Source organism: Ipomoea nil, unplaced genomic scaffold (genome assembly GCF_001879475.1).
Source record: "Ipomoea nil cultivar Tokyo-kokei standard unplaced genomic scaffold, Asagao_1.1 scaffold1421, whole genome shotgun sequence".
Classification (NCBI taxonomy): Eukaryota; Viridiplantae; Streptophyta; class Magnoliopsida; order Solanales; family Convolvulaceae; genus Ipomoea; species Ipomoea nil.
Window position 1 is genome coordinate 1,700,741 of NW_017617849.1, and position 65,373 is coordinate 1,766,113.

A 65,373-nucleotide genomic window follows, 5' to 3' on the forward strand; every position below is an offset into this window, starting at 1 on the left:
GAGTGCTTTTATCCCAGATAGATTGATAACAGATAATATTCTATTAGTTGCAGAAGTGGGGCACTTTCTGAATCGAAAACAGTGTGGATTGAGGGGCTGGGGTGCACTTAAGCTGGATATGGCTAAGGCGTATGATCGAATGGAGTGCCCTTTTCTCCGTAATATGATGATGGCATTGGGTTTCCATGATAGATGGGTTGATTTGATTATGAAATGTGTGACCACAGTCTCCTATAGTATTCTGATAAATGGCTCAAGGAGTGACCCAATAATACCCACGCGTGGTTTGAGACAGGGAGACCCGCTATCCCCATATTTGTTTATTATCTGTGCAGAGAGACTCTCGTTGTTACTACAACAGGCTAACAGAGCGGGATTAATTCATGGATGTAGGGTAGCAAGAGGTGCCCCTCAGATTTCTCATTTGTTTTTTGCGGACGATAGCCTTTTATTCTTTAAGGCTAATGTGGAAGAGGCTAATGAGATAAAGAAATGCCTGACTGTATATGAGGATCTATCGGGACAGGTGGTTAACTACCACAAGTCGAGTATTTGTTATAGCAGGAATACGAGTAATGTGGATAGGGAAAGTGTGGCCCAAGTTTTGGGGGTGGAGCAGGCACCAAACTTTGGCAAGTATTTGGGTCTACCTTCGTTTGTGGGTAGGAATAAAAAGGCAGCTTTTGCATATATTGAGGATAAAATACGCCAAAGAATTGGGTCGTGGAATAAAAGGCTATTGTCTCAGGCAGGGAAAGAAATACTGTTGAAAAGTGTGGCACAATCTATGCCTACCTTCTCAATGAGTGTTTTTTTGCTACCTATATCAGTATGCACGGCTATAGAAAGAACGATGAATAGATATTGGTGGGGTTCTGGGACGGACAACCGAGTTCACTGGAAGGCTTGGGACAAGCTATGTGTTCCTAAGAAGTATGGTGGATTGGGTTTTAAGGACCTACGTGCATTTAATCTAGCTATGTTGGGGAAACAGGCATGGCGAATGCTCACTAAGCCTGATTCCTTAGTAGCTCGTGTTTACAAAAGCCGATATTTTCCCAGGGATACTTTCTTTGATGCGCAGGTAGAAAATAATCCCAGTTTTTGTTGGCGGAGTATAATGGCATCAAAGAGCATAATTTGTAGTGGGGTCAGACGAAGAATTGGGAATGGGGAAACTACATCTATATGGACCCATCCATGGTTACTGGATGACCAGGACCCTATGATACAAACAGAGATGCCTATACAGTTACGAGAGGCCAGAGTAGTGGGGCTAATAGATCAACAAACTGGTACATGGGATAATGAAATTTTATCAGATTTATTTCAACCTACGGATGTCGAGAGAATTATGAGAGTACCTGTATCCCGGGATTATAATGATGCATGGTATTGGTACGGGGACCCGAGAGGATTATATTCTGTGAAAAGCGGGTACAGACGATTAGTTGGAGATTATGAGAATAATCAAGGCCCCTTTACTAATTGGTTAGCTTTATGGAGACTAAAAATTCCACCAAAGTGGAAAATGTTCCTCGGAGAGCTATTTGTGATATTTTGCCTACAACTACGAACTTGCTTTTAAAGAGGGTGGAGGTGAACCCATATTGTGCTATGTGTGGGATATCACATGAGAATACAATGCATGCATTAGTCTTGTGTGATTTTGCAAGAAACATTTGGGATCAATCCAACCTTACAATCCCCAATATTGTCACGGATATTTTTCATGTTTGGTTTGGGGAACTTCTAAATATTTTAGATTCTGATGGAATGTTATATGCAGCATCAATTCTATACAATATTTGGAAAGCTCGAAATGGTGCAGTTTGGGAGGCGTTTTTACCACGCCCGGGGTCCCTACTCAGAGCCGCAGCGGCAGCCAAGACCGCATGGACTCAGTCCTGCCCAGCCGTGGCTGCCACTGCCACTGCTACGCTGCCGACAGAAAACCGCCACGCTGCCCAGGCGAGTCCCACCGCCGGCCGCGGTGCTGCCGACGCCGCCGGATCCTCTGTGCCGCCAGTGAGAAGATGCAGGGTCGATGCGGGATATCTACACGAGACAGGGAATGCAACTGTAGGGGCCGTTTTATTAGATGGAGATGGAGCCTATATCTCGGCACTAACCGCGCCGCTACCGGCCTGTACGTCACCACTTATGGCTGAGGCTTTGGCGTGTAAGGAAGTTTTATCATGGCTAAAGGATCGAGGTGAACAGAATATTGAGATCTACACGGATTGTTTGACACTACAACGCTACCTTACATCATCAACCACTGCGTTTCGCTCTTACGTTGGCTATGCCATTGATAGCTGCAGGCAAATTGCCGTTTATTTTCACTCATGTTCTTTTAATTATATTTCTAGATCGGACAATTATTTAGCTCATGCTTTAGCCACTACGGCTTATCAGCAAACCTGATACTATGTACTGGGACACTCACCCACCAGACATTATTTCATCATTTTTCTAATGAAGCACCGCAGAAAATTTTCAAAAAAAAAAAAAAAAACAATTAATAGTGGTTAAATAAGTCAAAATTGATACGATGTATATGCCAATTTTTTACCAAACAGACCCAATTGTCTTTCAAAATCATAAATAAAATCAATAAGGTCAATTAAGGGTACTTTATCGTTGCAGCAGTGAAAGAAAAGTGTGCAGACTACAAAGAATGAATGGTGTTAAAGTTACAACAATCTTAGTCTTAGAGCAGATCTTGAAGAGCCTCTTCTAACAAAAACTGAGAGTGGTCCATTAACTCAGGGCTCAATCGAAACATGAGCACACAGAACTCCATCTGGTTGAGAGCCCCATCGCCGTCGAAATCCCCTTGCCGGAGCATGCTCCATAGATCGTCGTCGCTCAGATCTTGCAAGCCCAGCAGAGCAGAGTTGTTCTTCAGGCTGTCGAAAGTGATGACCCCTTTCTCCCTATCCATCAGCAGCTGAAACCCATTGCACAGCTCGCCTATCAACCCGTCCCCGCCTAGCTTTTCAGCCATGAGGGGCAAGAAATCTTGGAAATTTGACCCGGATTTAGATTCCATAATTACTGTGCAGATTGCAGAAACCAGAAAGAAGAATGAATGGTTGGTTATTGTGTTTGTGGGGAGGGGGAATTAGGGTGGGCGTGAATAAATAGGGAGAAGAGGGAATATGGGAATTTCGGAGAAGCCATGGGAATGAATCCAAAAGAGAATACAACTAAGAAACCGAAGGTTCACTTTGCTTGGCAATTGGCATAGTTGACCAAGAAATTGCCTTCCGGCTTCAACTTTCAATAGCGTTAGCCAACTGGCAACTCGCCACTTGATCGGGTCAAACAGGCTTCCCAGGGCTATATTTGTCAATTATATAGGCAAATACCACTTTTCCCAAGACTTGTGGTTTAATGACATCAAGGTTGCAATCTCATATAGGAGGGTATGAGTTCGAGCCTCAGTTAAAGCGGCATGAACTCTTTGTTACCTTCAGTAAGTTGAGAAAGTAACTTTTCTCCCCGACTAGTTATAAATATGCACATTGCGCAATTATAAAGTCTAGCTCCAATTAATAACCGGCAAATTATGCTGTGCATCCGTATGCACCCTGCATGGTGCATACGGATGCAAAAACGACGTCGTTTTGCATAAAACGTGCGCCCTACTTTTTTTTTAAAAAAAAAAATCAGTTTCGATTCCAAGCAACAACATTATGTTATTCATTTTTAATTCATTCATTTTGGATTTTTTAGTTATGAAATTCTGGACGTGTAGTTATGCAATTCTAGATGTGTAGTTATGCAATTCTGGAATTATAGTTATGCAATTTTGGAAGTGTAGTTATGCAATTCTGGAAGTATAGTTATGAAATTATTGATGTGTAGTTATGCAATTCTGATTTTATTTTTTTTAAGTTAGACGCCAAAACGACGTCGCTTTTGCATCCGTATGCACCATGCATGGTGCATACAGATGCACAACATAACGCTCCATAAAAATGAAGGTAATATATAAAATAGTTAATAGATGATGTAACTCAACATTATAGATCATGTCCAATATTGTTTATATACAATGATTATAAGTGTTTAGCCCATAGATAAAAGTTTCTTTGATATACCGATAATTTTAATTAGTTTTACAATAGCAATACGTTATAACTCAGTTAAATGATGTACATATATATTATTGTGATAATTGACAAATTAACAATAATTCAATTTCATTTTTTTTTAAATTTAATATAAACTTATGAAATTACCAAACATTTAGAGAATATAAGTAACAATTGCAATGCTCATTAACCAAAAAAAAAAAAAAAAAAAAGGAAAAAAGGTAATGGACATGCATCTAGGTGGAGAATTGAAAGACAAACAATAACTTAGGAGGGGGAATTAGGGTGTGAATAAATGAGGTGCAATCGTATCCCCGTGTGATACAATCATGTAGTAGTTGTGATGTAATTTTTCATAAGTTCGTACTTTGTGAGTTAAGGTTGATTCTTACCTGATTAGAAATTACATATATGTGTGTGCACGCGAGAGGGATTAAAATGCATATTTTCTTTGTGTTTTAAATCCAAGTCAAATGGTGTGAGATTGACCATAGCCTCTCTCATGTCAGCTCTTACGCTAACACATATAGTCATATAGTGATATAGGGGCTGCTAAAATCGTGTGGTCCATGTGCTTAGAATTATTTTGCCTATTTTCCACGACCGTGTTGATAATTTCGTCCAATATGGACAAGCGAACTTCTTTATTACACAAATTTCGTTATTTTTAATTAATTTAAGAAGTGGACAACTTTATAACGTTCAATATCAAAATAAAATATTTCATCACATGATCCCTATTGATAAGTGCTTTTATGGAATGGGTTAAATTATTCATTTTACGTATTCAATTTAATTAATGAAATTTAACTCATATTATGTAAATATTAATTTGTTTTCATAATATTTAGTTTAGTATTAGTGTATTAATGAAATTTAACTCATATTATTTAAATATTAATTTGTTTTCATAATATTTAATTTAGTATTAGTGTATAGATATAAAGCATATTGTCAAGGACCATGTAGTCTAATGACATTGATGGAGGAGCTGTCAAGCTGTGTCAAGCTGTCAAACTAGTCAATGGTGTTTTATGTCTTTTCATCTGCATTCTGTTATAATCGTTGGTTATTTTGCCAAGGTGTTCAAGTTGTAATAAGAGGAAGCTACTGCCTTCCTCCCTCTGAGACTTTTCTTCTTTTCCTTTTCAATGAAACAGTACTGCGTTCTTCCCTTTCAGCTTTCATGCCTCATCTTCATCACAAACCAGTAAGGTGTAGCTTCTGATTTTAAGATGGTATCATAGCGACACCGCACGTATGCTGCTGCAGTCACCATGAATCCTGAAGCCTCTCAAGGAAATGTCGCCGGAGATGGAACAACTCCAACTCCGGTCAGCCAGATCCATACTAATCAGAGCCCTGTTCATCGGATTGAAGAGTTTGATGACCCGATGTACCTTCATATCACGGAAAATCCGAATTTGGTATTGGTCTCACCACCGTTGTCTGAGCACAACTATGCTTCATGGAGCAGGTCCATGAAGATAGCCCTAGGAGTGAAGAACAAGTTCGGATTCGTGAATGGAGCTGTTACGAGACCTAATGCAGCAGATCCTAAGTATCCTGTTTGGAGAAGGTGTAATGACATTGTATGCTCTTGGATTCTGAAGTCCTTGAACACAACAATCGCAGAGAGTGTTTTGTATTTTGAGTTTGCAGAAGATATCTGGAATGCACTCATGAAACGATACTCTCAAGCTGATTCACACAAGATTGCAGAAATTCAGAATGAGATATTTAGAAATCTGCAAGGTAGTATGTCTATTAATGAATACTTCACTAGATCTAATGCCTTATGGGAGCAATTGAATGTTATGAGGCCCTTGCCAATATGTGAGTGTGTGCCTAGGTGTTCGTGCACTCTTATGAATAAGATCCAGAAAGAAATACAAGATGATCAGGTCATCAGATTCCTTGAAGGCCTCAATGAAGAATTTGAAACTATAAAATCTGGAGTGCTTGTGATGGATCCAGTTCCTCCTATTGAAAAGGTCCTAAATATGGCTCTAAAACTGGAAAGGAAGCTCAACAGTTCTATCAACTACAAGAACAATGAGGTTGTCCAATCCAATGCTATTCAGGGTGATCCAAATCACTATGTTGATGAACAAAGTGCTGTAGCTATGGTGACTGGAAATAACAAGAGAAGATTCAACACTAATGGAGGGAAGAGTGTGCCAAAGTGCACATAATGTGGAATGAGTGGCCATACCATAGACAAATGCTATAAGAAACATGGATATCCACCTGGTTGGATCCCTGGATATAAATCTAAGAACAAGCAGAATCAAGAGATGCAACATAACCACAATACCTCTGTAAACCAAATTGGGGATGTAGGTTTGAGTACTGAACAGTTTCAGAAGTCACTGACCTTGCTGCAGAATCAAAGTCAAGGGAATCAGGCTTCAACAAGTGCTGCAGTAACAGTGAACAAAGCTGGACTCAGGCCAGACTTTAACAATATGTCAGAAGAGCTAAAAGAAGGCAAGTCTATCTCTAATTCTTACATTAATGCCACTTTGAACTGGCCTACTATGTGGATTTTAGACTCAGGAGCAACTGACCATATCACTTGCTCCTTAGAGTATTTTAAGAACTGCATCAAGGTCCATGATATATCTGTTAAGCTGCCTAATGGGGAAGCTATACAAGTCACACACATAGGAGAAGTCAGTCTATATCCCAATTTGATGTTAAAGAATGTTTTGCATATTCCAAATTTTGCCTTCAATATTATATCTGCCAGCAAGTTGGCTAAAGAGAATGGCTGTTCACTTGTTATGAATGCTCATTTGTGTAACATTCAGGGAACCCATGGGACAATGGCTGGTTTTGCTGAGCAAAAAGGAGGGCTGTACCTGCTTAGTAATCCTCCTGCCAAAGAAAAGACAATGCATGAAGGTTTTAATAGTCAATGTAACAATCTGTCTTTACAAGTATGGCATGATAGACTGGGACATTATCCTGTAGATAAAATTCACTCCCTAAATGGAATAAAACATGTTCAGTTTCACAAGCCTTCTGATTTTGCCTGTGACATATGCCATTTTGCTAAACACAAGAGATCTACATTTCCTGTTAGGACTTCTAGGGCAGAAAAATGCTTTGATCTAATTCACATGGATGTGTGGGGTCCTTTCCCTGTTGCTTCTTTGAAAAGGGAACATTATTTTTTAACAATTGTGGATGACCATAGCAGGTTTACATGGCTTCACTTGATGAAACACAAGTCAGAGGTTAAGGGACTGTTTCAGAATTTCTATTGCTATGTTGAAACACAGTTCTCATCTAGAATCAAAGTGGTAAGGTCAGATAATGGGACTGAATTCTTTATGAGTGCCTTTTTCAATGAAAAGGGTATTGTGCATCAGAAGTCATGTGTGAATACCCCTCAGCAGAATGGGATTGCAGAAAGAAAGCATCAACACCTTCTAAATGTGGCTAGGGCCCTTAGATTTCAGTCTGAGGTACCAATAAAGTTTTGGGGGCACTGTGTGTTGTATGCCTCCTTCATTATTAATAGGCTACCAACTCCCTCAAATAATGGAAGATCTCCTTATGAAATTTTGTTTGGGAAAGAGATGAATTATGAGCAGTTCAGAACATTTGGGTGCTTATGTTTTGGTTCCACTGCCTCACAAGGAAGGAATAAGATGATGCCAAGGGCTAGAAAATGTATTTTTTTAGGATTTCCAGCATATTTTGTATGATATTGCTGATAAATCTATCTTTATTTTCAGGGATGTACAATTCTATGAATCAATCTATCCCTTCAAGAAACAGACTGGAGAAATTAGGCCTGATCCACTTGCAACTGACATGTTTAATCCTTCACTGCCACTAATCCCTGTTGATGCAGATGTTGTACCATTGAGGACCACAAGAAGGTGTGACATAGATGTTAGTCCCAGAACTACACCTCAATGTTCAAGGGATCAGCAGTTCAGTGATGGAAACAACTATGAGCCAGTCTTTGAGCAATACAATGATGGGAGTGAAAATGAGGCAGTCAGTGATCCTGGTAGTCAGGCAACTATAGAAAATAACTCATCAAGAGATCTTCTTGACAAACCACCACTTAGAAGGTCTGCAAGAGCTAAAAACTTTCCCACCAAGCTGTATGATTATTATTGTCAATCAATGGTGAGAACTTCTCCACACTCCTTAGACAAGGTTTTATCTTATGATTCCCTACCTTCCAGCTACAGGATGTGTGTTTCATCTATAACTTCCACACATGAGCCAAAGTCCTATAGTGAAGCTGTCAAATGTGAATCTTGGAGAAAGGCCATGCAGGCTGAAATTGAGGCTCTAATTGCCAATAAGACTTGGGAGATTACAGACCTGCCAACTAACAAGAATCCAATTGGCTGTAAGTGGGTGTTTAAGGTGAAACATAAGGCAGATGGGTCAATAGAAAGATACAAGGCTAGACTAGTAGCCAAGGGTTACACTCAACAGCTAGGAGTGGATTATAATGAGACTTTCTCACCTGTGGCAAGGATGACCACAATAAGGACCTTCCTAGCAGTGGCTGTGGCAAAAGGTTGGGATGTCTAACAACTTGACATTAATAATGCTTTTCTACATGGTGACTTAGAGGAGGAAGTTTACATGTCCTTGCCCCCTGGTTTCCATAGTGAAAAGCCTAATCAGGTTTGCAGATTATTAAGATCCTTATATGGGTTGAAACAGGCAAGTAGACAATGGAATGCAAAATTGACTCTAGCTCTACAGAAGCATGGATTCCAGCAGTTATCTGCAGACCCCTCACTCTTCACAAAGAGTTCAGAAAATTCATTCACTGCCCTTCTCATATATGTAGATGATATCTTGGTGGCTGGGACCAACTCACATCACATTGTGCAACTAAAGAAATATCTTGATAAAGCTTTCAGGATAAAGGACCTTGGTCCTCTGAATTACTTCCTAGGGATTGAGGCTTTCAAAACAATGGATGGCATCTATTTGTGCCAAAGGAAATACACTTTGGACATCTTGACAGAAAGTGGTTTCCTAGAATCTAAACCTGCAAGGACACCAGCAGTAACAGGACTTAAGCTCAATAATTCAGATGGGGACTTAATTGACAACCCTGAATCATATAGAAGACTAGTTGGGAAGTTGTTGTACTTGACAAACACCAAGCCTGATATTTCACATGCTGTGCAACAACTAAGTCAGTTTGTTGATAAGCCTAGAAGTACTCACCTCATTGCTGCTCATAGAGTGCTTAGATACATCAAAGGATCTCCTGGAAAAGGGCTCTTCTACAGCACAAGTTCTGAGATCAAATTACAAGGATTTTCAGATTCTGATTGGGCTAATTGTGCAGAAACTAGGAAGTCCATCACTAGTTATTGCATTTACCTTGGAGATAATTTGATCTCATGGAAGACTAAAAAGCAAGCCACTGTTTCCAGATCTTCATCTGAAGCTGAGTACAGGGCCCTAGCTTCTACTGTGTGTGAGATACAATGGCTCCACTATTTGTTGACTGATCTAAAGGTGCAACTTCCAACTCCAACTCCTTTGTTCTGTGACAATCAGTCTGCAATTGCCATTGGGGAGAACTATGTTTTCCATGAACGGACTAAGCATATAGAGATAGATTGCCATGTTGTCAAGCAAAAGGTGCATGAAGGATTGATCAAATTGATGCCTATTTCATCACAAAGACAAGTTGCATATGGTTTCACCAAATCTTTGTCCAAACCAGCCTTTGATTCATTCCATTCTAAGTTGGGCCTGCAAGATATTCATGCTCCAACTTAAGGGGGGGTGATGGAGGAGCTGTCAAGCTGTCAAACTAGTCAAGGGTGTTTTATGTCTTTTCATCTGCATTCTGTTATAACCGTTGGTTATTTTGCCAAGGTGTTCAAGTTGTAATAAGAGGAAGCTACTGCCTTCCTCCCTCTGAGACTTTTCTTCTTTTCCTTTTCAATGAAACAGTACTGCGTTCTTCCCTTTCAGCTTTCATGCCTCATCTTCATCACAAACCAGTAAGGTGTAGCTTCTGATTTTAAGAGACATCAAGTTGTTCTCCCATATGAGAGGTTGTGAGTTCGAACCTTAGTGAAAGCGATATTAACTCTTTGTACTTTAATAGGTTGCGAAAGTAGTTATGAACAGATATTGCTTCATAATAGAGTTAGTAATACTTAACAAAAAATACAAAAGGTAAGACTACCATAGTCATATATATAATTAACAAAAAATACAAAAGGTAAGACTACCATAGTCATATATATAATTTTAGGGAAGGGATCAGATGCATTTGTTGCTTTCCGTGCGGTGGATTAATGTGCGTGAGGTTTATACTTAATGTGCGTGAGATTTGTACTCAATGTGCCTGAGATTTGTATTTAATGTGCGTCATGTTAATATGCGTGAGTTTTGTACTTAATGTGCCTGAGTATTGTGTTTAATGTGCGTGAGATTTGTGCTTAATGTGCGTGAATATTTCAGAATTACGAGCTCAGAAGGAAGCAGAACAGAAACTCACGCACATTAACGCCCAAGCTTCTTGTTACTTCTTCCTTCAATTTGGCCATGGATTCTGGATTATCAGCTACCTTCAATGCAGTTGAATGTTTATATAAATGACGCACGCACAGTAAAATTTGCACAGCAGCAAAGTGTGAATTTCTGTTGTATTATTCTCATAATTCTTAACCACCATAGCTCGCCTCCGCATCATCATCATCAGGGAGGGGGCAAATGGCTACTGGGGATGGGGAAGAAGCTGACATCAATATTTTATGCATTTTACACATTCACGCACATTAAGTACAAATCTCAGGCATATTAAACACAACACTCACGCACATTGAGTACAAATCTCACGCACATTAATCCACCACACATCTGCACGAGAAGCATTCAACCGCACGGGAACCTTTCACTATAATTTTATATAACACTCATATTAATTTTTTTTTCTAAATTTTAATAAATCTATAGATACGTAAATTTATCATTTTAGGTACATAAATCACTACATTACTATTGATTTATAAAGTTGCAACTATTTACGTACATAAATTCACTAATGTAGGTACATAAATTTACTACATGGGTTCATAACTATACATTCATAAAATTATCACTATAGGCCCATAATGCCACTATTACAAAATTTATAACGTTATCATTGTAGGTTCATAAAGTTACTAATACATGTTCATTAAGTTACTAAATCATAAAGTTAGTATTACATGTTCATTAATTAACAGTTATGTGTTCATAAAATTACTACTATAAGTTCATAAAAAATTATTAGAATGATATATTAAAAATATATATGAATATCAGTGTTTTAAAAATCAGCCTAGGCGGTCGGCTAGGCGCCTAACTCGACCGAGTCGGCACTCAACTTAACCAAGTGGTTTTTTTTTTTTTTTTTCTTTTTTTGCCTACTCGGTTGTTCATCTTCTATATTCATCCAGTCATGTGCTCAACTAATAACCATATAACATATGTAGTTGACTAGTTTCAGGGATTATAACAATCTAACAACTCACAGCCTTGAGTGGGAAAAGTGAAAACGATATACTCGCATTACTTGATTGTCTAGACGGCGCCTAGGACCTAGGCCCCTGACTAGCGCCTAGCTCCTCTGCAACATTGATCAATATACGTGTTAATGTGTCATTATAATATCTCAACGAGATATTTTTAATGAGATTTTTATATATTGATCTTATTTATTCAAAAAAGATATAGAGAATAATATATTCAAGTAACAATTGATCAATTTATGTCTTTTTAATGAACTTACAATATTATATTTAGAAAAATTTACACTTTTCATCACTAAATTATAGAGTAATTGTAAGATTCGTTCCTACTTATTGGTCATGTTCACTTCTTATCACTAAGATATATAATTGATGTTACAAATTTCGTTCCTAATGTTTTTTTTTTTTTTTAAAGGAATGAAATTTGCAACTTCAATTATAGTTTAGGGATAAGAAATGGGTACGACCAACAAGTAGGATGGAATGAACCTTGCAATTACTCTATAACTTAAGAACAAAAAACGTGATTTTTTCTTATTTTTATATACCCGAATCCATATTGTAACATGGATCTTGTTCCATAATATAATTTGCCTTCAATCCTGGAATAGGAAAGCCCATAGTTACTAATTAAAATTAAAGTTTCCATCTAGTTCAATATGTTTACTTGTTTAGGGCTTATTGGATTAACATAGTATTTATAAACAAGGTTGTAGATCTGTTGGGCCTAGGCATATATGATTTGATGTCGGGTCCTTGCTAAGAAAAATCGTTATGCTATGGACCCGTGTCCAGTATACATTGTGGACACGGTAACGATGCCGTTAGTGGCACCGTTATCTTCCACCATTTTTCTTTTTAATTTCAGGCCGCTTCGTTATAGGAGCATATATTCATAATTTTATTACTATATGTTCATAATTGTAAGTTCATAATGTCAGAGCTCTGTGTTCATAATTCTATAACTTTACATTCATACTTCTATAGTTGTACATTCATAATTTCGTAACTGTACATTCATAATTCAATAACTGTAAATTCATAATTTTCGAAGCTCTATGTTCACAATTTTAGAGCTCTATGTTCATAATTTTATCACTATATGTTCATAATTGTAAGTTCATAATGTCAGAGTTATGTGTTCATAATTTCATAACTGTACATTCATAATTCCATAATTGTATATTCATAATTTTTGAAGCTCTATGTTCATAATTTTATCACTGTATGTTCATAATTGTAAGTTCATAATGTCAGAGCTCTGTGTTCATAATTCTATAACTGTACATTCACAATTCCATAAATGTACATTCATAAAACGAATAACGCCGAGACAAAATCAATTTTTTCTTTTAACTGGAATGCCGTCGTTTTTCCTCAAAACGACGTCGTTTTGGACTCGTGTCCACAATGCATTGTGAACACGAGTCCACAGCATAATTTGCCTTGCTCAGAATATACTAACATTTTTACAATTATGGATATAATTCGGATAAACGTCAAACTGCAAAGAAACAATGAATTCACGTTTGAGGCATTTTGCATTATATTGGTGTCATTGTTTATATTTTTAAAAAGAATTAGAATTTTTTTTTAGTAATATACTGATAGTACTATTTTTGTTCAACTTTTTAAAAATTAGTGTATATATTTGATTTTAATGAATTATGTTTACAAAATGCTTTTGAAATATATTTTAAAAATAAAAGTTATATTAGTATAGGTAACTTCATATGTGTATATATACTTAATATAATAATATATGTATGTTTTTGGTTTTCAAAAATATAATAATATATGTATAAAGAATAGTAATAATAAAAAAAAATTGAGCTATTGTCACTTTTGATACTTTGACTATTATTCATTTTTTATATTTAGTCGTCAACTATTAATTTTGTCATATTTTGTACACACGTATGCTTTTGTCGTCACATTTGATCCTACCAATCAAACATCTAGCAACCACTTACTATAACTATCACTTTTATATCGTTTTCAAGTTATCATATCTTGAACTCCACTTATACTATTGTTATATCGTCGCTGAATGCAGTCATTTAATCAAGAGGCTAAAGAGGACGAGAGTTATTCATATTTTTAGAGAAGGAAATTAATGTGCTGAAAAACTTTCTAATCTGGTTCAAGATGTCGCCCCAGGGTCCTTTTACTAGATGACCCTCCGGATTGCTTAGCTGGCCTTCTCCTTGCTGATGCAAGAGGGGCATGTGGGGACTAGCCCCCTCCAATGTATCGAAAATATATATAAGTACCAAAAGGTGAATTTCCCATAATGGAACCTTATGGGAGATGAATTAAAGAGTAGGTTAGTCATTTTGTTCAACATGTAAGATTTGTGTTGGACTTTTTTATGTGCAACGTGTAAAATATGTAGAACTCAAATATAATCAAATTAAATTCAAATAAATAAAGGAATAATGTTTAAATTGGCCACTGAACGTAACCTGAAAATGTAATTAGGCCACTGAACTCTCCAAACGTATGCAATTTTACCGGATAGCAGGCAGGTTACCATCAATTTTAGCAGGTTACCTGCTTACGTGGCAGCTTAGTTGGAATTTTTAATAATTTTTAAATAATTTTTAATAATTAATTTTAATAATAAATTTATAAAAAATTGGAAAAAATTAAATAAAAAATAAAATAAAGTCGTTTTTATTTTTTTAACATTTTTTAAATAAAAATTTATTATTAAAATTTATTAAAAATTTATTAAAATTTATTAAAAATGCCAACTCAGCTGCCACGTAAGCAGATAACCTGCTAAAATTGAGGGTAACCTGCTATCATGTGAAATTGCATATTTTTGGAGTGTTCAGTGGCCTAATTGCACTTTTTTCGTTGGCCTAATTGCACTTTCAGGTTACGTTCAGTGGCCAATTTGAATCTTATTCTAATAAATAAATAGAATAGAATAGTTGCTAGCCTTACAATAGGAATTAAAATTTTAATTATTATAATATTAAGGCCAATATGCCAACAAATATTAAAATTATTAATCCATATCATTTTCCCTAATTAACCAATTACACTAAAACCTCCAATTAATAACTTTCTTATAAATGTCTAGTAATAATTTATTTTCCTCGGATTATTACTGTTAAATATTTTCAAAGAATAAAAGAGTATGAAAACTCTAGCCGCCGCCGCAGCCACAGAGTCCGCCTCAATGCATCGTGGCTTCGTGTGAGGAAAGCGACTGGAAAACTTTTGTTTTCAAAGTTCATACAATATTATAATAATAATAATAATAATAATAATAATAATAATAATTGATGGAACAATATGACTCCGGCTCTACACAGGCCAATACAGCTCGCATAGAATATAGGAATAAGGTTCAAATTAGCTACTGAACGTAACTTGAAAATGCAATCAGGTCACTGAACGAAAAAAAAAATATGTAATTAAGCTACTGAACACTCCAAATGTATGCAATGAACACTCCAAATGTATGCAATTTCACCGAATAGCAGGTTATCATCAATTTTAGCAGGTTACCTACTTACGTGGCAGCTGAGTTGACATTTTTAATAATTTTTAATTTTGTAAATAATTTTAATAATAAATTTAAAAAATAAATAAAATAAAAATAAAACGACGGGGTAACCACCGACCACCCCGTCGTTTTTTTTTTTAAAAAATTATTATTAAAAATTATTTAAAATTTTATTAAAAATGCCAACTCAGCTATCACGTAAGCAGGTAACCTGCTAAAATTGATGGTAACCTGCTATCAAGTGAAATTGCAAACATTTGGAGTGTTCAGTAGCCTAATTGCACTTTTTTTTTCATTCAGTGGCCTAATTGCATTTTCATGTTACGTTCAGTGGCCAATTTGAACCTTATTCCTAAAATATAAAGAATAAAAGGTAGATAATTGTGTGGAATTGTACTAGTATTAGATGAAATAGAGCCAAAGTATTACATGAAGATTGTAAGAATAAGACATGACAGGTGATATTTTGTAAGGAAATAAGCTAAGGCATCCCCGGTAATAATTGGACAATGCCTATTTATATAAGGGAATTGTAAATTTACTAATTTTAGCTAAATACATGGTAATACTAAGTCAAGAATCAAGATCCACACTCTTAGGCTAAGAAAGTGGGCTGGATTCGGCCGTTCGGATCCCCGAGATGGGTTCCGGGGTGCCCAAACACCGCTTGGGGCCCAGCCATGGAGGTCGGGCCCTCGGTGCTCGGGTGCCGATTGTCGAGTACGCTTACTCGGGTACCCACTCTCCGTGTGGGTACAATCATTAGGGTAATGCATCCGGGTTCCTTACTTGTTTTGGGCTCGGATCCTCCATTTTGGTCCGGGTCATCTACCTTCGGTCGCCCAGGCAATTTTCATGGGCTCCTAGCTCTGGGCTTTCGAATCCCGGATCTCCATTTTTTGGCCAGTTTTAATATCTCCATCAATAATGATAATGATAATAATAATAATAATAGCCTCAAAGCTAAGTGATGAAATAATTGATATATAATTCTCGTATTTAAAGATTACAAATTTGATTTTTGGACGAGGATCTTCCTAATTAACTGAAAGAGAATACTATACGCTACAAAATTGAAGAACAAACTTGTACACGACGCAGGAAGTAATAGTCTTCTTTTTCTTTTGCATATTAAGCAAAAGTTAAAGGAGAAAGGTGGGTGGCTGCGGAAAAATAATGGCACAGAATTGAAGGTGTTGACAGACATAAGAAAGAAGCTAAGGATGAAGGAATAAAAGTCGTAAATAAACGTCTACCGTTTGGTTGGAGGCCGGGAATTAAAATTTCACTCCCATTTAATTTTGAAAACAAGTAAATGTTTTCATTTGGTTAGAAAATTGTAATATTGTGGATTGCAATTTTATTATTTTCATAAAATTAAAATTTTATGCTCTCATTGATATTTCAATTCCGCATTGGTTGAAAAGAAAAAATATAACACTGAGACAAAATTATTCTTCTCTTTCTTTTACCTATAAAAATATCATTGAGACAAAATTACTTTTTTTTTTTTTTGGATTTAAATATTTAAAAGCTTAACATTGTATTATGTTGAACTAAGTTGTATACTTTTATTTTATGATTTTTTTTTTTTTTTTTTTGGATGTGAGCTTATGAAGCTTAACGTTGCATGGTTAAGTAAATTTTGAGAGCTATTACATATGTTATAGTGATACAAGTTTATATCCAAAGTATCCAAATAACAATTGCTTTGCATTATAGTTTTGACACAAAATTTACTCGTTAAGATTAATAATAATAATAATAATAATAATAATAATAATAATAATAATAATAATAATAATAATAATAATAATAATAATAATAAGAAGAAGTATGTTCATTATATATTTTGATTTTTATACTACTTATTTTCATCCAATTTCCATAAATACCAAATATTTAAATTAAATTAAAATTCTCAATAATTTTATTCCTGCAAACCAAACACTGAAATCTAAATTCTCACTTTTTTCCACATCATTCATCTCCCATAAAATTACAATTTCCCCCCCTAATTCCCTCATTGCAACCAAACATCCCATTATCGTTATTTCCATTTCGATCACTTCCATCCTTCAAAATCCCAACCAAACATCAATAGTACTTCTAAAATTATAAAATGGTCAAATAAACTTAGCTCAACTAGTTAGTCTATTCTTACATGTATATCTTTTTGCATGTGGCGTTTTAACGGTTGGTGGACGCATTGACATTTCACTATTTTCAAATTTTAAATGATAAGGAATATCGTTATCTCGATGGACCCCGGTTTTGGTAGGGAGTAAGTAATTGCTCAATAATCCGGCTTTTATGAAAATGCATGGCTGTCCATTAGGAGGACAATAAAGTAAAGCTATAAGAAAATACTAGGCAAATTATATTATAAACCATGTTCATCTTGTATTATAAACCAAAATTTATTATTGTAATATTGTATATTAATTAAAACGTATTGATATATCATTGATAATGGTTCATGATAGTTTTACAGGACCATGTAAAAATATAAATAGGACATGTAAAAATACGGGTGTTAGACCAAAATAATATTTACAACTAGGCTAAGAAATAAATAAAAAAGCACAAATCAAAGGCTCAAGCTAGACTAGCCTTTATTGCCCACTTGACCTCCAACCCAAAGGACATGCTGCTTGTAAGGTTTGAACACATGTTGTGGTTGCGAGAGTAGAGAAGAAACGACTAGACTAATTGTCACAGTTCGTACCTAATATTAGGCCACTCAATTACGGTAGTACGCCATAAAATTAATTAATCAATTAAATGAAGAAGAAGAAGAAGACGAATGCTATAGAAGTACGTATTGAAAAGAGCTTTGAGTTGTCCAAAATTGAAGAGGCAAATTCATATTTCATATTATTTGATTTGCCCATGCCAAAATTGTGTTAATATACTTTCAAATTCTTTACAAAGACTTTTCAAGTTGTAAAGTCATCAGCATATGTGATATGGAATCATTTAAGAGTTTTTGCACTTTTGGTCCTACGACTATAATAACACTATCAGGATTAATCCATGACTTTCAAACATTACAATCTCAGTCCACGACTATTGATTGCATATTGTTACATGCACCCTGGCACATGATATAACTATTGGAATCACTCATTTCATTTGTAAAACTTTATGATATAGAATTACTTTTGGAATAATTAAGTTTTGTTGATTATGTTTTGTATTTTGTTATTTGTTTTGAAAGTATCCTATTTAACATGTCATATTTATTATTCATTTGATCAAACTAATATTTTTTAAAAAAATTTATTTTTAAATTTGATTTTTTTTTTGTATTTAATAGTACTTTTAAAGCAATTTTTAAATACATAAATTTTATATTTTTTTTTTGAAAACATATAAATTTTATATAATAATACTAAACTTACTATTATCAAAATTAAAAATAATTTTAGTTGAACCTTGTTAATTGAATCAGGCACATAAAATGAGATGAAAATAGTATTTGTCAATTTTATCTTAGTATCTAAAAACTAATAAGTATGAATGAATGTTATATCATTCGTTTATGTATATTTTTTCAATTACATATTTTTTTTAAAATATACATTATGCTATAAGAGTTATACTAGATAATATTTTGATAAAAAAATACTCATATCGTTATAACTTTTGTTATATTTTTCACTATTATTATGATGCACATGCATCTACCGTATATTGTCTTATCTTCTTCAATACTAATAATATATAGATATTATATATTAGAGTACTATATAAGTTATTTTGTAACATAAATTTATAAAAATAGTTTACATTATTATCATTATTATTATTATACAATAATATAAATATGTAAAATCTAAATAAATAAAAAATTTTAATATAAATTACAAATATTGAATATTTATTTTTGCGTTAGGTATAAAAAATACTAGTTATAAATAATAAACATGAGTAATATAATAATAATTTATAAAAGGAGCAAGTACAAAATATAGTATTACTACACGTAATTGTCTGTACTATATCCATAGTATATTTCCTTAATTAAAGTTGAATCATATATTGGATTGATTTTCTGGAAAAAGCCGGCATTGATTAACGTACCCAACCACTTGCGTGTCAGAGTCAAGGATGTTCCGTTGTACTGATGTAGAGGCTTTGTAGCCATTTCATTATCTGTTCTTTAAATAATTACATTTTTGGAAATGACTTTTGACCAATCGATTTAGCTACAGAGCAATAAATCAATAATGCACTGGAATTCTTTCTCAAAAAAAAAAAAATAATGCACTGGAATTCGCAATGAAAATTAACAAAAAATAAAGAAATCAGTGCATAAGGTGCAAAATATGAGTTCATCAAGGCACCATTGCTTTTCCCTACTCTTCTTTCTTCTCTTTCACAAGATTTCCTGCGCAACTGATACCATAACGGCAAGTTTGTCCGTGAAAGATGGTAAAGGAGAGACCGCCATTGTTTCCTCTAATGGAGCCTTCGAACTGGGTTTCTTCAGCCCAGGTAAGTCTGGGAATAACCTATATCTTGGCATATGGTACAAGAGCATATCTGTTAAAACTGTGGTGTGGGTCGCCAACCGGGAAACCCCTCTGAATACTACCTCAGGAATCCTTAAAATCATCAAACCCGGAGTTCTGGTTCTCCTCAATGAAGCTAATAGCACCATATGGTCAACAAATACCTCAAGAACAGTGCAGAATCCCATTGCGCAGCTTCTGGGTTCTGGGAATCTTGTCATTAAAGACGCAGGGGATGGCAATGAAGAGAAGGATTTTGTGTGGCAGAGTTTTGATTACCCAACTGATACATATTTGCCAGGGATGAAATTAGGTTGGAACTTTGTAACTGGGCATGAGACATACCTAACATCCTGGAAGAGCAGAGAAGACCCATCAACTGGGGATTATATGTATTACATGAATCGCAATGGTTTTCCACAGAATTTCCTGAATAAGGGCTCAGCTGTGGTGTATAGATCTGGGCCGTGGAATGGTTTCCAGTTTAGTGGGTCACCAAATTCAAGAAAGAGCCCTTTCTATGAAATTGGATTTGTTTTTAACCAAACCGGAGCATACTTCACTAACCAGCTTCTTCAACCACTTTTAACCCGGGCAACATTGAGAGGAAATGGTTTTCTGGAACGCACAACATGGATTGATCGGACTCAAAGTTGGGGCCTTTACCTCTCTATACCCACAGACACCTGTGATACTTATAAGCTGTGTGGTGCCTATGGAATATGCAACATTCAAAGCTCTCCTGTGTGTGGGTGCCTGGAAAAGTTTGAGCCAAAGAACCAAGCAGATTGGCTCCAGGCAGATTGGTCAAGTGGTTGTGTAAGGAGGACCCCTCTGAGTTGCAATGAAGGAGAGGGGTTTCTCAAGTACTCTGCTATCAAATTGCCAGACACTCAGAATGCTTGGTTCAATCAGACGATGACACTCGAAGAGTGCAAGGCGATTTGCACCAAAAATTGCTCTTGTATGGCTTACTCAAACATAGAGATTCGCAATGGAGGAACCGGGTGCTTCATGTGGTTCGATGACCTGCTCGACATTAGATTAGTACCAAAGGAAGGGCAAGATATTTATATCCGGGTGGCTGCTTCTGAGATTGGTAAGAGCTTTGATTGATATTTTGATTTACGGTTCAATTCGTGCTTTAAAATCATTAACATAGTAGATAATTTGTAGACAACCTTGGCCTAGCAAAGCATGTATATATGTGTAATGTGAACTACTATGCAAAATTTGATGTTTTTATATGCTTAGAACATAATATTCTATGGCAAATTAGACCTTTGATCTGCATATACTTGGTAGCATTATGCGAGGCCTTGATAACTCAAGGATATAGAGCCCCGCGTCACTGGAAGATTTGGTGTTGAGAGAATCAGACCCCATACTCATTCTTCTTGTATTGAATTTTGCAGTCTCCCAGGTCGGATCGAGTCGTTCAAGTGGAAAGAAACGAAAGATAATCATTATTGCTGTGTTGCCATCGGCTGGAGTGTTTATGCTAACTCTGATTCTTGTGGGCTGCTATAGAAGGAAGAAATATTCAGAGGGGAAACATAAAGGTAAGCAGAATGAGTCAATCTTTGTTCTGACTTGTGAATGCATTTTTTTTTTTTTTTAATCTCAAAACTAAAATCATTCGAATCATATTTTAGTGAGGCGAGGGCGTAACACGAGGGATTATAATGAAGAAGACAACAGTGATGAGTTTGAGCTACCTGTGTTTGACTTAACGACACTAAATAAGGCGACTGACAACTTTTTAATGGAGTACAAGCTTGGAGAGGGTGGATTCGGACCTGTTTACAAGGTAAACGTTTATACAAGAAGCAACACGTACTGATTGGTGAACTAAACAGAATGTCTTCCTTAGCTTAATTTCTTCCAAAACTAATCGACTATTTGTTGAATATATACTTGGTGTGTTTGCTACAAATTTTGACATAAACATAAATATTTTTAGGGTGTGCTAGATAATGGACAGGAAATAGCTGTGAAGCGGCTCTCGGGAACTTCTACACAAGGACAGGATGAGTTCAAGAACGAAGTACTGTGCATCGCTAAACTCCAGCATAGAAATCTAATAAGGATGTTAGGATGCTGCATTGAGGGAGAAGAAAAAACGTTGATCTATGAATTCATGCCAAATGGAAGTCTCGATGCATTTATATTTGGTGAGGCCTTTTTACTCTATAGCAAATTAGCAATTAATTTGTTATATGGAAGTAGTTTGTTGTTTTGTTGGCACGTACAAGATAACCCTATGTTACAATTGTTGCAGATGAAGCACAAAGCAGACTTCTAGATTGGCCAAAGCGCTTCCAAATTATCGACGGGATAGCTCGGGGCCTTATGTATCTTCATCAAGATTCCCGACTCAGAATCATTCATAGAGATTTAAAAGCTAGCAACATCTTACTGGATAGCAACTTGGAACCAAAGATATCCGATTTTGGGATAGCAAGATTCATGGGAGGGAATGAAATAGAAGCCAAGACACACAGAGTAGTAGGAACATAGTAAGAATCTTAAGAACATTTCGTTATACTATATATATATATTCTTCACTTGTAACATTTGGGTACACTTTTGACGCAGTGGCTATATCGCTCCAGAATACGCATCACGTGGCCTCTATTCAGTAAAGTCCGATGTATTTAGCTTCGGTGTCTTGGTATTGGAAATTATAAGTGGGAAGAGGAATACAAAATTTACTAGTCCAGATGATGACATCAACCTTCTTGGATATGTATAGCACTGTAATTTTCGATTCTTTGCAAATATTTACAGTGCACTATATATCTAACATAATTCTATTTTCTACAGGCATGGAAGCTGTATAGAGAAGGTAGATCAATGGAGTTGCTCGAGCCACATTTAAGCGACACACATTCTCTTTCGATATCCGAAGTGTCCAGGTCGATTCATGTGGCTCTATTGTGCGTGCAACAACGGCCAGAAGATAGGCCAAGCATGTCTTCCGTGATCCTAATGTTGAATAATGAAGGTGTCTTGCCCCCAGCTAAACAGCCAGGTTTTTTCACAGAAGGTGATGGTACCAACTGTTCTAGCAGAAATGACCTAAGATCAACAAACGAGATCACCATTACAAGCTTAGAACCGCGCTAGAAAGCGTCCATTGCAGATGAACACGGAAAATTTTGCCCCGTCTCAGTTTCGATTATTTACCAGGAATGAAGGTTGGGAAGAACCTGGGAAATGCAGCATCAACAAAAGTTCAAATATTGCATTGATTTTTTATTTGAGGAAGAAATATTGCATTAATTCTCATAGGAGCCGCTCGTGTGAGATTGTTTCATGTAAGAGAGGTGATAGAAATATATTATTACATTGATTGATTTAATTCTTATAGGGAAAAAGGGTTAAATAAGTATTTAAATTTTATACCAGAAGTTAAATAGACCTTTGAATTTTTAAAATTTTTAATTAAACTCATCATGGTGACAGACAATTTAAAACAACTCCATCTTGTTTTTTGTCATTTGTCATTATCTATAAATATTTTGGTTCTTGATCCCAACCAGTGTGCATTTTTGGAAGGTACCGTTGACCAAACAACGTGGTGGAGCTGGGAATAAGAGTTCTTGTTTTTTCCAATTCGATCCAGCCCATTAATATGCAGGAATAACACATAAACAATACCAAGATGGCAGGCGAAAATGATCAAAAAAGGAAACAAATAATAAACTCAGGTAGGTATTAGGTGCAAGTGTGCAAGTATGAGTTCATCAAGTCATTGCTGCTTTTCCCTATTCATCTTCTTTCTTCTCTTTCACAAGATTTCCTGCGCCGCAGTTGATACCATAACCGCAACTCTCTCTGTAAAAGACGGCAAAGGAGAGACCACCGCCATTGTTTCGTCTAATGGAACCTTCGAACTGGGATTCTTCAGCCCAGGTGAGTCTAAGAACCGATATGTTGGCATATGGTACAAGAACATATCTGTGACAACTGTGGTGTGGGTTGCCAACCGGGAAACCCCTCTAAATACAACCTCGGGGATCCTTAAAATCATCAAACCCGGAATTCTCCTTCTCCTCAATGAAGATAACACCACCATATGGTCAACTAATACCTCAAGATCAGTGCAGAATCCCATTGCACAGCTTTTGGATTCCGGAAATCTTGTCATTAGAGATGCGGGTGATCACAATGAGGAGAAGAATTTTCTCTGGCAGAGTTTTGATTACCCAACTGATACATATTTGCCAGGGATGAAAATAGGTTGGAACTTTGTAACTGGGCATGAGACATACCTGTCGTCTTGGAAGAGCAGCGAAGATCCAGCCACTGGGGATTATAAATATTCCATTAATCGCAATGGGTATCCACAGAGCTTCCTGAAAAAGGGTTCAGTTGTGCGATATAGATCTGGACCCTGGAATGGCTTCCAGTTTAGTGGCTCACTGAACTCAAGACAGAGCCCTTTCTATGAAATCGGATTTGTTTTTAACCAGAGAGAAGCATACTTCACCAATCACCTTCTTCAATCAGTTCTAACAAGGGCAACATTAAGCTGGAATGGACTTCTTGAGCGCACAACATGGGTTGATAGGACCCAGCGTTGGGTTCTTTACCTCAATGTACCCACAGACACCTGTGATATTTATAAGCTGTGTGGTGCATATGGGAAATGCAACATCCAAACCTCTCCTGTATGTGGATGTCTGGAAAAGTTTGTGCCGAAGAACGAAGCGGATTGGCTCAAGGCGGATTGGTCTAGTGGTTGTGAAAGGAGGAGGCCTCTGAGTTGCAGTGAAGGAGAAGGGTTTCTCAAGTACTCTGGTATCAAGTTGCCAGATACACAGAATGCTTGGTTTAATCAGACAATGGGACTTGAAGAGTGCATGGCACATTGCTTGAGAAACTGTTCTTGTATGGCTTACTCAAACATAGAGATACGCAATGGAGGAACTGGGTGCTTCATGTGGTTTGATGAACTGCTGGACATTAGATTAGTACCAAATGAAGGGCAAGACATTTATATCAGGGTGGCAGCTTCTGAATTAGGTAAGGGCTTTAATTTGCTCCCATCCATTTATTGATGATTAATACTTTGTGCTTTAAAACATTATGCAAGGTCATGATAACTTAGTGATAGAGCCTTCCTTACTTGGGCAACCCCTGCCAAGTTAGTCAAGAGTATTGTTGACTTGGTAATCACAAGGTTACAAGTTCAACTCGAAACGAGATTAGCCTATTGATTTTTCTTGATTTGAACTGGTTAACTATGAGCAATATAGGCTGGTTTACCTCCTTGTGATCCTTTACTGACTAGATCAGAGAAAGCGGTTGTGGATTTTTCTCGTCACCCAAATGATAGAGCCCTACTTCATTGGAAGATTTGGTGTGAGCACATAATCAGGTTGTTGACTTGGTAACCACAAGGTTACAAGTTCGACTCCCAATGGGAACATCGTATTGTCCTTTTTGGTTTGGGCTGATTAACTATGTACAACCTAGGCTGGTTTATGATTCTTTGCCCGTGGTGATGGAGTGAAGTGTTGGGAGGGAATTTGACTTGACCACTTTTGTATTGTTGCCATAGTGTTTTCTAGGAGACATTAATGTCTCAACAAGGGGACTAAAGAGATGCTACTAAATGCCAATGTCATTCTGGTGGATATTGAATTCTCAATTAGTCTTAAGCTTGTATATACCTTTAGATATTGGCACCAGATTTCTCTCGTTACCCAAATGATAGAGCCCTACTTCACTGGAAGATTTGGTATTCAGAGAACCAGAGCCCATAATCATTCTTCTTGTATTGAATTTTACAGTCTCCGATGTAAGATCAAGTGGAAAGAAACAGAAGATACTCATTGTTACTCTGTTGCCATTGGGTGGAGTACTTGTGCTAACTCTGATCCTGGTGGTGTACTATAGAAGAAAGAAGAAAAATTCAGAGCTGAAACATGAAGGTAAACACAATTAGTCATCATTGTTAATCTTTTTTCTATCTGGTTCCTTATTTGAACTAAAGCCATCAATCATATTTTAGTAAGTCGATGGCACAACAAGGGGGATCACAACAATGAAAGCAACAAGGATGAGTTTGAGCTGCCTGTATTTGACTTATCTACACTAAATAAGGCTACTGATAACTTTTTAATCGGGAACAAGCTTGGAGAGGGTGGATTCGGACCTGTTTACAAGGTAAATGAACATATATACAACTATATATCACATTTATTTTCAAGAAGCAATACTGTTTGGTGAATGAAACTGAATATTGTTTTTAGGGGGTGTTAGAAAGTGGAGAAGAAATAGCTGTGAAGCGGCTCTCGAAAACTTCTACACAAGGGCAGAATGAGTTCAAGAATGAAGCATTGTTCATTGCTAAACTCCAGCACAGAAATCTAGTAAAGATGATAGGATACTGCATTGAAGGAGAAGAAAAAATGTTGATCTATGAATTCTTGCCAAATGGAAGTCTTGACTCATTTATATTTGGTGAGGCCTTCTTACAACAATATAATAGAAATCAATCAACCAATCATCATATCATCATTAGAATTAAGAGAAAATGACCTAATTAATAAAGCCTTGAATGGTGTATAGGTTTTATACATTAGCCATTTCTTGCTAGTAACCCTATATGACAATTGTTGCAGATGAAACACAAAGCAGACTTCTAGATTGGCCAAAGTGCTTCCATATTATCAATGGGATAGCTCGGGGACTTATGTATCTTCATCAAGATTCTCGACTTAGAATTGTTCATAGAGATTTGAAAGCTAGCAATATCTTACTAGATATTAACATGGAATCAAAGATATCAGATTTTGGAATAGCAAGATCTTTTGGAGGGAACGAGATCGAAGCCAATACAAATAGAGTAGTTGGAACATAGTAAGAATAATATAATGTTAAGACCATTTCATTTTACTGTATCTTTATTATCTTCGTTCTTTGCTTGTAAAATGTGTTCTTTCTTCAATGCAGCGGCTACATCGCACCAGAATACGCAGTACGTGGGCTCTACTCAGTAAAGTCCGATGTATTTAGTTTTGGTGTACTGGTATTGGAAATTATAAGTGGGAAGAAGAATACAAAGTTTTTTGATCCAGATAATGACATCAACCTTCTTGGACATGTAAGCATTATATTATAATTTTCCTTACTTGCAAATATATTTGCCAGTGCACTAGCTAATTAACATTAGTCTATTTTCTACAGGCATGGAAGCTGCATAAAGAAGGAAGATCAATGGAATTAGTTGAACCACATTTAAGTGACACAACTTCTCTTTCAACAAGCGAGGTGGTTAGGTCGATTCATGTGGCTCTATTATGTGTGCAACAACGTCCAGAAGATAGGCCAAGCATGTCTTCTGTGATCGTAATGTTGAATAATGAAGGTGTTTTGCCGCAAGCAAGGCAGCCGGGTTTTTTCACAGATGATGGTGATTCTTATTCTTATAACATAAATGGATTTGGATCAACAAATGAGATATCCACTGCAAGTTTATCAACAGGTGAAATGACCATTACAAGAGTAGACCCATGCTAGAAAGCATGCATGTATTTTTCTTTCATTCTTTTTGTTCTCACGCTTGCATACTGTACTTTGATCCTTTGATTTTAGAAATGTAAATATATCTCATTGGAATTGCAAAAGTGGTTTTTATCAAAACAATGGCATGCTCACAGATGGTTTATTTTATATAACTATAAACTTTTTAGTTGAAATATTTGGAAATTTTAGTGTTGTGCTAATATAGTAATATGTTAACAAAGTGTAAATGCAAAAGCATTCTTGCTATTGTCCATAATCTGGCACCTAGAAATCAACTCGGGAAAAACAAAATATTTGGAAAATGTTGTGTGAGATAGATGGAGGTGCAGCGTGGTTTTGCATTGTGTATATGATGATTTGGTAAGTGAAACATGAGCCACTCCCCTCCACGTGAATGGGTGCCTTGTAGGTTTCAATTTCTAGGCAAAACACCCATCCACGTACGCCTGCAGGCCATTTCAAGTTCATGCATCTCATTGGTCTAATGGATTTCATTGGAGTGTGGAGACTGGAGATATATATAATTATATATATACATAAAGACAGATTGAGTTGTGGAGCCGAGGAACACAAGGCTACTGCTTACGTCAAATTTCATGCCTGTAAACACTGTTTAATTATGAGGGTTTTTTTTTTTTTTTTTTTTTTTTTGTAAATCTTCTTTTTATAACAAATCAAAACTTTAAAACGACTCAAAAGGCAGTAAACACGGTTCAAAACAATATTTTAAAATAATTACTCACAAATCAACTCTTAACACATGCTATTTATTCGTTGTTAGCTCCCTGGCAAATTTTTTTTTTTAATGGTTTCTAACTTACTCCACTGGTTTTCACACAACAATAATGGATGACTTCCATGAACCAACCCAACCAGGATGCATGCTTTTCAGTTGACTTTGGCCAGAGCCCAGAAGTAGTCTTCACCAGGTGAGTACTTGAACTATAATTTTAAATTAAAGTTTTGTTTAATTAATTACATACCATCCAAAATATCAGATCATTTATATATGCCTGAAACTTTGAGCATGCATCTAATTATTATAATATAAATTCCCGACAAATTAAACATCACCAACTCCCCTCCATGTGATTGTCTTAAAGCTAAGCTAGGTTTCTAGCTAGCCAAAATTAAACTTAAGGCGTGTGGAGATCGGTAAAGACAGGCTCGGCTCCAAATTACTTGAGCTTAGCTTTAATTAATATATAATTTCTTCTCCCAATTAATATATAACTTGCCAGGCCATCAAGACGCTTAATCGTTATATCGTCCATCAAGCCCACAATACATTGTGCACTCTGCTAAAAACGACGTCGTTTTTATAAATTGTGTGAGGAGTTGATGCGACGGACACTTTTTTTTAACACTTTGTTTACGTGTATTATGTTAAGACTTTATGTGTATTATGTTAAGATTTCTATGTATTATATGTTAAGAGTTTCTGTGTATTATGTTAAGAATTTATGTGTATTATGTTAGATTATTTGTATTATGTTAATAGTTTATGTGTATTCTATTATACAATTTTGTAAATTCGAAACATAGATCTTTTTTTTTAATATATATATATATATATATATATATATATATATATATATATATATATATATAAGTTAACAGCAGAAACGAGAAACAGAATTTAAAAAAAAAAAAAAAAAAAAAAACAGATACAAACCGACATCGTTTTGGGCTAGGGCGCACAATAATTTGTCCCAGAGAATCGTTATGCTGTGCAACCGTGTGCACCATGCAAGGTGCACACGAAATTGGAACACGGAGATTATGAAGAACTGGAGATGTGCGAAGATGTTTCTCGATTATGAAGAACTGAAGAACGAAAATTATTTTGCTCGTTGGACTAGGGTTCTCGCTGGAGATTAGGAAGGAAATTCCACATCATCACCATTTTTATTTAAATAAAATTACATGTAAGCAGTGTGGAGTGGCAACCCGGAGGTAACTTGCAAAAATGCTAATCGATAAATTTTTAGAGATAAGTGTGTCCAATTACATTATGTTTTAGTTGATGGGGGGAATTGAGCACTTCGAAGTAGTAGATGTGCCTATTTGACACTTATGCCTTTTAATTATTAAAAGAGTTAATTCTAGCGGAGATCCATTGTCTTTGGTGGTAATTCCAAATGTAGTCTCAAACTATCGTTTTTGTCATTTAACACCCCAGAGTATCATATTTAGGACACTTTTGGTCCTTCCGATGATTTTTTTAGGTGAAACCCTATTTCATGACAATGCATTTTCATTTCTCCATTTTTTTTTTGGTTTTTTAAGCCTTTTTTTTTTTTTCCGATTTTTGTCTCTGCAGTCGTGGATTGCACCATGTTCTTCACCCAGCTCTTGTATTCATCTCCTTCAACTCGGCCAAAAATTATCATTCGTCAATGACGCTACTGAGTACGTGAGGACCTTCGGGTGCAGGGGAATCATTTTGCAATGCAGTTGAAAAGCTTAGGATGTCACCACTCGATCGGCTTCAATCTGACTGCTATTGTTTTAATACATGATTCTATTAATCATATACTATAAATGTAGAGCAAAAAAAAAAAGGACAAAAAAAAAAAAAAGAGAAAGAAGTCTCTTCTTTGTCATTGGAAAATCTCATTTCCTAAAATAGGATTTCACCTGAAGAAAAAAGTCATCAGATGGACCAAAAGTGTCCAAAATATAAGTCTAGGGTGCTAAATGGTAAAAAAGATTATCGGGGACTAAATTTAAAATGCCACCAAACCTCTGTTGAAATTAATTCATTGAAAAAAAAAATTGAAGAGACGAAAATATCATTACCTAAAATAGATTTTCACAAGAAAAGTCATTGGAAGGACTAAAAGTGTCCAAAATATAATAATGACAAAAATAATAATCTAAAACTAGATTTGAAATTGCCACAAAAAACAATAGACCTCCGTTCGAATTAAATTATTTAACACAATAAAAAGTAGTAGGTACCTTCAATGATGAAATGGGTTGAGAAAATATAGAGATACGCCTAAGTGATGGTTGTAATCACCATTGAGGCATTGACCTAAGTGTCATTCTTAGCTTGTCTCTGTGTGTTTTAAGCAATATGTGCATTTTGAATTAAGATGTTGTTTGTTACTTTCTCACTAATTAAATTGTTGAAAAATTAATTGCATAGAATATATTTGTTGGTAATACTTTGGTTGAAAAATTAATTAACATATTTGATATTATCTACTAATCATAATAATTAAATTATCCACATCAAATATACGAAAGTATCAATTTTCCAATTTCTCAAGTTCGCTTATCATATATATTTTGGGCAAAATGAATTCGTCGTGCTACAATATATGTGGGATTGTGGGCATGGGCATAGTGTATACAAGGCCGGGGAATGTGTTTAAAATTAAAAGTACAAACTAACGGTGACCAAAAAATTCTAAAATTTCAAATTTAAACTTGGCGTATAGTGGCAACAATTATTAGGAAGTAGCTAAGTGGGTAACGTAGTATTGTTGGTTTCCTGCGATGAAGGTCCACAAGCACAAGCAGGACGATGAAGGCCTGTCCAGACAAGAAATAATATTGTATTCCATTTATTATAAATATTTATATATAATTCCAAACAATTCAAGTTGACTGCAATGTAATGTAAGCCTCGCAAAAAGTGTGCTTCAGAAATTGCCACTTTTCTTTTGCTTCCCTTTCGTACGTATTATTCAGTGTTCACCATGTATCCAGACTTCTGTGGACCCCTCTCCCCTCCAATTATTGTGTTTATCTTCTTACACTTTGCGTCCCCATCCTCCACTCCTTGAGTCTTGATACAAAGTTCCTCTTAATTGTTATATATTTATATGTATGGTATATCCTCTCTCGTCTCCATCCAATAAAAACAAAATAGCTAGAGATCAGACCAAAAGGAAAAGGAAAAGACACAACTACTGAATGTGAGGACATTTTTTATATATCTCATCTTTAATTTATTATTAACTATATATACCTTACTCAATAGACAATTTAATTTGCTTAATGCTCTTAACATCATTATTTAACTAATTTAACAATTCTCAATAAACTTTGAATTTTCAATTTTAGTTCATTTTTTAATTACAAGTGTAACTCCAATGGTGTTTTTTTTTTTTAAGTTTTTCTTTTGGGTGCCAAATAGGATTTAAAACAAAAGAACAATTGAAAAATAAAAATAGGAAGTGGTTGTCAAATATAGTGACCACTAAAATGCCAAATAGGATTTCTACGTATTCTTTTGAGTTTAACATCCCAATTAATAATATTACTATTTTACTATCCTGTTCTATACTTCTACATCCAGTTTATAGTGGATCTGGCCCCAACAAAACCATCATGCGTATATTTGGTTAGTAGGCTTATAGTCTATATATATATATATATATATATATATATATATATATATATATATAGTTGAACGAATTGAATATATATAGTAAATTTTGAGAAAATATATCCACATTTTGTCCACTAGTGACGAACTTTCATTTAATGAATCTGCATCAATTCACTTTAAGTGAATGTCAATAGGATATGAGTGAATTTGACGAATATTTGCTCACCCATAGCATGCACTACACGATTCTTTTGGGTAGTGTTGATGTGAATCCTATACTCTTTTAAAAACAAATTCTAATGTATGAAAAAATTCAAAAATAAATAAAAATAAATATAGTTGCTTGCATTAGAACCCTTACACTCTCTGTCTTATATTTTCTCCTCTCCACACATTATAAAAACTCTGTCAAAAAACCTATTGTTTAGAGCCAATGGGAATCATGGGATGCTCTGATGTACCAAACATAGCCAAATTTTGCTATCAAAATAAGCTAAGATATGATTCATCTAAAATAAAACTTACCTTCTTGTGTATGCTTTTTTTTTTTTTTTTTTAATACTATTGACTATGTTACATGTAGGATCTCTTCATATATACTTTCTCAACATACTGAAACCCAACGAGTCAATATAGCCTCCACTTGTGTAATATAGTAATTCTATTGTAAATTAATAAGAATTTAACATGATAATTAGAAATAAAAGTTTATGATTATAGCATAAAAAAACACACATGTTAATTTTAAAAAATATTTTTGAAAATTAAAAATTAAAAGCGTAATTTTTTATATTATTGAAAGTTACACATTTGCCATTTATGGTAAGAGATTTTTGGCAAATTGGTGTAGAGTATGGTAGTGTGGGCAGAATATAAACAGGAAAGGAGTGGGAAGCAGTGAAGCCACGTCAGATTAGATTGAGTGTGGTGATATTCGTCCACGTAAGAACATTTAGATTCTAAAGCAGCTGGATAATCCACTGGACCACTACCCAAATCAGATATGATCACATGGACGTGCCACGTAATCCGGATAAATAACGATGGAATAAACAAGCAATATATTTATTTATTTATTATTATTTTTTTTGAATGCTACTAGCTCTATTACATTGTAGTATCTGTTCATATACTTTCTCAACCTACTGAAACACAAAGAGCTAATAACGCCTCCACTGAGGCTCGAACTTACAACCTTCCAAATGGAAGTCCAACCCGTATTTATTTATTTTTCCATAATTTTGGTTTTAGCATGTACCATGACGCCATAAATCACTGCCACCTTCCAGCTTGACAAACACCCAAAAAAAGAATAAATAAATAAATAAATATACAACTATACAAGTATGTGGTCCGAGTGATTCGAAGTACAGCTTAAATAAATAGAAAATGATATATGAATTTTGAGGGGAAATTTTTTAGTATGGGTTGTGATTTTACTGATAAGAAGAAAAACAATAATAATAATATGATGTATTTATTTTTAGATAAATAAAAACATTTGAACATGACGTGTAAGTATGAAATAAAAATGGAGAGTACTTGTATTATTATCCTAAATAAATTGTGAGTGAACAAATTATAACTATCAATTATATTTATATTTCATCACTAAAGATTTATGCATCTTTGTAATATTCTATTGCATTTTTTTTTTCTAAATGTTTATTGACATATCATTACATTTACAATTTACTAGTTTTTTTTTTTTTTTTTTTTTTACATTCATGCAATTCCAAAATGAATATAATAATTGGTAAATATGTTTTTTAATGGAAGGTTGTTTAATTGTTTATTTATAATTCTTAAATAGTTTTTTTTTTTAAAGATGTTAACTGCCACGTCAACACAATACCCGAAATACCGATTACTTTTAGTCTAATTGAATGAATTTAACTTGTGTTTAGAGTGTCAATTGCATTTGATGATCCAATTATATTTTTGTGTATAATTTAATAACTAATTTTATCCTTATTATATCTAATAAATTTTAACTAAAAAAAAAATAAAGATTTGATATGAACAATACTATTTAAATAATTTAATTGTTCTAATTTTATTGTGATCCCTTTAACCACCTCAAGTGTTGAGATTATATTTCAATTCTCTTTCTTTTTTCAACAATGAATTTTACTATTATATCATCATATTTATAATTAATTATTATTTTCTCTAAATTCTTATAATTTCAATTCACTCTTAACAATATAATAATAATAATAATAATAATAATAATAATAATAATAATAATAATAATAATAATTAAATTATTATTAAATAAAAAGGACAAATTGTAAGAAAAAGTACAAAAAAAGGACCAAGAAAATCAATTTGGAGTAGAACTTGTAAGAAAAAGATACCCAAAAAGGAGGGAAAAAATGACCAACAAAGTCTAATTGGGAGTCGTCTAACATAGATTTGCAAAACTTGTAATTCAAATGGTAATTTGGCGAGTTAATACCATCTGAGGTCCTCCGAGTATTGTGGTTTTGCCACGTTTAGTCCTAAACTTTCAAATTAACCATTTGTGGTCCTTCGACTTTCAAATTTAACCATTCATAGTCCAAGTGAACCACCCATGGTCCTTCAAGTTTCGAAATTTAACCAGTCGTGGTCCTCTTAAAAGGACCATGGTTGGTTAAAATTTAATAGTTGAAGGACCATGGGTGGTTAACTTGGACCACGGATGGTTAAATTTGAAAGTCGAAGGACCACAGATGGTCAATTTAAAAGTTTAGGACTAAACGTGGCAAAATCACTATACTCGGAGGACCTCAGATGATATTAACTCGTAATTTGGCTATTAAAAATTATTCTCAAATTTATCACCTAAGCTTGCAATGGCTATACTTGCACGGATGTTTATAGCCTAATATCATAAATGAGCCTAATTAGAGTAAATTAAGCCATTTATTATACATTTGTTACTTGATTTAATTCTTGGATCAATTTATGACCAAACACAATGAAAATATTGAAACTCTTTACTTTTTAAATAAAAATTACTCAAACTTCTCTCTTTGTGTTCAACGTTTCCAATTAAATTTTGATTCCTAAATAATTTTTGTTTAAAATTGTTTCATGTAAAATGATCTCACACGAGATTTACTCAATCTTGATTTTTAAAGTTGTGAATATCCCTACCTAATTTTCTCATAGTATTTGTTAGAAAACTAAATCAGTTAACAAATATAAATTAAAAATAAAAAAATCAATATAAATATTTTAGAATAGTGGAAAGAGTATTTGTATTATTTAAGTTTGTATTTGAATGAAAGAGTCGGCATCGGCGGTGATGGGAACATGATTGTACGGCCATGCGGAGAGCAGCTGAAATTCACGTGCCTCTATCCTTTCTGCGGACCAAATTTTGCCATCTCACCATACTAACCCCCACTCTCATTACTTACTTACGCCACCTTAATTACAATATACCAATTATATTTTATTCAACCCGCCCGCATCTCCCAATAACTTAATCTTTAAACACATGGGATCTCTTCCAACTTAAAACACTTAACCGTGTTTGGTAAAATACTTAGTATATCAGCCAATTTTAGCTTATTTGATTACTATTAGTTATTTGACTTGATTAAACAATCAATATGAGTATTTGATTAATTAACTTTTTTGTAACAATTTATTGCTTCAAAATGTTAAAATTTAAAAAACTGTTTTAAAGTAGCTTTTTCGAACAGTTTTTTGAGAAAATCATTTTGTATGTAATCAACTATCAGCTAACATCCAATTTACCAAACATTTTTCTACCAGCAGCTAATGTTATTAACTAGTCAAACTCACTAACCCAACTAGTTAACCGCCAGTAAACAAAGGTCTAGCTTATGTGATTTATATTCAGTTGAGTTACCATAATTTACATTTTCCCAGATATTCTGTCGGACCGGGGTGTATGGTGCCCTTAAGGTTAGGGTTCAACCTTTTGGAAAGAATATTATAAAAAAAAAGTTAAATTGATTGAATGAGAGGCATAAAATGGTAATTTTTAGAGGGACATGTGAGTTTGCCAAATTGGAAGGAATAGTTTAATAGAAATGAATAGTGGGACCACTCATTGCCTCCATGATCCACCCATTCAGTTTACAGAAATATCGTCCTATAAAAACGCACAAAGTCGCCTTCTTCTTCTCCTCCCCACTCCAATAACACTTAAGGAAGATTCTGCAAAATTTTAAGCTCCGATCCGGTTGGGTAGAGAGTTCGTTGTGAGAATTGAAGCGATGGCGAAAGAAACGAAGAGGAAGTGTGAGCTGTGCGGGGATGGAGCTAGGATGTACTGCGACTCAGATGAAGCGAGTCTGTGCTGGAGCTGCGACGAGAAGGTCCATTCTGCCAATTTCCTCGTAGCTAAACACTCCAGAACCCTTCTCTGCCATGCCTGTTGCTCTCCGACGCCGTGGACCGCCTCCGGCGCCAAGCTCTGCCCCACCGTCTCCGTCTGCCCCGCCTGCCTCGACCAGATTAGTCATGTTCAGCTGCGGGAGGGAGAGGGAGAGAGTAATCGTGAAATGGGGAATAGTGATGTTCAGGAATTTATTGATTCGGGAAGTGATTATGATAGTGGATATAGTAGTGATGAATGTGAGGATAATGACATGGAGGAGGAAGGGGATGAGAATCAGGTAGTGCCTTGGTCTGCTAGTTCGTCCCCGTCGCCGTCGCCGGACCAAGTTTTTCTAGCGGCGACGAGGGCTGTTTCTCCTCCAGAGACGGCGGCGGTGCAGCCTTTTCTGGTTGAGAGACGACGATGACGACCTGGATAGATGATCAAGTAGCTAATAACTTCATCGTCACTGCTTGATTGATTGTTTGTTCCACTTTTCATCACTAATCCTAAACCGAACATACAAATTTAATTTGTAGGAGTATATGCAGTTCTGGTTTTTATAATCCCTGTCTTCTGAGTCCAGATTGTACGTGTTCCGTAATGTTCAATCCAGATAATTCTTGATGTTACTGTGTTTGGTTTGTTTTGTTATTCAGATTATTATTGTTTGAATACAACTTTAATCATTGATGCTACTCATTACTGAAGCATTGGGTGATTTTTCTTTGCCTCACCCACAATTCTAAATATTAGCATTTGGACATTGAAATTTCATAGCCATTTTTTGAGCTTGTGGCTGGGATTTAAATTCATTAATGTCTCAATGAAATACAAGTTAGTTGGCACTCTTTTTTTTGGATGGCAAGATAAACTGACAATCACTTAATCGCATTAGGAATATCAGGTGCAATGGATTCGATAGAATAAGTGTTGGCATGAATTGAACTCGTGACAATCTACTTGGCAATGCATCCTTTCATCTTGTTGGAATGTTGGGTGACAAGAGAAACCCGCATTAAGAATACCAAGTGTAACGGGTTTGACTGAATAAGTGTTGGCATGAATTGAACTCCTTTGGTGACGAGAAAAAACTCACAACCACTACTCAATGATGTGCACTATGTAAACTCATCCTTGTGTCGATTACACTAAAGAAGTATTTTGTTCCTACTAGGAGTTGAATTTCAAACTTTGTGATTACCAAACCAAACAATCCAACCAACTTGGCTGAGATTGAGATTTTCTTGATTTGAGAAAGGAGAGATGATCAAGGTAAGTGGTAATGAGAAAGAGCACTATAAGATTAATTCGAATTCTACTTGTAAGTTTAAATTTTACTTGGTGCAAGAGCATTGTGGGTAATGCAGTGAATCAAATAGGCTATTAGTTTTGTTACTTAAAAAAAAATAGGCTATTAGTTTTGTTACCAAAAAAAATAGGCTATTAGTTTGATTAAGAAAAAAATTTGACATCAACCAACAAGGTAAAGTCTGTTTTTCTTCAAATTTGAAAAGAAAAATATCCTAAGAAAATATTTTCTGGTGAATCAAATAGGCTATTAGTGATTGATATTAAAAAATATTTTACTTTTAGTTCAAAATTCCCTCAAATACATTAGGATGATGAAATTTTGTAAGTATTTTAAATTATTAAAATACTTTCATTTTAAATAGCCTATTTGAAATTTTGAATCAAATAGGCTATTAGTGATTGATATTAAAAAATATTTTACTTTTAGTTCAAAATTCCCTCAAATACATTAGGATGATGAAATTTTGTAAGTATTTTAAATTATTAAAATACTTTCATTTCAAATAGCCTATTTGAAATTTTGAATCAAATAGGCTATTAGTGATTGATATTAAAAAATATTTTACTTTTAGTTCAAAATTCCCTCAAATACATTAGGATGATGAAATTTTGTAAGTATTTTATAAATTAAGAACATTTTGATAATTTAAATTAAAAGTAAAATATTGTTTAAAATTAATCATTAAAAAAACAAAAACTAAAAATACTACGGAGTATTATACTTGAGCAATTAAAGGTAAAATAAAGTAATGAACTCTTTTTTTTTTTTTTTTTTTTTTTTCTTTTTTTTGTTATCGTGTGCCTTTGATCAATTCCCCCAAGCTTTTTTGCAGAGTTGCTGTAACTATAGACCATTCTGAGACAGTTTGGTGTAGATAAGGTCATAAGACAATCAATTCAACATGTAGTCTTATCCGTATCCACATCACACCGGAAACATTATCCTATAGCAAAACTGTCTTTCATTAACTCAATTCCCCTTAAATAAAATCTTGAAATTAAATACTAATAGATATTGAAAAAAAACCCTCTAACTTGAAATTGTAAAAGTCTAACGTATCTACCGACTAGCACAAATACTTCAAGCTGTCCACAACAATTCATCAAGTAATTCAACTTAAGCTTTTCGTTTCCCAGAAGATATGGCAGCATTTGCTGGTATAGAAATCATTTACATTTGATAACTATAGCATTATTTATCTAATCAACCTTAAAAATCACATTAAATAAGCAGCATCTCTTTATGGAAATCACTGATCACATGCAGCCCTAAATTTTGATTCAGAGAATGAAAACGTGCATAGCAATGATCCATTTTCATCAGTGAAAAACACAAGTAATATATGATGCTAATCCGGAATAAACAACACCAAGCCAAACATTTAATACAGTTCACAGGAAATCTGTGACAACCAGACTATATGAGGATGGGAGAAACATCAACCACAGTTTATTTACATTAACATGATTTCATGCATCACAAGTGTCTGATCAGTCACAAGTATCATACACCATGGTTATACTTTGTAAACTGCATTGCCTTGATACTGCAAAAAAGAGAGTAACTAGATTGAGAGAGCCAGGGCCCAGAAGTACTATGGTAGCAATCACACAGAAAGGAATAGAAGAATTAGGAAAATAAAACAATCTATTTGGACTCACAGGCAAAGAGGAATTGTTTCATAGACAAGAAGGCAACTTAAAATAGAGAATACAAACCTCCTATCACGGAAGGGTGTGTGAAGTTGGGTTCAGCTTTCTATTATGAATCTGTAGGAGCAAAGGGGGTACGATAATATCATTAGACAATGAAGAATTTATAAAATCAAATCAAAACGCACACATATAAGATGGTTTAAGAAGCATGGTCATATAGTGAAAGACGAATTAACAGTTTTCAAGAGTCAACAAATTACACAATTTTCTGAATGTCTAAATATGCTCCCCCATATCAATTAACTGCAAAAACTGCATGAGCTAAACAATTTCATCTTCATATATGCAATGAAGTTAGTAAAAAATATAACTGAACACTATTCTCAATAATTAACAAGTCAGAAGGATATTAGTCAAGAAGTGTAAGTTTTACATACTACGTACCATTTAAACGCTGAAAATGGATATTGTTTGTTACCTTAGTTTCGTGCGATTCAGGACCATATCAATCAGACAAAGACGCAGAATTATTTATAAGACTTTTTTTGTTAGACCACGAGGTGTCTTGTGCAGGCTCTAACTATCAGAGGTACCTTTAAGCCCGTACCTTACTCAAACTAATCCCGTTGGCTCTAACTATAGGAGGCACCTTTAAGCCTGTACCGTACTCAAACTAATCCCTATTCGCACCAAGCTGGCCCAGTTAAGGGACAAAGTGCTGGCCAATGGCCATATTGGTTTTTCCATACAAGAGTAGGAGTTTTGAACTCTCGACATCTCTTAAAGGATGAGAGTGCACGGCCACTCAGGCCAACTAAGCTGGTTATTTATTGGACTTTTTTTCCCTACATCCTTATAACATTTCTCATATTGCTAAGAGAAGCCAAACCAAAGTTCAAATAAGAAACTAGAACACTAGCATCAAAGAATAAGCTATCCATGCCAAAAGCTAGAGATTTATTTTCCTGCCTCCAATCAATCTTCTATTCAAAAAAAATAATTATATAGTTTGTTAATTTTGTCAGCTATATTCCAAGAATAAAGAATAAAGCTTGTGGAAAACATTTGCAGGGCAATGAGATCCTGGAAGTGCAACAGACTGACAGAGTATTAATTTCATTCTTTAACGTTAAGACATTTGAAAAGAATTCATCATAGTAATTAGCCCATTCCCCGTGGCAAGTGGATGCAATTCATACAATTTTTGGCACTAAAACAATGAACCTTAAGGGTCTTAGCTTAAACTGTGTGCAGCAGCCATGTTATGTCCATCTGTTAGTCATCTGTTAAAGTTCTTAAGTTGATGGAAGTCATCTTAATGGTTCAGTACCAAAATCATGCCACCAATCTAAATTTCAAATAAGTGATCCTCTTGCCAGGATACTCATGCCACTTATTATGCAATTGAATCCAATCCTAAGAATTGAATAACTGTGTATAACTCATGTTGTGATTCTCACACTTCAGTTAGATTGTTTCTGATCTAAAGGACATAACAGACTAGAAAGTACAGAAATCTATAGATTATTATATCATTAACAACAACTATACACGATTCATCAATACAAGTAATAAGCAACAAAAAGATAAGGAGCAAAGGGAAATGCATTGAAAAGCTTAATTAAAGCACAGAACTATACTATACCTTTTCGATCATCATGAGCATCATGGTACTCCGGCTCGTCTTCTGCTTCCTCCTCGGCCACTGAGGCAACAGAGACAATAGGTTCACCACTAGCATTTCCACTGTCCTTCTCATCGGGATATCTAACAACAACTACAGGGCAAACGCAATGTCTAACACAGTAATCACTAACGCTGCCAAGCCTTCCGTCGTTTCCTCTCTTAGTAGCCCCAAATCCACGGCTCCCCATGATGACGGCACTGAGTCCCAGCCTTTCGACCTCGAGGCAGAGCCTCTCCTTCATATCGTGGTCCTTAACGATGTGGATTTTGAACGGAATCTGCGCGTCCACCAGCGGCTGAGCCAGATCGGTGGCCTTAGTAGTAGTAAAAGTGTCGAAATCATCCTCCAGCTTCTGCTGCGACTCCTCGTTTTCAGTGTCGACGATGGAGAGGTCAACAGAACCCCAGTCAGCTCCATAGAGAACAGAGGTGGGGCGGACATGGAGGAGTATGACGGCGTCCCCGGGACGGAGGTAGTGGTGGACCGCCCACTTGACGGCGAAGGCAGACTCGTCGCTGAGGTCTACGGCGATGCCGATCTTACGCTGGGCTCCGGCCGTGGGGGTATCGGTGGAAGACGGGGTGGCGGGAGGCGGAAAACGCGGGGAAGATGAACGGACTTTGACGTTGGCAAGGCGTGGAAGGTCGGAATCCGCGGAGTTAGGCTGCATTTTCCGGCGATTGAACTCGGATTGGGGACACAGGGTGGGTACTCACCGTTTTGATTCGCCGTTGCTACTATATAATACTCCGTATAATAGCTAATAGATTATACTCCGTATAGTGCAGTCTACTGAGAGGAGAGAGCAGCAAGCAGCTTGGAATTTGGAAACCGGTAACAATAATTTGACAAAGGTTGACGCATGCATTACGCATCTTTTGCACAAAAATCAGAGATGCCCCAATCTTTCAACGGGCCGGACTGGATATTGGACTTCATTAAACAAAATGCCAATAGTTATATCATTTTTTTATGGGTTATGTAAATTAAGCTTTGTGTTTATGTACATATATATATATATATATATATAGAATAAACGTTATGAACATACTATAAAGTAAATAGAAATACATATACATATGATATATATTTAGTTTAATATTTATGTACATTAATGTTTATGTTTATTAACATAGAAAATAAATATTATGAGCATAATACATAATAACATTATTTACTAATTGACACTTAATATAAAATGATGTCGTTTTAGACTAAGATTCGCGATGCAATGAGAAAGGGAGGTATACTTTTTTTGTTCCTCTCTATGTGGTATACTTTTTTTGTTCCTCTCTATGTAAGTACCTTTTTACTATTCACAACCCATAAATTTATGATGCTCTTTCTTCTTCCTCTTTTAATTCTACTTTTGGTTTGTTAGTTGACGATATTAAAGAACTGGTATCTGTGATTGATGATGTCGAATTTTGTTTTGTTAAGCGATCTGAAAATTGTGCTGCTCACACTGTTGCTAGGGAGACATTTTCTATGACGGGAAATGATTTGATGTTACCCTATTTTCCTTGTAAACTCTCTTGCTCATGATTTAATGCATTAAGTTTTTATCCTCAAAATAACTAACCCGTAAATTTATATGAAAAAAAAGGATGACAATAAAATTAATACAGACTCAAATATTTTAAAAGTTAAGCGCATTGACACAACCACATGATACACGTCATGTATTTTTTTTTGGTGAGGGATACACGTCATATTACTTGACTCCTTTTTTACATTTCAAAAACATAATCAAGTTTTGATTAATTAATTAATTTTATATACTTACAAAGTACATTTAGATTTAATTTAATTACATCATTATTGCCATTTCAAATGTTCAAGTCTTATCCCAGTTTAAAGGTTATTGACATCTCTAATGTTTCTTCGAAGGAATGTCACATGATCGAACTCCAGTGCCCTTTAGATTGTAATAGTTATAAAAAAATATAGAACAAATGCTACCTTGTAATAGAGTCAACCGTCTTCAAAAACTAATTTTATGTATTAATTAATTAATCTATTATTATGGATTAATAAGAACAAAAGAATAAAACACAATTAAATGAATTAATGGCTAGTTAACGTAACAGAGTATGCATATGCAATTTGTATGAAGAATCATTACCCCAATATTGATTAATTGAAGATGTACAATTTCCAAATTATAAACTAAAATTTCCAAAAAAAAAAAAAAAAAGAAATAGTTTCCAATTAGGCAATGGCGTCCCCTATGCTCCGGCAAAAAAAAACAGGAAAAAAAAACTGCAATATCCGATCGATCGAGGCGGTTATGATCAAAATTCACTAGTACTGTGTCTTCTGGCATGACGAGGTCGGCTCCTGCTCGTGATCATGCATTCACTGGGCTCAAACAACGGCGGCGGATCAATGGCGGATTTGAAACAAAGAGGGGCAAAGTAAAGCCATGCAGACATGAAAACAATCGCCAGCGTTTTACCCCAAAACATCAAAGCTAATAAACAAAGAATTAAACAACACCATCCCACTTTCCAACAATAACGCCCGCGCTCAAGCTTCTGCTTCTGCTTCGTCCTTGACGACGACGAAATGGATCTGTTCCGGTCCAAACAACACGCCGGAGAACAGCACGGAACACTCGATGAACACGGCGACGATGAGAACTCTCTTGCGGTCATCAAAGACGACGTCGATAACCGTGATGAACAACTATCTGAATATATCCTAGAAAATTTATCTGATGATTCTGCAAGTTCCCTCGACGAAAAACTTTCACTAATCGAAATCCTCTGCGATTTTGATGACGATAGATTATTGGTCGATCGAGATGATGATGATGATAGATTATTGGTCGATCGAGATCTAAACGGGCCCATCAAGGCATCTGTCTTTCGAAGTTTTCTTACCTGAAAAATTGATCCAAATCACATCGGATTGATAATAACAAGATTATGAGAAATGGATAGAAGCTTGGAGAATATATATATAGGTACCAACCAAGGACGCTTCAAAAAACACGGCCTTGAGAACGCGACGGAACTTTCCTCGGAATTTCCGTTTCCCAACGTTAGGATCATCAGGCGGCGCCGAAGCGTCGACGTCCGAGGACTGATCTGCATATGCCGCCGGCTTTCTCATAGACAAATTTCTCAAAATCTTCGGATCTCCGGCGGCGATGGCACCATCACCGCCGCGTCCTCCTCTATGTTCCGATACGGGTGATGAATACTCAGATAAGTCGAAACTATCGCAGGATGCCGAGTGTTTAAAGTAGCCATCGTCGTTAGTTGCCGGCCTCAAACACTTAAAGATTTTGCCCTTCCCTCGCGTCTTCATCACCTCACCACGATAATATGATACATGCATGCATGCATAAAAGTGATGGAAGAGACGCGCAGAGAGGAACGAGAAAAGAGAAGAAAAAAACACAGAGTGACCCAAGGTAGGAGGTGATATAGAAGTGGCGTTTATTTAGGAGATCGGTCGAATGTGGGTGGTGGCGGATCTGTGTCGGAGAAAATGAAGGAACGTGCAGTGGCGGTTATAGTGGCGTTTCGTAAACAATACAATGGCCGGCTTTGCCGTTCTGGAATACTTAGGCAAAGCCGCTTCAGAATATACTATGAGGCTTTCCTTCTTCCAATTCAAATTACTCTCTCGTTATTATCTAAACCAACAAATTAAAAACAAAGGAAAAAAAAAAAAAACACAAATACAGAAACCGGTTAAAAATATATCTTAGCAAAGATATCGGACTTTCATCCAAATGGATAGTAAGAGAAACTTTTGTTTTGTTTTTTATTTGTTTTCTTTTTCTTGACATTTTCAAATTATATGTAAATTAAAGTGGTAGGTAAAAATTTAATATTTTATTAGAGTGCTTGACGGTCGTCACGTTGATTGATTTTTTTTTTTTGGCTTATTTATTTATTTATTTATTGGTTTTTTAAACTCATTTTGGGTTTGTTAGCTATGTGTAACTTAGAGTTAATACATCTCATGGTCTTTCGAGTATTGGGGTATCACCCGTTGTGATCCTTCAACTTTAAAACGACCCATAAACGTCCTACTAGTTTAAAAAAATAACCAAACGTAATTCTTTGACACTTTTCTGTCAAAATGATGTTAACTAGGAGGGCAAAGGTGTCCTTTCACCATTATTTTCTCTGTTCCTTTTACGTTGACATCTCTTTCCCCTCAAATTGAGTTTTCCCCCAAATTACATAGCCCTATGGCAAGAGCTAACCTGCCTTAGGCCTATGGCGTTTCTGGTTTCTCCATTGAACAACCATGCCAGCATTAGTATCAGTCACTAGCGCCACCGCTGGTGCCACAGATGTTCTCAAACTTGGAGCAACAAGTACGCCAGTTGGGTGAACATCACCAGACCCAATCGAGATAGACGAGGTCGAAGCCTCCACTTGCAAAGTCGGCTGTGAATTTTCTCCACCAATGACAGCCACTGTCCGCGACGGAGCCCCGATGGCTGGAGCTAGAATTATATTCTAGCCGGGGGCTGTCGAACAGAGTTCAAACCCCTAAAGGACGTAGCCTCCATCTCGCCGAGACCAACGCCACAAGTAGATTCTTTGTTCGCCGCCTTAGAACGCCAAAAAATCGTCAGCTGCGCAAGAACTCATGGAGAGATCTGTTGGAAAAAATAGCTTAAAATGGCATGTTAAGTGGCTATTTTGTGGTACAATTATCAGTGGGGTCCACTTCCGATTTGGGTCGGGTCAAAGTGGATTCGGATTCTTCGTAGTGAGACGAAGAGATCGATATATTGTACGCTCAAAACGGATAATGGGTGAATGAGATATTGATTCTCAAAGTAGACCCATTTGAGTTGGAAAATGAAGGGAAAAAGTGGCTTTTGTCCCACATTGCTTTGGAATGAAGATTACCCCCCCCCCCCCGCCTCCCCGCGCGAGAGAGCCTCTATGCTATAGTATAGAAATTATGAATCTACAGTTTATAAATTATGAATCTATAGTATAAAAATTATGGATCCATTCCATGTGCACCTTGCATGGTGCACACAGTTGCACAGCATAACACTCCTTGATTGATTGCCTACGTATTTAATGGGCTAACTAATAACCTTAACAATTGTTATACCATAGACCAGGGTCCACAATGTGGTCCACCTTGTATTGTGAACCCTGGTCCTAAAATTATGTGTATGTAGTTAATATATTATATGTAACTAGTACTCCACCCGTGCGATGCACGGCTAAAATAAAATAAAAAATAGTATATATATATATATATATATATATATATATATATATATATATATTCAGTTATTTATTTATTAGTTTATTAGTAATAGTAATATAAAAATTATATTGGCATATATTGCATAGGTAACAAATAATTAATAATATACAAATTTTATAAATTGTTAAAGACCTCTTTGTATACAACATTCGACGTTGAAGAAACATACTCTCCATTGTCGCTACAAATAAGTAACTTAAGACCATTCGGATTACTAACCCTAGACAAAGCAACATATAATTGCCCGTGAACAAAGACTGGTTTTTTCAACAAAAGTCCAACTGTAGACAATGTTTGACCTTGACTCTTGTTTATTGTCATAGCATAAGACAAAATAAGTGGGAATTGCCTTCGTTGGAATTTAAATGGTAGCCTAGTATCTGATGGTGTAAGAGACAATCGTGGGATCAAGACTTGTTCACCTGCATTACTACCAAAAAGAATCTTGGCTTGAACAACATGATCTGCTAATTTAGAAATAATTAATCTTGTCCCATTGCAAAGGCCAGCTGAATGGTCTATGTTCCGCAGTAGCATGACTGGAGATCCAACTTTAAGAGTGAGCGAATGGTTTGGCAAACCCGAGCATTTCAGGCCATTTAACAATTCTGGAGTATGCAATGCAGCTACCGTGTCGGACGTGTTTTCAGTGGGGCATACCGAATCGGAGCTAAGATAGGTTCTAGATGTAGCATCATTCAAAGTACTCATGTAGTCATTAACTTCATCAACAACCTCGAGTGTTGGCGCTAAAATTGCTCGACCAATTAGATAATCCCCGTTGTTTTGATTTTCTTGAAACATAGGGAATGTACTTTTAACAATAGCTTTAATAGGATCACAATCTGGTTTAAGCACATGTTTTTCGGGAATTTGGACATCCACATGACCATCATTTGTGCCACCAATGTCGCCATCGCCAATTGCAGCTATCCAATTAGCAAATGAACTAAGCTCTTCCATATCCTGAACAGAACCCACATTTTGCAACCTCAAATTCTTTGTCAATCTCAATACCCTACAATTAGCCCACAAATAAGAAGAATTAATGGTTGCACCAACAATTTCTTGCCTAGAACCCTTTGGTAGCACCGGTAATATTTGTCTAAAGTCACCTCCTAAAACAACTGTTTTCCCGCCGAACGGCAACGATGAACTCAATGGATTAACAAATCGTAACAAATCTCGCATTGTCCTGTCTAAAGCTTCGAAGCAATGTTTATGCATCATAGGTGCTTCATCCCAAATAATCAAGTTACATTGAATGAGTAGCTCAGCAAGATCGGATCCCTGTGAAATATTGCAAGTAGAGTCCTCATTCACAACAATTGGTATAGCAAAGCGTGAATGTGCAGTACGACCTCCGGGCATCAACAACGAAGCAATGCCGCTTGATGCAACATTCAGAACGATCTTTCGTTCAGAGCGCAAAGCAGCTGATAAAGTTTGCCACACAAATGTTTTCCCAGTACCACCGTAACCGTAGACAAAAAAAAAACCCCTGTAGCATTACCAGTCGACGATAGAACAGTGTCATAAACAAAGCGTTGTTCGACTGTCAACCGCTGGACTAAAAGTTCATGTTCCTTGGCTAACAATGCATAATCATAGGACAATTCTTCAGCCAATAATCGGTTCTGAGAGCCGTACAAAGAAGTCATGTCTGGCACAGGCATACATGGGTAATCACTCAAACTCTTGCTCCATGTTGACAAAAGTTTCTCTAACTCTATCAAACCATACATTTTCTTCTCTTTTTCCGGCAACATTAAGTCTGCACATCATTTACATTTACAATAATTACTATATAACTTTATAAGCTGAAAATTGCAAAACAATATATATATATATATATATATATATATATATATATATATATATATATATATATATATATATAACAACATTTTACCTGGATTAGCAAATGATTTACGTTGATTATACTCGGCATCCTCACATAGATGCGGCCAAACAACATCCCATACTTTTTCAGGTTGACAAAGTGAATTTGCCGTTAGTAAAGTTACAAATAATCTCCTAAGAGCAGCAGCAGTCGACCATTGACTTGCTTCAACTATCGCATCAATATATTCTTTTTCATCAGAAATCAATCCACGAGCGTAGCATGCATCTCGAAATGACGAATATTCAATACCATCAACAGTTCGTATGTCTTGAAAAGATGTTGGACCACGAACTAAATTTAACAAACATCTAAGATAAAAAATCTCCCCACTACCTGGTGGGACATAAAACATACGACCAATAGAAAATCCCCGTTTTCTTAGATGCCACTCGCGGATATCCTTTTTCCAAACAAAAGCATTAGGCATTTCCCTATAACTCAACGCTCGAGCAAAAGGATACCTCTTATTTGCTTCAAACCATGATAAGAACATGCTATTTCTAACCGTTTGCCTTTCAACAACTGTTTCAACCGAAACCTCATCATTGAAAACAATGCTCTGTTCATTAGGCAAGTGGAAGCTAAGACGTTCAACTGCTGGATTACGAAACTGCACATCATAGCTAAACAAACGCCATGCAGCTTCGCATGGAGAAATATACCGACAATCATAATACATACTGATTTCATCTATAACTTCACTACTTCCTCGGCATTCGGTACTCCTATAAAATTGCGCAGTAACTCGATCATGACCTTTGTTCACATATTTAAACAAATATTTGATAGACCGAGATTGGTTACACCATTCTACATTGATGTGTGCTCTATACTTCATCAATAAATATCTATTGTGAGGCACAACAAACCTATTATCCAATTCAACACCACTCTTAACAATTGTATTACCATTATTTCTACGCTTATAAATGGGATACCCATCAGAATCAAGAATTGAACAATCCATAAATTTTTTAGGAAAGTGTTTTGAGCAGCGCCCCTTAACCATACATGGAGAGTTTTTCCTAGCCACACCACATGGACCATGCATCATAAACTCTCCAACAACTGTATAATACTCAGGATCGCTCTCTTTATTAGGAATCTCGGCAGATATAATGGAATCAACATTGGAACCAAATGTAAGAGCAACACCACGATCAACGAACAGAAGAATATGTGCATGCGGCAATCCCCGTTTTTGAAATTCCACGGTATAAATTACTGGAAAGAAATTAATACACATAAGTAAAGCAATCAAAGCGTTGAATTAAAAAAAAATGTAAACTTAACTTGAAGCACACATACCAGCGACAATTTTCCCAAAGACAGTGCCAGATCGTATCTCTTTAATCAAAGCCTCCAATTTCATTTTAAACACACGGCACAAAATATCAGGCCGATCTTCAGATTTTAAGCCTCTACATTGCAAAAAACGTTGAATTTCTGGCCATTTTGGATTGCATGTAAAAGTGATAAAAATATTTGGATAACCAATCCAACCACAAATTGCCATTGCATCTTGGTAGTTTTGAACCATATATCGTGCTCCACCAGTAAAAGTTGATGGCAATACAATTCGTCGACCTTGAGTCCGGGGGTCAACTTCTCCACGTGTCAAAGCATCAAACAATCCTTTATATGAACCACATCGTAGACTCTGTTGGTGTGTGCGAATATACAACAATCGAGCAGATTCAACCATCGTATACCCATCGACCAAAAATTGTTGAAATAACCTTCTAGCATACAAAAATGTTGAGATCTCATCAAGTCTTTCATGAACACGAAAGGATAGGTATTCACGAAGAGAAACACTGTGCCTAACACCTTTCTCAACATTTCTTTCTACATGGAAAGGAATGTCCTCTCTATAACCATCTTCACCATATGGAAACAAAATTGGATATTGAAGTGGAAGATACGCTGGATTAAGTTCATTAATTCTCTTAAGAACACCCGACCGTGTTTCTATCAAAATATCACGTTCACCCAACGTTGGATCCAAATCACCAACAATAACAGCAGCAACCTCAGACACTGTTGGAAGATTATATGTTCTCGCATCTTGGGTGCGTTTCCCAATTAACTTCATTCTAACATCAACTCTTGGATTTGCAAGTATCACTTCTCTAGCCATCCGAAATGACTTTACCAAAACATTATTCTCATCTAATGCTAATTGGATATCAGAGACAATATCTGCATGTAATTCGTTGATCTCATTACCAACCCTACAATAAAGAAAGAATACCAATTAATCACATCACATTACATTCCTATAAATAAAAAAGAAACAATTAACAATAGCCAGCAACATACCTAACACAATCAAGTCTATTGAAAATCTCATTCTCAGGATTATGGATGTAAAGTTGTGCAAATTTAGATTTATTACCATCAACAGGTAACAAACTTCCCAACAAATGGAAATTTTGACCATTTAATCTGAAAACGGGAGGTGATTTTCCTGTATTAATATCTTTGTCAATACGACCTCCCATAGATGTGAAGCTAAACATGTTATTGTACGACCTTATATGTTGCAAAAAATGCTTGCTTCTTGCAGATGGATTGAAAAATAATTCAAGAATAGTTTTAGGCGGAACATTCAATTTCGGTAACTTAATTTTGCCATTAGATCAGAACAACACCCTGAATATCTTCGAGAAGTAGTATGCTTCACATTCTTCACTTTCTCATCCCGCCAAAAGATTGCCGAACAATGTTTACAATTAAAAATCGGATCTCCCAGGTCATAATACGGTACTACAATAAAACCAAAACATAAGTCATTACAGAAATCAATTGAATGAAAAAATAAAATTAATAAAGCATAATTTTTAAATCCTTAACAAACAATCTCACCTTGATTAGGAAAACACGAATCTCGAGTAGCCGTAAATAACACATTAAAGTTCACTTGGTCTCCTAAAAATTTAAAGAAAAAAAAGAAAGATACATAAACATATAAATACAGAAAATATTAACAACTTTCAGTATTTAAATTATACATATTAGACCACGTAATAGATATAGATAATGGTTTATAATAACACAAACAAAGCAATACCTATCATCATTGCACCCAATTTGTCATATTCAATGGTAGAATAACAATTGACAGTACTTGAGCTGTTTGCAACATCGGACACAACAGGAGATCCGAACTCAACACCCTTGGATTGCATATTATCTGATTTTTCAAGTATTAATACGGATTGAAAATTGAAAATTTTTATTCAATTTATTAACAGCATTTAAAAATAAAACACATTATGTTATATATACAGCAATATATTTAAAACAAATTTATTAATTTATTAAATTTATTAAATACTTATATATACTATTTATTTGTATAGAATCAAAGAAATTTATACAAATGAAAAAAAAAAATTCCATACCAACAAAATGATTTTTTTTCATTATTCATATGATGAGAATTAATGCAATCATTATTGTATGGACCATGGTCCACACAAGTTGTGTGGACTATATTTTGTCTACTGTAAAATAATGTACATTCAGTTCAAAAATAATGCACATTCAATACAAAAATAATGCACATTATATACATGGGATGTACATTATTTTTGTTCTGAGTGTACATTATATTGTATAATGTACATTCAATACAAAAATAATATACATTTAGTATATTAAAAATGTATTTTTTGTTATGGTCCACATAACATTGTGTGGACCATGGTCCACACAATAATTTGCCGGATTAATGACACTTGTTCCATTAATTATATTAAGTATATTATAAATATGGGCTAACCATAGCCCAACCACAAACTCTAGCATAATTATAACCCAAATATAAACTCTAGCCTATCAAAGCCCAACCCAAAACCCAAGCCAGAACAAAACACCCTAAACAACTAAACAATTAGACCATTTTGCTGCTACCCTATTTTCTCGGCTGCACATATCTTCTTCTCTACACTGTCTACTGTTTTTGGAAACTACACCATCCACACATCGCCATTATTTCTTAAGCTATCGCCTCTAGCTCGATGTCATTTTCTAGCCATCTCCATGTTCAAACATCACTTTTACAAAACTATGTAGTCCAATCGGAACTACTAAATGTTGCCTAGCAAAACAGCAGTTCATAGAAATATGTAGTCCAAAAACACCCTAACATACGTTCCTCCGTTCTCAGATGTAAATTTTCAGTCTATAACCTAACTTCTTGTTCACGATCTATGTTCTCCTACTCGTTCTACACTTCACAATACTACCTTCGTAGACCTAATCAGTTGAAAAAATCCTGCCAGATTACACAAACCCAAAACCCTTATCTACTATCCTTCGATTTCTCCTCTACCAAACACCAAAGGCCAAATTGATCTGAAACAAAGCAAGAAACAGCAGCGATCTACCTTCAAACTACGATATCTGTAAGGTAAAACGCTAAAACATACTTTTAATAATTTTGCAATTATTTCATTCTTTAGTTATTTGTGGGCAAAATCTATGATTAGATTTAGAGCATATAATACACATGCAGTAATTTCCAAAACCAAAAAATTAAAATTTATGAAAAAATAGTTTTTTTCGAAAATTTAGTAAATATATATGTGTTCTTCATATTTTATTTTTGATTTCCATGTATATTGAAGAGAAAAATGATTTTTATTAATAAACCTGCTAGCAATCACCACTATATAATTCAATTTCTCTGTGCAATTTTTACCCGGTTTAAAACAGCAGTTCACATGCGATGAAAATTAACTTTTGGTTACTTTAATTATTTACATAACATTTGAGTCCATTACTTTCACAAATAAAATAAAATAATATTTTTCTGTTTTTAAATGTTTAAAATAAGATTTCCTGTGAGTTCAAGAATTTAACATGTGTTATCACACACCCCCAAAATGTTTTGTTTCAGGCCTTTGAGTAGTGGCTAGAATCACCTAAATTAACGGACTAAAATCATTGATGTGGTAAAATTTTCACTCCCAACAGTTGGAAATTGTGGAAATTGTGAAAAAAGAGTATTAAGATTAGTGTTGTTGTACAATTCAATAATTTAGTTTGAAATTGATTAGTAATACTGAAATTGATTAATTTAGTTTTTTTGAGAGTTCTTTCCACTTCACATGCCATCAAAAGCATAATTTCAGTTTACCCTTCTGCTTAAAAAAATGAGTTCATTCCTAAAAAAGTTCAATTTAAATCATATTCACATGTTATTAAGTAATACTATTTTTAAATCATTGTATCAACAAATTTTATATACAAAACATGTCAACAAATATATTAGTAGTGTTTTGATTTTTTTAATGACCTCAATAATATTCATTTGTAGGTGTACAGGAAGGTGTTGCATTTACAATCTCTCAATACACTGACAAAAAAGAAGAGACATAGTGAACCAAATTGGTGCAGATATAGTAGACAAATGGAAAGCAAAGAAGATGAGTATTGCAAACCAAAAAAGTAAGTTAACATTTGTTACAATTTTAATGAAGAACAACATTTATGTTTCATTTTTACCTTTGTCTTCAACATCAAGCTTTCTTTTTCCACGAATGATAGTTGAGCTAGTCAATTTTTTCATTGTTGCAATTGCTAGCTAAAAACTTTCTGAAGTTCTCTTTTGGAATGAATATATAGTGTACATGTTGCATTCTTAAATGAAGTATATATAGAGATACCAAGTAGTACACATGCTAAGAAGTCTCAATCAAACATTAGTATATAATAGTCAACACTTACCATCCACATTAAATGCTTAAGTATAGGTATAGGTGTATGGGAAAAAGTATTCCTAAATGTATGTCTTGGGTATTGTGTAATTTGTACCATGGCATTGTCAATTTGTTTCTCACTTCTCAAATTGCAGTCCACACTTACCATTCACATTAAATGCTTAGGTATAGGTATAGGTGTATGAGAAAAGTATTCCTACATGTATGTCTTGAGTATTGTGTAATTTGTACCATCGCATTGTCAATTTGTTTCTCACTTCTCAAATTGCTATCTGTTGTCATATATATATATATATATATATATATATATATATATTTGTAATTTTGTTGCTTTAAATATATTTGTGGAAAAATATAATTATTTGCAATATATATGCAATTGATATCCTTTTTCTCAAAAATCAACCTGCTAATCTGCTTTGTCTTTTTTTTTCCATTTTTAAAAATGATTTACCAGGGCATGTCTGAATTTGTTTGTCATTTCTCAATTCTCAGTATGATGCCACTCTTTAAAAAAAAAAATGTTCATACATGATGTTTGTGAAATAATATATTTATTTGCAATACATATGCAAGTCCTTTACCTCAAATATGAGCCTGCTAATATATGATATAACTGCTTTTTTTTTTTTTTGGTATATTAAAGTTTGTTTAATAATAGGTTAATTTGGAATAGATAAGTAATTGAAATACTTTCTATACATATATATGAACAAATACTAACAATCTAAAATCAAAGGCAAGTGATGATAAAGGAGTCTGATGCTTCCTTTTTTTTAGTTGCTATAATTGAGTTTGTAAAATAACATATTTATTTGGAATACATGTGCATGGGAGATCCTTTTCTTTAATGATCAGCCTGCTAATCTATTAATTTAATTTTTGTTTTTGGCCTTTTTGTGTATGATTTACCATGGCCACTATCAATTTCTTTGTCATTTCTCAAATATTAATTTTTTGATACTTTTTTTTTTTTGAATGGGTTCCAATTATTTCACTTAAGGAATAATATATTTCTTTGCAATAAATATGCAAGTGATATGCATTTACTCAAAAATCAACCTCCTAATTTGCTATACCTTTTGTAATTTCCCCCTTTCTTTTTTATCTCATTTACCAGGAAACTATCAGTATGCTGCAATTTTTTTGGGCTTGCTATAATAGACTTTGTGAAATTATAGATTAATATGATTTAATTTGTTGCTATAATATGCTCTAACTGTTTTTTCCTTTTTTTTTTTTTTAATGATTTGGATTTCTATATTATATATTATACTTTGATTAATAATAGGTTTATTTGTAATATTTGGGTAAGCAATATATACTTATACTTGAACAGAATAAGAACCAAAATCCATTAGTGGCTGGGTTGCAATTAGAGCAACCTGTCATTACATTTAAAATAGATTAGCAACTGCAACATATGCAGTTTTACACACATTGCCTTCCAAAACACACACTACATACATTGTACTGCTTACCAGTACACTGAAACACCTGCAGTGTTCAAAAAACAAACCCATAGGCAAAAACACACTACACACAATCTACTGGCTAACAGTACATTACAAAAAGCTGCAGTTTTCTAGGCATAACCATCAGTTTGGTAGAATTAGCACACAAAACCCACTTACCAGCTTAGTATTAGTACAACCTATTTCTAAATAAAGAAATTTCCATTACTTTTCCTGCTTCACCACCACCTCCTTAGCTTTCTTTATGCTACCAGACATACCAAACTCTTTCAGCAGAGATCTCTTAAGAGGAACACCCACATGTTCACTTTCCAAATCAGCAACACCCTTATCCTTAGTTTTGTTAGAACCACCAGCAGTAACCAAATCTTTGATCATAGATCCCTTAACAGCATCAGCAGCATGCTCATCCCCTAAATCTTCAGAAATGTCATCCAAACCAACAGTGATATCATCTTCCACACCATCAGAGACATCCTCCACTCCAAAAAACTCCTCTTCATCACTACCAAACTGTTGCTGCATAAAAATAGTTCTGACCAGTCAATAACCTACTTAGAACCACTTATAAACCCAAAAATAGAATAATAAGTATACCTCAGAGTTACATCCAAAGAACCTCCGACATGACCTGGAACCATTTCAGCAGAAGGGGCACCTAGAAAACCTGAGCAGTGTTGTGTAACTAATGGCTCATCCCTGCAAATCCTTAGAACCGTAAAGGCAGAATAGTAGCTCTCCACCTGTTCCTTCTTCATAACAATACGAAAAACCATAGACATCCCACGCAAGCGACCAAGTTCAGGTGGAATACAATTATTTCCCTAGAAATATTGGAGAACAGATAAGACATCAAAAACCAACCACTAAACACCCAATAAAGAAGTGAAATAGTATAGTATACCTCAGGGTACTTAGCCTTTAACTCAGCCGCTGACATACCAACCAAATCTGCACATTCACGATCCCATATCAGCATAGGGGCATCTCCAGTGTGGTCCGCCACACGGACAATCAACCTATACCTCACAATTCCTTCATGCCAAGAATTCTTACACCCACCACAGTACATCATGCCACCTTGTTCAGCAAGCTTCTTCTTGCAAGAATTAGTCTTGCAAGAAATGAAATACCAATCACTTATACTCTCTACGCCAACAATTCTGCCTGCAACCCAATACTCCCCCAACTGGTGCACAAAAAAAAATATCTAGGTCATCAAAAAAATAGTAGACAAACATAAATAATTATCAAACATTGTAGCATATTAACCTGTTTTTTCAAGTAAATATCTTCAATAGGAGTAACCAAAATATCATTAGGATGCAGGCCATTAGTAGGGAAACCAACATCAAGCCTAGAACCAGATTCTATACACCTCAAAGGGGTGTAGTCACCTGTAAAGCTATTAAAAATAAAAAAAAGTAAATACTTTCACATCCATTTTGATTTAAAAAGTTGAACAAACACCATAAAATAGAAACACACCTATTCTTGAAGTCACGGAACTCCTTAGACGAATGAGTAAAAAATAGTTGGGTAGCATCAAAGGAGCTGCAAATACGAACCTCGCCATCTAACCAGAAAAAAATTTGCTCATTAGGAGATAGGATATTATTTGAAATAGAAAGCACACCCATCATGGATTAGAACTTACTGTCCATAAACTTGGCCCTACAAAGTTGAATGAGAAGTATAACTGGATCAGATGCAGCAATTTGGAAATAAGGAGTTAGTTGATCCACATGCTCATCCCATAATGTACACTTAATCTGATTTTTACTGCATGAAAACAGAAACCAATTTAAATACCCAACAGAATTAATAATTAATAATAAGATTTACATCAGCATAGCCAAGCCAAAAAAAAATTACTCATTGTCTTCAAGAACAAAGTCAATAAGCCTTGTTTGTTTTCCAGCTATCACTTTGTCTAGTGGTGTATAAATTTCAACAACTCGGCCAATCACATCTACATAAAATAACAGCAGAATATTAGTTTTGATGGCTATGGTTGAAAACATAATCAAAGTAGCATTCCTTCATTTGAGTATTATATATGTATGCATCGAGTTAAACTCTTACTGATCAACACTTTCTCATCAACATTCTTCTTCGAAAGTATGTCCGGGAAACTCTTAAACCGGAACATTGTTTTAGGGAAATTCACACGCTGATATTGCTTCACAACAGTGTCATGTTTGAATTTAATCATATAACGATGTGTGCTTGTTTTATACTTGAAAAAGTTAGTGATACATAGGAAATTTCGAATACCATAGACTTTACCCTCCTTGAACATATTCTGGTATGTTGCAACAATATCCTTAGGTATGTGAACATGAATAAAAATACCCTATATTCAAGACACAAAGAAAATATCATAAGTACTTATAAACAGATAGCAATAGACAATAAAATTAGAAGATAGTAATATAGGAATAGCACACCTCTTGATCATGAAACACACACTCTTGACTTCTAATTTGTTTTTGTCCTCTGTTTTCAGTGACAACATAGCTCCGCACACAACGCAATCTAATGGCCTTAGAAGTCTGTTGCGGGTGAAGCTGGGCACCAACTATGAACTGCCCAGTCATGTTGGTTTTTGAAAGCTGAAAGTTGTAATATTTTGCTTCGTTTTGTGATAGCACAGATAAAAGAAACTTGTAATATTTTGCTTTGCTTTGCTTTGAGGCCTGAATGTGTAGCTATATATAACCAGCAAACTTAGAGTCGGACAATTGCAAAAATATTAAAATATTACCTATGCACTGCAATTTACATCACTCCCATACCCATTAGACTTAAACCACACGTTTCCTATCTAGAAACCCATTAGAATACTAACTCCACAATAGCCCACACCCCTAAACAGCAGGCCTAAAATCATACGTCAATACCAAATCAGTAAATTAAATTTTTCAAATAGGCGGGAAATTGAATGGATTTGAAAAAAAAAAAAACCTAAATGGTGTCGTATAATTTAGGCGGGAAAATGGAAGGATTTGATTGGCCAAAATCCTATGGCCTTTATATGTATATAGATGGATGGTATAATAGGCTAACCTGGATTAGTCAACCAAAAGGGCTTGTGCCACATGGACCTCCTAATAAAGTAAATGAATCAAGGAAGCCCAAGAAGGATATCTAATGCGGAGCAACTTAGGAGTTCAATAAGGATTGTGCTTAATATTCATAATGTAATAAGAATTAGGGCTTATTATTCATAATGTAACAAAGACTCCCAATATGAAGCATTCTAGGATTTATATTATTCTTTCATAGCCCAAAATGTGTATAAATATATATACCCCATAAATGGGGAGAAAGACAAATAATTCTCAGTAATACAAAATATTTATTCTCTCTAAATTCTCTTCATATTTTCTATATTCCCATATATTGTTTATACTAATATTTTTTATTTTTTTTTTTGAAAAAAAAAATAGGTACCCAATATTAATACATTATATTAAAATTTTAAATTTATTTAAATTTTAGATATTTAAATTATTCTAAATCTACTATACTAATAAGAGCCCAAGAGAGTTAGGCCTATAATGGGTAGAAAAAATGGCGGTCAAGTTTTTTAATCAAATGAATGGCTCAGATTGATCAGATTTTAATTTTTTCTTAAGATTTCTTAATTTATCCTTAATGAATATGATTATCCGTTAACTTTTCCGTTAAATATTATATTTTCCGTTAATTTCTATTAGTTCACCGTTAACTTACTCATTGATTCCAATAAGAAAGGTCTTAGGTTCGAACCTCATCCCAATCAAAGTTGGCATAATTAGTACTCTATTTTACTCTTATTAAATTAAATAATAATTTAGTAGCTACAACAAAAAATAATACATATGCATTTCTTTAATTTAGAATTATGTGTCTACAATGTCTTTATCAATAAATTAAATAAGAGAAAAAATTTCATTAGTTATATTGTATTTATTTTTTTTCAATATAAAAATTCTTTACATTCAAATTCATCAATTGATTATATTCGCTACATTGTCCCTACAATGTCTTTATTAAAAAAATATATTCATTATCAATAAATTAATTAAGATAAATAATTTTATTAGTTTTATTGTCTTTTATATTTCTCCAATGTAAAAATTATTTACATTCAAATTCATCAATGGATTATATTCACTACATTGTCTATTATATTTTTTGTGCACTATTTTTTAATTAAATATCAAATTTATAATACAAAATAATGCTATATATTTATTTACCAAGTATTTTATTAATAACATGAAAAAATTTAAAAAATATATAATTAATAAAGCCAATCATATTAACTACTTGTGGGATTTGTTGACAAATAGAGTATTCAAATCATACAACAAATTGAAGTGAGAACTAACTCGCAATGTCCTTGTTTGACAATCAGTAGTTAGCAGTTAGCGGTTAGCGTTAGCGGATTTGACCATCGAATTATATCAACAATTGGTAAAAAGATATTTGAAAAAATTAGTTGTTTAGATGATAATAATAATAATAATAATAATAATAATAATAATAATAATAATAATAATAATAATAATAATAATAATTGTTTTAGAATAAAAAAAAATAATTAAGCCAATCATATTAACTACTTGGGAGATTTATTGACAAAAAGAGTATTCAAATCACACAACAAATTAAAGTGGGAAATTACCTCGCAATGTCCTTGTTTGGCAATCAGCAGTTAGCTTTTCAATATTAGTATATATTTAATATTTTATGCCCTAATTTTTATTTGCTCTCCCTTATGTCACGTATTTGGTTTCAACCATACTTATACAATTACTAGTTTTTTTACGCACTTTGTGCGAATGAGATAATGCCCAATAATTATTTTTAAATAAGCATTTCAAAGTATATCAATGCAATATTATATAGGAGATTTTCATACATATGTAAATAAATGTTGAATTTGTTTATTTAAATCGGTAATTTAAAGTATATAAATGCAAGATAATATATGAGAGATTGATTATAATTGTCACTAAAATAAATGTTTGCAACTTTGTAATAACGCTAGTCTAAATACTTAGTTTTAAAGCGATAGTCTAAATAAATACTACTTTTGGTTTAAATTTCTCTAATTCTTCTTAATTCTTTTTTGGGTAGCATTGTTATTGTTTTCATCTTCAGTACATGTCCTTTTTTTTTTATTATTGGTAGTGTTTCATGTGCAATTAGGTTACTGGTAGCAGCATAGAGGGGTTCATCATGCAATGAGATTATGGTGTAGGAAGTTTTAGATTTACCTTGCTGTGTATATGATTGAGATTTTAGTTGTAATATGAACTCTTTAGCGTACAAACACCTATTGATATTTAGTAGTGGTAGTTTTTTTCCTACATGTTTCATGTGTTGTGAGATGTGTGTCGCAGGTTATCATGTGAAAGTATTGAACGAAATATTAATATTTATTATATTTGTATAAAATACTTGGTAAATAAATAAATAAATAAATAAATAAATAAATAAATAAATATATATATATATATATATATATATATATATATATATATATATATATATATATATATATATATTGATGGGTAAATACGTACAGAAGATTGATCCGTATAGCCGGTCCGTCAAGAAGTCATCCGACCGGTCCGTTACGGTCTTCATCCCGACAAGAATAAATCACTTGTGGTCAACCTTACCGTTCGTACCGATAGGCCTCGTGACAAAAGAAGATGTTTTTGGATCACCATTGGAATCGCCCCGACGGAAAGTCACCCGGCCGGTCTACCGTAGGGTGACCGATCGGCCTGCAAGATGACGTAGCCTGCAGAGCCGAAAACGTAACTTACACGGCAAGTTATAGGGTCCAACTTGCACTTGCTGAACGACGACTGACAGTTTGCAGGTAGGCCGGCTTTGTCGCCTCGGTCAGTCAACCTACGAGTAGCTGCAGAGCGACCGTCTGACTGACCTACGAGTAGCTGCAGAGCGACCGTCTGACTGAGCCAACGAGAAGACACCATGTCGATCCGCTTGCAGCAGGCGCATTAAATGCGTAGACCGACTTAGTTAAGTATAAATAGGAGGGTCTCACCCCTCACTTGGAGGATCTTGATCTCATTGTAACTACTACTTACTACTTGTACCCTTCACCCTGTAATAGCAACCCGCTTGTAACCTATTACTTACTAGTTGCAATACTACTTAGCCTCGGACCGCTCAGTCGTCGCCCGGTAGTCCGACCGACCGACCGACCGGCTGACCGTCGAGCGCTACATTCTACTCGTTCACAAACATACGTATTCGTAGTGTAACCGTAACCCCCGGATTCAATTTACGCTATCATTGGCGCCGTCCGTGATGGGTAAATACGTACAGAAGATTGATCCGTATAGCCGGTCCGTCAAGAAGTCATCCGACCGGTCCGTTACGGTCTTCATCCCGACAAGAATAAATCACTTGTGGTCAACCTTACCGTCCGTGATGGGTAAATACGTACAGAAGATTGATCCGTATAGCCGGTCCGTCAAGAAGTCATCCGACCGGTCCGTTACGGTCTTCATCCCGACAAGGATAAATCACTTGTGGTCAACCTTACCGTTCGTACCGATAGGCCTCGTGACAAAAGAAGATGTTTTTGGATCACCATTGGAATCGCCCCGACGGAAAGTCACCCGGCTGGTCTACCGTAGGGTGACCGATCGGCCTGCAAGATGACGTAGCCTGCAGAGCCGAAAACGTAACTTACACGGCAAGTTATAGGGTCCAACTTGCACTTGCAGAACGACGACTGACAGTTTGCAGGTAGGCCGGCTCTGTCGCCTCGGTCAGTCAACCTACGAGTTGCTGCAGAGCGACCGTCTGACTGACCTACGAGTAGCTGCAGAGCGACCGTCTGACTGAGCTAACGAGAAGACACCATGTCGATCCGCTTGCAGCAGGCGCATTAAATGCGTAGACCGACTTAGTTAAGTATAAATAGGAGGGTCTCACCCCTCACTTGGAGGATCTTGATCTCATTGTAACTACTACTTACTACTTGTACCATTCACCCTGTAATAGCAACCCGCTTGTAACCTATTACTTACTAGTTGCAATACTACTTATCCTCGGACCACTCAGTCGTCGCCCGGTAGTCCGACCGACCGACCGACCGGCTGACCGTCGAGCGCTACATTCTACTCGTTCACAAACATACGTATTCGTAGTGTAACCGTAACCCCCGGATTCAATTTACGCTATCATTGGCGCCGTCTGTGGGGACCTGAACGAGTCACTCTCTGTCCCGTTACCATTTTCTTTTTTTTCCACATCTACCTCGCTTGGTCGAAATGGCAAACAACCGGAGGAGCCGGAGCCAGAGCCACGTGCAAAGGGAAGGATCGACCCGCCGGGTCGGACATCACCCCAACAATACGGCTGAAACATTCCCCGAAGATGATCTACGAAGACAGTTGGACCGATCACGAGGGCTGATGAACGAGCTCACCTCCAACCACAGAGGACAGGATATACAACCCACCCATCCGGTCGGACAAAATACCGACCAGCAGCCTAGACGCACGACCGTCCACCCGACCATCCCAGTACCTTGGAATGGCGCAATCAACCACCCCAACCTTACGATGCCGATAACGTATACCATGCTACTCCCGACAGGTCAGATGTTGCCACCAACGCCGGGTGCATTGGGAGAAAACCTCATACAAGGAACACTGCAACAGGGATTCACTCAGGTTTATCAAACGTGGTCAGGAACGCCGGGGTACTACGTTATGGTGCCAACCCCGCAAATGATGATGACCCCCCAAATTCCAGTGGCTCAACCACCCCAAGAACAACTGCCCCCGCAACCCCAAAATCACGTCTTGGTGGAAATAAAAGTGGTGGACCGATCTCGAAGGCACAATATTGAAAGATGTGGAAACCACCAACAACCCGACGTCACTCAACGAGAAAGTGTTTTTGACCGAATTCGAAAAAGTGTCAAGTCCCGGTTGGGACCCCAGGAAAATTGAAACCACTCAAGGTCGAAGTCTCGAAGAACTATCGAGCGGAGGAAAATAACATCATAAGAGCAGTCGGTCGACCTATCAACTATTCAACTTACCGTCGGCCGGTCTACTACTTGTAGAAATTTTTGTCCGGCCGATAGCTTGATAAAGTTCGTCCATCGACATTAAAATCGATTTTAAACGAGTGACAACTCTCGACTCTTTTTGTAAAAACTTTGACCGGTCGAGCATTCTCGGTCCTAAATGTAATAATTTAGCCCGGTTGATAGCAAAAATAATAAATAAAAAAAAAATCTCGATCGGTCCGTTTAAGGTTTTGTCCAGTTGAGTTATCCCGGCCCTACCTGCACAATTTTGTCCGGTTGAGTTTGTGATTAAGTTCACTTGTATCCCGGTCCTGTCGTTTGAGGTTTTTCCCGGTCGAGTTATCCCGGCCCTACCTGCACGATTTTGTCCGGTTGAGTTTGTGATTAAATTCACTTGTTTCCCGGCCCTGTCGTTTGAGGTTTTGCCCGGTCGAGTTATCCCGGCCCTACCTGCACGATTTTGTCCGGTTGAGTTTGTGATTAAGTTCACTTGTTTCCCGGCCCTATCGTTTGAGGTTTTGCCCGGTCGAGTTATCCCGGCCCTACCTGCACGATTTTGTCCGGTTGAGTTTGTGATTAAATTCACTTGTTTCCCGGCCCTGTCGTTTGAGGGTTTTGCCTGGTCGAGTTATCCCGGCCCTACTGCACAATTTTGTCCGGTTGAGTTTGTGATTAAGTTCACTTGTTTCCCAGCCCTATCGTTTTAGGTTTTGCCCGGTCGAGTTATCCCGGCCCTACCTGCACGATTTTGTCCGGTTGAGTTTGTGATTAAATTCACTTGTTTCCCGGCCCTGTCGTTTGAGGTTTTGCCCGGTCGAGTTATCCCGGCCATACCTGCACGATTTTGTCCGATTGAGTTTGTGATTAAGTTCACTTGTATCCCGGCCCTGTCGTTTGAGGTTTTGCCCGGTCGAGTTATCCCGGCCCTACCTGCACGATTTTGTCCGGTTGAGTTTGTGATTAAATTCACTTGTTTCCCGGCCCTGTCGTTTGAGGTTTTGCCCGGTCGAGTTATCCCGGCCATACCTGCACGATTTTGTCCAATTGAGTTTGTGATTAGGTTCACTTGTTTCCTGGCCCTGTCGTTTGAGGTTTTGCCCGGTCGAGTTATCCCGGCCCTACCTGCACAATCTCGTTCGGTTGAATTTGTGATTAAGTTCATACGATGATCCCCGGACTATCAGATAATATTTCTTCCGGGTGGATTTTTTTAGGCCGACCAGACACATTTGATTGGTCAGTCGGCCATATCTACTTGTCATTCATGTTTAAGTGTACAAGACTTGTTTCACTATGACCAGAGTAAAGGGTACTCGGTCGGTCGGATCAAAGCATGAAGACAGGCTGGTCTCCCTCTGATCCCTCAGAATCACTAATTTCCTCGACTTCCTCGTCATCATAGTCGCCGGCGGAGAGATTCTGACTATCATCTAAATGACATGTTGTGCGATCAAAAAGGAGTAAGAGTTGGTAAGCAGAAATCAGCAATTGATCAAATTAATCTCTCAACGTTATGCTACAATCAAAGGAGATCGATACACTTTAACGGAGCAAAAAACTGAGGGGAGCCAAGACGGGTGAAGCAACAGACCGGTCAACCGTCCGGGCGGTCAACCGGATGGCGGGGTGACCGGTCGGTCGGTTGACCCGGATGATGATTGGCGGTCGATTGATCAACTAGGTAGCATCAACAAATGGCAATAGCAAGAAAACAACTACAACATTTTGGCGCATGATCGATCGGTCTAGCAATTGATCAATCGGTCTAACAATTGATCGGTCGGTCTGGCGATTGGACGGATGGTCTACAAAAAATTGCGATTGGACGGATGATCTACAAAAAAATGCAATTGGACGATCGGTCTACAAAAAAATTGCCATTGGACGGATGATTTACAAAAAAATGCAATTGGACGATCGGTCTACAAAAAATTGCAATTGGACGGATGATCTACAAAAAAATGTAATTGGACGATTGATCTACAAAAAAATTGCGATTGGACGGTCGGTCTACCAAGGCGCATGGTGGATCGGTATAACAATTGGTCGATTGATCGGAAGGAGAAAAACATCACCAAAACAAACAACAACGATGCAAGCAACGACGAGGGTAGGATGACTGGTCAACCGACTGGTCGGATGGACCACTCTGTCGGTCGACTAGTCGGAAATCAAACGACAAACAATGCAGGAATGGCTCGGCCGGTCGGACGGCAGAAAATCAACAATAACAAGCAATAAAATTTTGCGGTCGGCCAAATGAAAAAAAAAAAAAAAAAAAAAAAAAGAAGAAGAAAACAACAAAAGACGAAGCAGCAAAGCAAGCAACAACAATACTTATGCACGCATATATTTTTCTTTGAAAATGTACTTTT

General features: G+C 35.6%; 10 protein-coding genes and 1 long non-coding RNA gene across 12 annotated transcripts; 6 read left to right on the top strand and 5 right to left on the bottom strand.

The window, feature by feature from the left end:
• Positions 1–2,593: 2,593 nt before the first annotated feature.
• On the bottom strand, positions 2,594–3,117 carry LOC109187288 (calcium-binding protein PBP1-like). Its single transcript, XM_019337460.1, has one exon. It carries the CDS (start codon positions 3,053–3,055, stop codon positions 2,714–2,716), a length of 342 nt encoding a protein of 113 aa, XP_019193005.1. The 5' UTR covers positions 3,056–3,117; the 3' UTR covers positions 2,594–2,713.
• Positions 3,118–5,380: 2,263 nt separating this feature from the next.
• On the top strand, positions 5,381–6,298 carry LOC109187370. The gene has a single exon (XM_019337558.1). The coding sequence runs from the start codon at positions 5,381–5,383 to the stop codon at positions 6,296–6,298; it is 918 nt and encodes a 305-aa protein (XP_019193103.1).
• A 2,425-nt stretch (positions 6,299–8,723) lies between these two features.
• Positions 8,724–9,884, top strand: LOC109187371 (uncharacterized mitochondrial protein AtMg00810-like). Its single transcript, XM_019337559.1, has one exon. It carries the CDS (start codon positions 8,724–8,726, stop codon positions 9,882–9,884), a length of 1,161 nt encoding a protein of 386 aa, XP_019193104.1.
• A 9,531-nt stretch (positions 9,885–19,415) lies between these two features.
• On the top strand, positions 19,416–23,048 carry LOC109188135 (G-type lectin S-receptor-like serine/threonine-protein kinase At4g27290). The gene is made up of 7 exons (XM_019338676.1): positions 19,416–20,765; positions 21,082–21,228; positions 21,322–21,476; positions 21,630–21,840; positions 21,948–22,185; positions 22,265–22,415; positions 22,493–23,048. Exons 1-7 carry the CDS (start codon positions 19,481–19,483, stop codon positions 22,793–22,795), a joined length of 2,490 nt encoding a protein of 829 aa, XP_019194221.1. The 5' UTR covers positions 19,416–19,480; the 3' UTR covers positions 22,796–23,048.
• A 133-nt stretch (positions 23,049–23,181) lies between these two features.
• On the top strand, positions 23,182–27,336 carry LOC109188134 (G-type lectin S-receptor-like serine/threonine-protein kinase At4g27290). Its single transcript, XM_019338675.1, has 7 exons — positions 23,182–24,697; positions 25,468–25,608; positions 25,689–25,843; positions 25,930–26,140; positions 26,302–26,539; positions 26,633–26,783; positions 26,867–27,336. The coding sequence occupies exons 1-7, from the start codon at positions 23,407–23,409 to the stop codon at positions 27,197–27,199; spliced, it is 2,520 nt and encodes an 839-aa protein (XP_019194220.1). The 5' UTR covers positions 23,182–23,406; the 3' UTR covers positions 27,200–27,336.
• An 8,452-nt stretch (positions 27,337–35,788) lies between these two features.
• LOC109187372 (B-box zinc finger protein 32-like) lies at positions 35,789–36,319 on the top strand. The gene has a single exon (XM_019337560.1). It carries the CDS (start codon positions 35,789–35,791, stop codon positions 36,317–36,319), a length of 531 nt encoding a protein of 176 aa, XP_019193105.1.
• Positions 36,320–38,486: 2,167 nt separating this feature from the next.
• Positions 38,487–41,394, bottom strand: LOC109188137 (universal stress protein PHOS32-like). Of its 2 annotated transcripts, none has more exons than XM_019338678.1 (3): positions 40,508–41,394; positions 38,926–38,976; positions 38,487–38,753 (listed from the first exon to the last, which is right to left on the bottom strand). In XM_019338678.1, the coding sequence occupies exons 1-2, from the start codon at positions 41,217–41,219 to the stop codon at positions 38,969–38,971; spliced, it is 720 nt and encodes a 239-aa protein (XP_019194223.1). In that variant the 5' UTR covers positions 41,220–41,394; the 3' UTR covers positions 38,487–38,753; positions 38,926–38,968. The 2 variants fall into 2 exon arrangements, with proteins under 2 accessions (XP_019194223.1, XP_019194224.1); XM_019338679.1 differs by lacking the exon at positions 38,487–38,753 and adding an exon at positions 38,788–38,806.
• Positions 41,395–42,671: 1,277 nt separating this feature from the next.
• LOC109188136 lies at positions 42,672–43,948 on the bottom strand. The gene is made up of 2 exons (XM_019338677.1): positions 43,526–43,948; positions 42,672–43,434 (listed from the first exon to the last, which is right to left on the bottom strand). Exons 1-2 carry the CDS (start codon positions 43,892–43,894, stop codon positions 42,844–42,846), a joined length of 960 nt encoding a protein of 319 aa, XP_019194222.1. The 5' UTR covers positions 43,895–43,948; the 3' UTR covers positions 42,672–42,843.
• Positions 43,949–44,769: 821 nt separating this feature from the next.
• LOC109187373 lies at positions 44,770–50,905 on the bottom strand. The gene is made up of 9 exons (XM_019337561.1): positions 50,788–50,905; positions 50,583–50,645; positions 50,369–50,483; positions 50,037–50,228; positions 49,023–49,948; positions 47,721–48,938; positions 47,322–47,582; positions 46,231–47,244; positions 44,770–45,020 (listed from the first exon to the last, which is right to left on the bottom strand). Exons 1-9 carry the CDS (start codon positions 50,903–50,905, stop codon positions 44,770–44,772), a joined length of 4,158 nt encoding a protein of 1,385 aa, XP_019193106.1.
• Positions 50,906–51,641: 736 nt separating this feature from the next.
• On the top strand, positions 51,642–57,612 carry LOC109187562. The gene is made up of 3 exons (XR_002055279.1): positions 51,642–52,131; positions 53,041–53,171; positions 57,428–57,612. It is a non-coding gene; the product is annotated as an uncharacterized LOC109187562 (long non-coding RNA).
• Positions 56,186–57,534, bottom strand: LOC109187561. The gene is made up of 2 exons (XM_019337787.1): positions 57,369–57,534; positions 56,186–57,274 (listed from the first exon to the last, which is right to left on the bottom strand). The coding sequence occupies exons 1-2, from the start codon at positions 57,516–57,518 to the stop codon at positions 56,972–56,974; spliced, it is 453 nt and encodes a 150-aa protein (XP_019193332.1). The 5' UTR covers positions 57,519–57,534; the 3' UTR covers positions 56,186–56,971.
• Positions 57,613–65,373: the final 7,761 nt, after the last annotated feature.

Excerpts from the sequence above, each read along its gene's own strand:
- LOC109187288 (XM_019337460.1), bottom strand. The coding sequence starts at position 3,055 with ATGGAATCTAAATCCGGGTCAAATTTCCAAGATTTCTTGCCCCTCATG.
- LOC109187370 (XM_019337558.1), top strand. The coding sequence starts at position 5,381 with ATGAATCCTGAAGCCTCTCAAGGAAATGTCGCCGGAGATGGAACAACT.
- LOC109187371 (XM_019337559.1), top strand. The coding sequence starts at position 8,724 with ATGTCCTTGCCCCCTGGTTTCCATAGTGAAAAGCCTAATCAGGTTTGC.
- LOC109188135 (XM_019338676.1), top strand. The coding sequence starts at position 19,481 with ATGAGTTCATCAAGGCACCATTGCTTTTCCCTACTCTTCTTTCTTCTC. Across the intron at positions 21,229-21,321 it reads TTCAGAGGGGAAACATAAAG|TGAGGCGAGGGCGTAACACG; the intron begins GTAAGCAGAATG and ends ATCATATTTTAG. Across the intron at positions 21,841-21,947 it reads TCTCGATGCATTTATATTTG|ATGAAGCACAAAGCAGACTT; the intron begins GTGAGGCCTTTT and ends CAATTGTTGCAG.
- LOC109188134 (XM_019338675.1), top strand. The coding sequence starts at position 23,407 with ATGAGTTCATCAAGTCATTGCTGCTTTTCCCTATTCATCTTCTTTCTT. Across the intron at positions 25,844-25,929 it reads GATTCGGACCTGTTTACAAG|GGGGTGTTAGAAAGTGGAGA; the intron begins GTAAATGAACAT and ends TATTGTTTTTAG. Across the intron at positions 26,540-26,632 it reads AATAGAGTAGTTGGAACATA|CGGCTACATCGCACCAGAAT; the intron begins GTAAGAATAATA and ends TCTTCAATGCAG.
- LOC109187372 (XM_019337560.1), top strand. The coding sequence starts at position 35,789 with ATGGCGAAAGAAACGAAGAGGAAGTGTGAGCTGTGCGGGGATGGAGCT.
- LOC109188137 (XM_019338678.1), bottom strand. The coding sequence starts at position 41,219 with ATGCAGCCTAACTCCGCGGATTCCGACCTTCCACGCCTTGCCAACGTC.
- LOC109188136 (XM_019338677.1), bottom strand. The coding sequence starts at position 43,894 with ATGCATGTATCATATTATCGTGGTGAGGTGATGAAGACGCGAGGGAAG. Across the intron at positions 43,435-43,525 it reads TGTTTTTTGAAGCGTCCTTG|GTAAGAAAACTTCGAAAGAC; the intron begins GTTGGTACCTAT and ends TCAATTTTTCAG.
- LOC109187373 (XM_019337561.1), bottom strand. The coding sequence starts at position 50,905 with ATGCAATCCAAGGGTGTTGAGTTCGGATCTCCTGTTGTGTCCGATGTT. Across the intron at positions 48,939-49,022 it reads CTTTGGGAAAATTGTCGCTG|TAATTTATACCGTGGAATTT; the intron begins GTATGTGTGCTT and ends ATTTCTTTCCAG. Across the intron at positions 45,021-46,230 it reads TCTTTTTGGTAGTAATGCAG|CTCCAGCCATCGGGGCTCCG; the intron begins GTGAACAAGTCT and ends ATATAATTCTAG.
- LOC109187561 (XM_019337787.1), bottom strand. The coding sequence starts at position 57,518 with ATGACTGGGCAGTTCATAGTTGGTGCCCAGCTTCACCCGCAACAGACT. Across the intron at positions 57,275-57,368 it reads GTGTGTTTCATGATCAAGAG|GGTATTTTTATTCATGTTCA; the intron begins GTGTGCTATTCC and ends TCTTGAATATAG.